A 69,393-nucleotide genomic window follows, 5' to 3' on the forward strand; every position below is an offset into this window, starting at 1 on the left:
ACCCTTTCCCTCTCTCAAACGGTCACTTAGGCCGAGTGAGGCTTCTTCCTTAATCTCACGGGTCACTTAGACCCCGCAAGGACCACCACACAATTGGTGTCTCTTGCCTCGCTTACAAAGCACTTGAGAGTAAGAAGTGAGAAAGAAAATAAAGCCAAGCCAAGCAAACAAGAGCAACAAGAAACACAAGTGATCCTCTCACAAGTCCTAATGCACTAGAATTGAATTGGGGACTTTGATCGGATCGGTGGCTTTGATTTGTGTCTTGGAGTGTTGCACTTTGCTCTTGTATTGAATGAGGAGTGTTGAATGCTTGGATGGTTGGAGTGGTGGTGGTTGAGGGGTATTTATAGCCCTCACCCACCAAAACAACCGTTGGGGCAGGCTGCTGTCGATGGGCGCACCGGACAGTCTGGTGCGCCACCGGACACTATCCGGTGCGCCAGCCATGTCACCCAACCGTTAGGGTTCTGACCCAGTCGATCGTTGGAGCGGTGACTTCTGGTGGCACCAGACAGTCTGGTGCCACACCGGACAGGCACTGTTCACTGTCCGGTGCGCCTCTGACCTCTGCTCTGACTTCTGTCGCGAACTGTAGCGCTGTAAGGGGCACTATGCAGTCGACCGTTGCGCCGAAGAGACGTTGCTCCGCTATCACACTGGACAGTCTGGTAGCACACCGGACAGTACGGTGAATTATAGTGGAGCGGTGCTAGAAAAACCCGAGAGTGGCGAGTTTGTGAAAGGGAATTAGGCTTACACCTAGTCCCTGATTAATTTTGGTGGTTGAATTGCCCAACACAAATAATTGGACTAACTAGTTTGCTCCAGTGTATAAGTTATACAGGTGTAAAAGGTTCACACTCAGCCAATAAAAAGACCAAGTTTTGGATTCAACAAAGGAGCAAAGGGCCAACCAAAGGCACCTCTGGTCTGGCGCACCAGACTGTCCGGTGTGCCACCGGACAATGTCCGGTGCACCACCGGACATGTCCGGTGCACCAGAGGACTCCACCACGAACTTGCTACCTTCGGGAATTTCCAGAGGCACTCGCGCTATAATTCACCGGACTGTCCGGTGTACACCGGACAGTGTCCGGTGCGCCAAGGGAGGTCGGCCTCAGGAACTCGCCAGCTTCGGGAAACTCCAACGGCTAGTCCACTATAATTCACCAGACTGTCCGGTGTGCACCGGACTGTCCGGTGCGACTCCGGAGCAACGGCTATCTCCGCGCCAACGGCTCTCTGCGGAGCAATAAATGCGCGCGCAGCGCGCACAGGAGTCAGAATCGCCCATGCTGGCACACTGGACAGCAAACAGTACATGTCCGGTGTGCACCGGACACCCAGGCGGGCCCACAAGTCAGAAGCTCCAACGGTCAGAATCCAACGGCAGTGATGACGTGGCAGGGGGCACCGGACTGTCCGGTGTGCACCGGACTGTCCGGTGCGCCATCGAACAGACAGCCTCCCAACGGCCACTTTTGGTGGTTGGGGCTATAAATACCCCAACCACCCCACCATTCATTGCATCCAAGTTTTCTACTTCCCAACTACTACAAGAGCTCTAGCATTCAATTCTAGACACACCAAAGAGATCAAATCCTCTCCATATTCCACACAACGCCCTAGTGACTAGAGAGAGAGATTTGCTTGTGTTCTTTCGAGCTCTTGCGCTTGGATTGCTTCCTTCTTTCTTGATTCTTTCTTGTGATCAAACACTCACTTGTAATTGAGGCAAGAGGCACCAATTGTGTGGTGGCCCTTGTGGGAAGTTTGATTCCCAAGTGATTTGAGAAGAGAAGCTCACTCGGTCCGAGGGACCGTTTGAGAGAGGGAAGGGTTGAAAGAGACCCGGCCTTTGTGGCCTCCTCAACGGGGAGTAGGTTTAAAAGAACCGAACCTCGGTAAAACAAATCCGCGTGTCACACACTTCATTATTCGCTTGTGATTTGTTTTGCGCCCTCTCTCGCGGACTCGTTTATATTTCTAACGCTAACCCGGCTTGTAGTTGTGTTTATATTTGTAAATTTCAGTTTCGCCCTATTCACCCCCCCTCTAGGCGACTATCAATTGGTATCAGAACCCGGTGCTTCATTAGAGCCTAACCGCTCGAAGTAATGTCGGGAGATCACGCCAAGAAGGAGATGGAGACCGGCGAAAAGCCCACTACAAGCCACGGGAGCACTTCATCGGAAGAGTCCCGCACCAAGCGGAAGGAGAAGAAGAAGGACTCCTCCAAACGGAAGGAGAAAAAGTCTTCCTCTTCTCACCACAAAGAGAAGAAGGAAAAATCTTCTTCCCACAAACCGCATCGGAAAAGCGACAAGCACAAGAGGATGAGGAAAGTGGTCTACTACGAGACCGACACTTCATCAACATCTACCTCCGACTCCGATGCGCCCTCCGTCACTTCTAAGCGCCAAGAGCGCAAGAAGTATAGTAAGATCCCCCTACACTACCCTCGCATTTCCAAACATACACCTTTACTTTCCGTCCCATTAGGCAAACCACCAACTTTTGATGGTGAAGATTATGCTAGGTGGAGCGATTTAATGCAATTTCATCTAACCTCGCTCCACAAAAGTATATGGGATGTTGTTGAGTTTGGTGCACAGGTACCTTCGGTAGGGGATGAGAACTATGATGAGGATGAGGTGGCCCAAATCGAGCACTTCAACTCTCAAGCAACAACAATACTCCTCGCCTCTCTAAGTAGAGAGGAGTATAACAAAGTACAAGGGTTGAAGAGCGCCAAGGAGATTTGGGATGTGCTCAAAACCGCGCACGAGGGAGACGAGCTCACTAAGATCACCAAGCGGGAAACGATCGAGGGGGAGCTCGGTCGGTTCCGGCTTCGCAAAGGGGAGGAGCCACAACACATGTACAACCGGCTCAAGACCTTGGTGAATCAAGTGCGCAACCTCGGGAGCGTAAAGTGGGATGACCACGAGATGGTTAAGGTTATTCTAAGATCTCTTATTTTCCTTAACCCTACTCAAGTTCAATTGATCCGTGGTAATCCTAGATATACTAAAATGACCCCCGAGGAAGATATCGGGAATTTTGTGAGTTTTGAGTGCATGATCGAAGGCTCGAGGAAGATCAACGAGCTTGATGATGCCACTACATCCGAAGCTCAACCCGTTGCATTCAAGGCAACGGAGGAGAAGAAGGAGGAGTCTATACCAAGTCGACAACCAATAGACGTCTCCAAGCTCGACAATGAGGAAATGGCGCTCGTCATCAAGAGCTTCCGCCAAATCCTCAAGCAAAGGAGAGGGAAAGACTACAAGTCCCGCTCCAAGAAGGTTTGCTACAAGTGTGGTAAGCCCGGTCACTTTATTGCTAAATGTCCATTATCAAGTGACAGTGACAAGGATAACGACAAGAAGGGCAAGAGGAGAGAAAAGAAGAGATACTACAAGAAGAAGGGCGGCGATGCCCATGTTTGTCGGGAGTGGGACTCCGACGAAAGCTCTAGCGACTCCTCCGACGACGAGGACGCCGCCAACATCGCTGTCACCAAGGGACTCCTCTTCCCCAACGTCGGCCACAAGTGCCTCATGGCAAAGGACGGCAAAAAGAAGAAGGTTAAATCCAACTCCTCCACTAAATATGAGTCTTCTAGTGATGATAATGCTAGTGGTGAGGAAGATAATTTACGTACTCTTTTTGCCAACCTTAACATGGAACAAAAAGAGAAATTAAATGAACTAATTAGTGCCATCCATGAGAAGGATGATCTCTTGGACTCCCAAGAGGACTTCCTAATCAAGGAAAATAAAAAACATGTTAAGGTTAAAAATGCTTACGCTCTACAAGTTGAAAAATGTGAAAAATTGTCTAGTGAGCTAAGCACTTGCCATGAGATGATTGACAACCTTAGAAATGAGAATGCTAGTTTAAATGCTAAGGTTGATTCTCATGTTTGTAATGTTTCAATTCCCAATCCTAGAGATAATAATGATGATTTGCTTGCTAGGATTAAAGAATTAAACATTTCTCTTGCTAGCCTTAGATTAGAGAATGAAAATTTGATTGCTAAGGCTAAAGATTTTGATGTTTGCAAAGTTACAATTGCCGATCTTAGAGATAAGAATGATATACTTCGTGCTAAGATTGTTGAACTTAATTCTTGCAAACCATCTACATCTACCATTGAGCATGTCACTATTTGTACTAGATGTAGAAATGTTGATATTGATGCTATTCATGATCATATGGCTTTAATTAAACAACAAAATGATCATATAGCAAAATTAGATGCTAAAATTGCCGAGCACAACTTAGAAAATGAGAAATTTAAATTTGCTCGTAGCATGCTTTATAATGGGAGACGCCCTGGCATCAAGGATGGCATTGGCTTCCAAAGGGGAGACAATGTCAAACTTAATGCCCCTCCTAAGAACTTGTCTAACTTTGTTAAGGGCAAGGCTCCCATGCCTCAGGATAACGAGGGCTACATTTTGTACCCTGCCGGTTATCCCGAGAGCAAAATTAGGAAAATTCATTCTAGGAAGTCTCACTCTGGCCCTAATCATGCTTGTGTATAAGGGTGAGACATCTAGCTCTAGGCAACCAACCCGTGCCAAGTTGCCTAGAAAGAAAACTCCTATTGCATCAAATGATCATGCTATTTCATTTAAAACTTTTGATGCTTCTTATGTGCTTACAAGCAAATCCGGCAAGGTAGTTGCCAAATTTGTTGGGGGCAAACACAAGGGATCAAAGACTTGTGTTTGGGTACCCAAAGTTCTTGTCTCTAATGCCAAAGGACCCAAAACAGTTTGGGTACCTAAAGTCAAGAACTAAATTTGTTTTGTAGGTTTATGCATCCGGGGGCTCAAGTTGGATACTCGACAGCGGGTGCACAAACCACATGACAGGGGAGAAAAAGATGTTCTCCTCATATGAGAAAAACCAAGATCCCCAACGAGCGATCACATTCGGGGATGGAAATCAAGGTTTGGTCAAAGGACTTGGTAAAATTGCTATATCTCCTGACCATTCTATTTCCAATGTTTTTCTTGTTGATTCTTTAGATTACAACCTGCTTTCTGTTTCCCAATTATGTCAAATGGGCTACAACTGTCTTTTTACTGATGTAGGTGTCACTGTCTTTAGAAGAAGTGATGATTCAATAGCATTTAAGGGTGTGTTAGAGGGTCAGCTATACTTGGTAGATTTTGATAGAGCTGAACTCGACACTTGCTTAATTGCTAAGACTAACATGGGTTGGCTCTGGCACCACCGACTAGCCCATGTTGGGATGAAGAATCTTCATAAGCTTCTAAAGGGAGAACACATTTTAGGATTAACAAATGTTCATTTTGAGAAAGACAGGATTTGTAGCACATGTCAAGCCGGGAAGCAAGTTGGAACCCAACATCCACACAAGAACATCATGACGACCGACAGGCCGCTTGAGCTACTCCACATGGATCTATTCGGCCCGATTGCTTACATAAGCATCGGAGGGAGTAAGTATTGTCTTGTTATTGTGGATGATTATTCTCGCTTCACTTGGGTATTCTTTTTACAGGAAAAATCTCAAACCCAAGAGACCTTAAAGGGATTCTTGAGACGGGCTCAAAATGAGTTCGGCTTAAGGATCAAGAAAATAAGAAGCGACAACGGGACGGAGTTCAAGAACTCTCAAATCGAAGGTTTCCTTGAGGAGGAGGGCATCAAGCATGAGTTCTCCTCCCCCTACACTCCACAACAAAATGGTGTAGTGGAGAGGAAGAACCGAACTCTGTTGGACATGGCAAGAACCATGCTTGATGAGTACAAGACACCGGACCGGTTTTGGGCCGAAGCGGTTAACACCGCCTGCTACGCCATCAACCGGTTATATCTTCACCGAATCCTCAAGAAGACATCCTATGAACTCCTAACCGGTAAAAAGCCCAACATTTCATACTTTAGAGTTTTTGGTAGCAAATGCTTTATTCTTGTTAAAAGAGGTAGAAAATCTAAATTTGCTCCTAAAACTGTAGAAGGCTTTTTACTAGGATATGACTCAAACACAAGGGCATATAGAGTCTTTAACAAGTCCTCAGGACTTGTTGAAGTTTCTTGTGACGTTGTGTTTGATGAGACTAACGGCTCTCAAGTAGAGCAAGTTGATCTTGATGAGATAGGTGAAGAACAGGCTCCATGCACAGCGCTAAGGAACATGTCCATTGGGGATGTGTGTCCTAAGGAATCCGAAGAGCCTCCACATGCACAAGATCAACCGTCCTCCTCCACGCAAGCATCTCCACCAACTCAAAATGAGGATGAGGCTCAAGTTGATGAAGGACAAAATCAAGAAGATGAGCCACCTCAAGATAATGGCAATGATCAAGGGGGAGATACAAATGATCAAGAAAAGGAGGATGAGGAAGAACCAAGGCCGCCACACCCAAGAGTCCACCAAGCAATACAACGAGATCACCCCGTCGACACCATCCTCGGCGACATTCATAAGGGGGTAACCACTCGATCTCGGGTTGCTCATTTTTGTGAACATTACTCTTTTGTTTCCTCTATTGAGCCACACAGGGTAGAGGAAGCTCTCCAAGATTCGGATTGGGTGGTGGCGATGCAAGAGGAGCTCAACAACTTCACGAGGAATGAGGTATGGCATTTGGTTCCACGTCCTAACCAAAATGTTGTAGGAACCAAATGGGTCTTCCGCAACAAGCAAGATGAGCATGGTGTGGTGACAAGGAACAAAGCACGACTTGTGGCCAAGGGATACTCCCAAGTCGAAGGTTTGGATTTCGGTGAAACTTATGCACCCGTAGCTAGGCTTGAGTCAATTCGCATATTATTGGCCTATGCTACTTACCATGGCTTTAAGCTTTATCAAATGGACGTGAAAAGTGCCTTCCTCAATGGACCAATCAAAGAAGAGGTCTATGTTGAGCAACCTCCCGGCTTTGAAGATAGTAAGTACCCTAACTATGTCTATAGGCTCTCTAAGGCGCTTTATGGGCTCAAGCAAGCCCCAAGAGCATGGTATGAATGCCTTAGAGATTTCCTTATTGCAAATGGCTTCAAAGTCGGAAAAGCCGATCCTACACTCTTTACTAAAACTCTTGAAAATGACTTGTTTGTATGCCAAATTTATGTTGATGATATTATATTTGGGTCTACTAACGAGTCTACATGTGAAGAGTTTAGTAGGATTATGACACAGAAATTCGAGATGTCTATGATGGGGGAGTTGAAGTATTTCTTAGGATTCCAAGTAAAGCAACTCCAAGAGGGCACCTTCATTAGCCAAACAAAGTACACTCAAGACATCCTAAGCAAGTTTGGAATGAAGGATGCCAAGCCCATCAAGACACCCATGGGAACCAATGGGCATCTCGACCTCGACACGGGAGGTAAGTCCGTGGATCAAAAGGTATACCGGTCGATGATTGGTTCATTGCTTTATTTATGTGCATCTCGACCGGACATTATGCTTTCCGTTTGCATGTGTGCAAGATTCCAATCCGACCCTAAGGAATCACACCTTACGGCCGTAAAACGAATCTTGAGATATTTGGCTTATACTCCTAAGTTTGGACTTTGGTACCCTCGGGGATCCACATTCGATTTGATTGGTTATTCGGATGCCGATTGGGCAGGGTGCAAAATCAATAGGAAGAGCACATCGGGGACTTGCCAGTTCTTGGGAAGATCCTTGGTGTCTTGGGCTTCAAAGAAGCAAAATTCGGTCGCTCTTTCAACCGCCGAAGCCGAGTACATTGCCGCAGGTCATTGTTGCGCGCAACTACTTTGGATGAGGCAAACCCTGCGGGACTATGGTTACAAATTAACCAAAGTCCCTTTGCTATGTGATAATGAGAGTGCAATTAAAATGGCCGACAATCCCGTCGAGCATAGCCGCACTAAGCACATAGCCATTCGGTATCATTTTCTTAGGGATCACCAACAAAAGGGAGATATCGAGATTGCATACATTAATACTAAAGATCAATTAGCCGATATCTTTACCAAGCCTCTTGACGAACAAACTTTTACCAAACTTAGGCATGAGCTCAATATTCTTGATTCTAGAAATTTCTTTTGCTAGTTTGCACACATAGCACACAAGTATACCTTTGATCATGTCTCTTTTATATATGCTATGACTAATGTGTTTTAAAGAGTATTTCAAACCAAGTCATAGGTATATTGAAAGGGAATTGGAGTCTTCGGCGAAGACAAAGGCTTCCACTCCGTAACTCATACTTCGCCATCACTCCAAGCAACTCTCTATTCTTTGGGGAGAAATGAGCATCAAAGAAAAGGACTTCGTCTTTGGGAGAGAGTAAGAGCCCAAAGCTAAAGGACCAGATTTCACCTTTGGTATAATCTTAACTCATTTATTTATGACCAAAGGGGAAGATAGCACTTCGATGGGCTCTAATGATTCTGTTTTTGGCGATTCATGCCAAAGGGGGAGAAAGTATGAGCCCAAAGCAAAAGGACCGCACCACCACCAATTTCAAAAACTTAGTATTTTCAGTTTTCCAAAAGTATTTATCAATTGGTATCCTGTTGTGTTCAAAAGGGAGAAAGTAGTATTTCAAAAATGATATATCAAAACCCTCTTGAACACTAAGAGGTGGATCTCCTTTAGGGGGAGTTTTGTTTAGACAAAGGAAAAGCATTTGAAACAGGGGGAGAAAATTTCAAATCTTGAAAATGCTTTGCTAACTCTTATTCATTTACCTTTGACTATTTGCAAAAGAACTTTGAAAAAGATTTACAAAAGAATTTGCAAAAACAAAACATATGGTGCAAGCGTAGTCCAAAATGTTAAATAAGAAAGAAACATTCCATGCATATCTTGTAAGTAGTTATATTGGCTCAATTCCAAGCAACCTTTACACTTACATTATGCAAACTAGTTCAAATATGCAATTCTATATTTGCTTTGGTTTGTGTTGGCATCAATCACCAAAAAGGGGGAGATTGAAAGGGAATTAGGCTTACACCTAGTCCCTGATTAATTTTGGTGGTTGAATTGCCCAACACAAATAATTGGACTAACTAGTTTGCTCCAGTGTATAAGTTATACAGGTGTAAAAGGTTCACACTCAGCCAATAAAAAGACCAAGTTTTGGATTCAACAAAGGAGCAAAGGGCCAACCAAAGGCACCTCTGGTCTGACGCACCGGACTGTCCGGTGTGCCACCGGACAATGTCCGGTGCACCACCGGACATGTCCGGTGCACCAGAGGACTCCACCACGAACTTGCTACCTTCGGGAATTTCCAGAGGCACTCGCGCTATAATTCACCGGACTGTCCGGTGTACACCGGACAGTGTCCGGTGCGCCAAGGGAGGTCGGCCTCAGGAACTCGCCAGCTTCGGGAAACTCCAACGGCTAGTCCACTATAATTCACCGGACTGTCCGGTGTGCACCGGACTGTCCGGTGCGACTCCGGAGCAACGGCTATCTCCGCGCCAACGGCTCTCTGTGGAGCAATAAATGCGCGCGCAGCGCGCACAGGAGTCAGAATCGCCCATGCTGGCACACCGGACAGCAAACAGTACATGTCCGGTGTGCACCGGACACCCAGGCGGGCCCACAAGTCAGAAGCTCCAACGGTCAGAATCCAACGGCAGTGATGACGTGGCAGGGGGCACCGGACTGTCCGATGTGCACCGGACTGTCCGGTGCGCCATCGAACAGACAGCCTCCCAACGGCCACTTTTGGTGGTTGGGGCTATAAATACCCCAACCACCCCACCATTCATTGCATCCAAGTTTTCTACTTCCCAACTACTACAGGAGCTCTAGCATTCAATTCTAGACACACCAAAGAGATCAAATCCTCTCCATATTCCACACAACGCCCTAGTGACTAGAGAGAGAGATTTGCTTGTGTTCTTTTGAGCTCTTGCGCTTGGATTGCTTCCTTCTTTCTTGATTCTTTCTTGTGATCAAACACTCGCTTGTAATTGAGGCAAGAGGCACCAATTGTGTGGTGGCCCTTGTGGGAAGTTTGATTCCCAAGTGATTTGAGAAGAGAAGCTCACTCGGTCCGAGGGACCGTTTGAGAGAGGGAAGGGTTGAAAGAGACCCGGCCTTTGTGGCCTCCTCAACGGGGAGTAGGTTTAAAAGAACCGAACCTCGGTAAAACAAATCCGCGTGTCACACACTTCATTATTCGCTTGTGATTTGTTTTGCGCCCTCTCTCGCGGACTCGTTTATATTTCTAACGCTAACCCGGCTTGTAGTTGTGTTTATATTTGTAAATTTCAGTTTCGCCCTATTCACCCCCCCTCTAGGCGACTATCAGTTTGAACTTGTACGGTCCTGGTGCACCGGACACTGTCCTGTGCGCCAGACCAGGGCACACTTGGGTTTCTTTGCTCCTTTCTTTTTGAACCATTTCTTTAATCTTTTTATTGGTTTGTGTTGAACCTTTATGCACCTGTGGAATATAATCTAGAGAAAACTAGTTAGTCCAATTATTTGTGTTGGGCATTCAACCACCAAAAATATTTATAGGAAAAGGTTAAACCCTATTTCCCTTTCAGGGACCCCCTAGACGCATGGAGCAAAATATCAAGCCTCCATTGAACATCCTAAGACGCCTAGACTCCGCAAGCACGCATCCAGATCATTGTGTTTAAGATTTGAGCACTTGTGTTGAGTTGTAAACTCGCTGCGCTGTGTTTGTGTGCTTCATTCTTAACTTGTGTGCGTGTCATTGCTGCGATTCTAGCTCTTGCGTGTGTTTCTATTCCCTCTCTTACTCTTGTGGCTTTCACTGTGATTAATATTGTAAGGGTGAGAGGCTCCAACTTGTGGAGATTCCTCACAAAGGGAACATCTGCTATAAGGAAGAAAATTGTGGTAATTAAGTGGATCATTGGATCGCTTGAAAGAGGTTGAGTGCAGCCCTCATCCATTGGGACGCCACAACATGGAAGTAGGCAAGTGTTCTACTTGGCCGAACCACGGGATAAAAATCAATGTGTCACCTGTTGTTATTCGTGTGCGATTCTCTCTACTTCTACCCACTTGATAATTGCTCTAAGTTTAAATACTCATCTTGTGAAGATCAATTAAGTGAAGAAGTCATTTCTTTCTCTCTAGACATAGCACCTTGGTTTTGATTCCACTAACACTTCATAAACCAAGTTTTGTGCCATTTAGTATTAATTTTTTACAGGATCACCTATTCACCCCTCTAGGTGCTCTCAATATGGTGGTACTAAGAGCACCAGAGGCCCCAGGACCTCTAGGCGTTGTAAGTGCAATCAACCTCTTGAGGGTTTTGGTGATTAATGGACAAAACAAATAAAATGTGCTAATAAGTTTGCTCCTAGTGTATGTCAGTTTTAAATTATAAAAATATGCTTAGGAATGAAAAAGATGAACGGACGGGGAACAAGTGATGAAAAGTGAAATATTTTCATGAGATTCCCGACGAAGATCCTTTCTAATTTAAAGTTTATTCTTAGTGGTAGGAATCTCCGCTTGTTTAGATTTTTTGCAATGTAAGAATTGTATGCACCAGCTAATTCTATCCGCTTCAAAATTCTTGTTTTGAAAAGTTGCGAAGTCACCGGTTGGTTTCTCCCTATTTGTTTTCAAAATATGTTTTTCCTGTGAATACCGATTCAACCGGGATCAGGGTTGGTTCAACCTGAATTCATCAAGTTCGTCTCTGGAAAATCCAGGTTCAACGGGAATTTAAAATTCAGGTTCAACCAGGAATTTGCAGAGTTCTCTATTGAATTGCGGTTCAACCGTGATTCACACCGGTTGAACCGGGATTTGCGCAGCCGCCAAGTTTTTTCCAGATTTGAATTGGGGGTGGCTAAATAAGTCTTCCTCTCTCTCTCTCTAAACCCTAAGGCTCATGAATTAAGACACTTTGACGGTTCTTCTCCTTCGATTCAAAGCGATTCAACTCCGATCTTGTGCCCCATGTCCTTCCCCCTTCGATTAGTGGGAAGATGATTTTGATCCTAACTCTTCGATATCTCTCTCTTTGGTTGGTGCAATCGTTCTTACTTGTGAATTCATTGTTCTTGGAACGTGTTGTTCATTGTATGCTTATAGTCTTGCCTTGGGAGTCTCCAAAGTTGTGGCGACCCCAAGAACAATTTGTATCACCAACTCTTTATGGGAAAATTTAGAAAGGGATCGCCTTGACCTTTGTAGTCGGTAATGAGGAATGGGGTTGAGAAAGACCTAACCCTTTGTGGGCACCTCAACAAGGAGTAGGGCACCTTGGTGGTGTGACTGGACCTCGGTAAAAATCGTGTGTCTTGTGTGCTCTTGTGGGCGTGCTTTTATCTCTTATCATCTCAGATCTTAGATCTATTTAGTTGGTTTTAATTCAACACTTCCACTACGTTTATTATTAGTAGATCTAAGTAGTTTGAATTAAGTTCGTAGTTGAATAGGTGAATCTTGGTTGAAATGGCCTCAAACCCGGTTGAACCGGCCTCCCCTGTTGAACTTCCTTGTCTCACAAAAGTTCAAAGTTTTTTGTTCAGAATTGCATGTGTAGCCTATTCACCCCCCTAGGCTACTTTCAGGCGCTCTATGGCCCGAGGTTCTTAGGCCCCCGAATAACATATGGTGAAATAACTTAAGTCCCTATGAAGTCTTGTGCATGCAGGCACTAGTTAGTGATCTAGGTCCTCAACCTCTGGGACCTTGGGTGTAGCATCCCAAAAATTCAAATCCTAAAATTTTCTCAAACTCACTCTAAATTCAAATTGAATTTCAAATTTCATTTCAAAATGTTTGTTTGTGAGTTGATATCAACAAATAAATTATAGTGGTTTATATTCTCTCCAAAATCCTCCTCAAAATACCCTACAAATGTTTCTCTAGTGACCCCCTCAAATTCTTTCCAGAAATACCGCCCAGATATTTCCCGAGTAATCCCTTCAAGTTCTTTCCAGAAATACTGCCCAAATATTCCACCGATATATCTCCAGATATTTTCCTCTTGAGAAATACCTTCAGAATCATTTTCAAGTCCCCACAAATATTTTCTTCATAACTTTCCTCATGCTCACACGTATATGTATGCCTCCGCTGTCATACGTTGAGCTCTACAAGCTAATTACACTCATATAAGACAAATCCATGCTAATCTCCCACTAATCCTCTCACCCCTCCCCCTAATCCCCCACCATGGTTATAAATAGAGGGGCAAGGGCCTCCTCTCATCCTACCCCAAGCCATTTCATGGCAACTCTCTCCACTCCCCCCACGCCCACTCCACCTCCCACACAAGCACACACTATCACAAGGATCGTTCGGTCGTTCTTCGATCGTTCGTCCCCCTATTCTTAGTCTGTTCATTCATTTGTCCGATCGTTCGATCGTTCGTTCGATCATTCATGGTTCGTTCGTCCGATCGTTCGATCGTTCGTCCAAATAATCTTTTTCCTATCGTTATGCTGCCGAAATTCCGATCGTTCGTTCGTTCGATCATTCGATCGTTCATCGTTCGTTCATAGTTCCTATTCATCGTTCATCGTTCGTTCAAAGTTCCTATTCATCGTTCTTCCAGATAATCTTTGTCCTGCCGTTATGCTGCCGAAATTCCGATCGTTAGTTCATTCGATCATACGATCGTCCATCGTTCGTTCATAGTTCCTAATCATCGTTCATCGTTCATTCATAGTCCGTATTCATCGTTCTTCCAGATAATCTTTGTCCTGTCATTATGCTGCCGAAATTCCGATTGTTCGTTCGATCATTCGATCGTTCGTCCATTCGTTTATAGTTCCTATTCATCGTTCATTGTTCGTTCATCATCACTATTCATCGTTCATCGTTCGTTCATACGAACTATTCACTATTACTATTCACCATTACTATTCACCATCATCACTATTCATCGATGATATCTATGGTACCTTTTTCGGTGTCACTATTCATCGTTACTATTCATTGATGATACATATGGTACCTTTTTTCTGCGTCACTATTTATCGTTACTATTCATCGATCATCCGATCACCCCAAATTTCAACTACTCATTCATCATGTTGTCCAGTCCACCTAAGACCAGCCAAACCCATATTCCAGTCATACGAACTCCGGTGACTGTGATTTTCCTTCCAGTGGGAACTTCCCATCTGGTCACCCATCCCAGGTTTCTCCAAGTTGAGCATGCTTAACTTTGAGATTCCTTTGAACCAGACTTCCAAACTCAGATTCCAATAATTCTTGTTTCTAAATTCCTATCAAACTATTCCCTATCCAACCATGTCATCCCTTAAACATGGTTCATGTTAAGAAAACTCCCAAAATACTCTTGTCCCATATTATGCCTATAACTCTCTTGTTTATACTAAGTCAGACGATTCATTTGTCACTATTCTCACCAACAGTGAACTTCACTGTGCTACACCACATACACACAGCTATAAATATACCCAGCTACCCTCTCCCTCTCCACACACACTCAACACCCTCAGCCAAGGCAAACACCCCACCCACTCAATTACTCCGCTCTGCTGGCTACACACATAGTGTCGCTTCGCCTCCAGTCCACCCTCTTGGTAAGCACCTCCGCTCCACCACTAGTAGTATCTCAACACCACATGCCACAGATTCTACTCAAGACTGTACCCATCCATGTATCGCTATTCTGACCACTATACTAAATATTTGTTGGTATACTTGCTGGTTTGTATGTTTGCTTATTCATGTTGCATAATTATCGGAGCGTTCGTGTCGTCTCGTGGAGGCCAAATCTGCAAGTCTACGCCAGGCGGTGGAGCCAGAAGCTAGTTCTGCGAGCTCTCCCTCCCTTTCGCCGGATAAGCACGGCAAGCTCACTGGATCCCTTTGATGCATAAATTACCTATGATTTTTCAACCACAACCCTCAGCCTGTTATTTTATGCATGATATGATTTTGAGACAAGTTATTATGGCCACCCAAGCCACTTGCCGCAATCAATCCTTGATATATTTGTTACAAATGATTTGAGAAAAGGTGTGAGTTTTCAAAAGAAAATGTTTTTCAAAATGTGTATGATGAAGGGTTTTCACCCTCATCACCTTTGAGTAGGGATGATCAGGGACTCCCTGGTTTATGGGAGGGCCTAAGGTGATGGCTCAGCTGGTTTAGGCGTGAGCAGAAGGATTGTCCCCTCGTATAAGGATCGGTTTGTCAACCTTCACTACCTGTACTCATGACAAGTACAACCACTCGAGACTGTATGAGCAGTCACTCAATATGAACTCGTACGGTTCAAACCCCAGGGTTATGAAGGCTGGGGAGCACCGGGAGGATAAGGAGGGGGAATGTTTTGTCCGGTTTGGACATGGCGGTGGCCTGACTCCTTCCGGTATAACCGTTAAGGTAGGGACGTGCGAGGAAAGAAAGAGATTCGGATTCGGGTCTCACTAGCTATGAGATCGTAGAGCCGGACTAGTGGGTAAAGTGTACACCTTTGCGCAGAGTTCAAACCTATTCGAATAGTCCGTGTCCACTGGTATGGACGAGTCTGGTGTGGTATGGAAATTAGTGTTTTGTTTAAAAAAGGGGTGCGTTTGAGAAAAGTGGTTTTTAAAAGGTCCGGCGGTTGAGCCGTGGGCTATGGTGGACGGGAAGTCCAGTAGCTATTTTTGAAAATGAAAAGCAGTGGGAAACTGCTGAGATATCTGGATGGTTTAGTGTAACGCCCCGAATTTTGCAGTTGAATTTTTTTTTCTTTTCTTTACTCGCCAAAATTCGGGCGTTACCTTTCCCTTTTCTTTTTCCCCTCGCTAAACCTTGATCTTTTTCAAAGTTTAGCGGGATTCGGTTTGGATCTCCCGTGTAGGAAAAACCCTAAATACCTTATGTTGTTTGATGCACCATGCCGAACCTTGCATTTCTTTTGATTGCTTTGAAAGTGCAAATGCATGCATGTAGAAAGATCGGATTTCGAAAATGAGGAGAAGATCTTTTCTTTCTTTTTCTCTCTCTTTCTCTCTCCTCTTTTTCTCTCTCTCCCGCGCCGTGGGCCGACCCCGGCCGGCCCAGCCGCCCCTGGCGCCCCCCCCTTTTGGGCCCAATTGGCCCATGCCGCCCCCCATCTCCCTTTTTCCCAAAACCCTCTCCCTCTCCCTCTCATTTTCCCTCTCTCTCCCTAAGCCGCCGCCCCTGCCTAGGCCGCCGCCCCTCCCCGTCGCCGATCGGCCGCCCCGCTCGGCCGCCCCGTCCCCGTCCCCGGTGAGGCCCCTCCCCCTCTCCTCCCTCCCCCTCTCCTCCCTCCCCTTCCCCTCGCCGCTCGGCCCCATGGCCGGTTCGGCCGCCCGCCCCACCCCGCCCGCTCGGCCCCTTGGGCGCGCCCCCGGCTCGGCCGCCTGGCCAGCCCGGCCGCCCCCCCCCCCCCCCCCCCCCCGCGCGCGCCCCCATGGCCGGCTCGGCCGCTCGGCCGCCCCGCGCCCTGCCCCGCGCCCCTGCGCGCCCAGCGGCTCGGCCGCCCCCTGCGCCGCCCGCCCTCGCCAGCCCGGCCGCCCGCCGCCGGCTCAGCCGCCCCCGCTCGGCCGCCCCTGCGCGCCCCGCCTAGGGCCGGTTCAACCGCCCCTAGGGCCGGTTCAACCGCCCCCCCCTCTGTTTTTTTATTTTTTTATTTTATTTTATTTACTTTCTGTGATCATAATTACTGTATTTTAAGTAGGCTAATCACTGTTCATGCTATGGGAAAATAGGAAGTTTAATTTAAAATTCCGTTATGCTATTGATTCACGTAGTTAATTGTTTACCCTGTGCAATGTTGATCAACTAAAAGTGATTAGGTTTCCATTAGTATATATAAATATATATAACAGAATTATTTTGTTAAAAACCAATTGTGTCATTAGTGCATAAGATTTAACCCCCTGCGAGACCTTTCCCGTTTCTTTCTAACCATAACAAATGCGTTATCGAATGTCATACTTGGTGCATATTCACTTTATTTGTTATCTTGTATGGTGTACTGTTCTTTTGTATTAAATATGTGGATGGATGTATGTATGTTTGCGCTCGCATAGAGAACGATCCGGTCGAAGAGCCCGAGGAATTCGCAGGAGAAGCCCCTGAGCAGCAGTCGGTTGGTGGAGGCAAGTGTCCTTTGACCTATCTCTGTCCTATTCATTCTTTAATTCACCTCCCGCATTACACCTTTATACCTAAGGATTGACTAGCTTTTGTTATCCATGTCCTTGTTTACCTATTTGGGTTGGATTATTACTGTTTAGCTTTATGCTATTGCTCAACTCTAATCAATGAACATGATGAGATTATCTATGATACGCTGTTTTCCCTTCTCTTATTATGATGTTATACTTGTGGTTTTCAAGGGGACTCGAGCGGTTTCTCGAGTGCCTCTCCGTAAGGACCTGTTCTATGGATGACCGCCCGGGAAAACAGTGCAACCATGAGGGTGGAATGGGGTGCCCTTAGCTGAATAATTAGAGGATCCGGGATGTAGTTCACTTAGCCGTCGTGCCGTCAATGGGGCTCGGTGTATGCGGCTCGCTCTGCCAAGTTTGGGTTCGCCCCTTGGGGAGGAGTGCGGTGCATTTAGGAAACCTAACGGGTGGCTACAGCCCCGGGGAATCTTTGTAAAGGCTACGTAGTGAAACCCTGCCTATTCACCTTGGTAGTGTTTAAGGGTTTGATCGGCCCGAGGCAAGAGGGAATCACGGCTTGTGGGTAAAGTGCACAACCTCTGCAGAGTGTTATGAAACTGATATATCAGCCGTGCTCACGGTTATGAGCGGCCAAGGGAGCTCCAGAGATTAGTGATACTTGATCAGAGATATTTTGGTACAGGTGGCAATGAGATTGATGGTTCTGGTTATGATTATGGTATTGGTAAGTGGTATTCTTTCCGTTTGGAAAGGATACATTGGGTTAATAACTTGGGTTAATGTTAAAACCTGGCTTTCTACTAGTAAGTAATAACCTGACCAACTAAAAGCAACTGCTTGACTGATCCCCACATAAAGCTAGTCCACTACAGCCAAACGGGATGCTTGCTGAGTATGTTGATGTGTACTCACCCTTGCTCTACACACCAAACCCCCCCCCCCAGGTTGTCAGCATTGCAACCACTGCTCAGGCGAAGATGAAGCTGTGGAAGGAGACTTCCAGGAGTTCCAAGACTACGACGAGTTCTAGGTGTGGGTTAGCGGCAACCCCCAGTCGGCTGCCTGTGAAGGCCGTGTTATCTACGTTTCGTTTTCGCACTTTGATTTATTGTAAGACCTATATGGACGTCTCAGACGTATGATGTAATCGACTATTATCCCTTTTAATACTATTTTGAGCACTGTGTGATGATGTCCATATTATGTAACTGCTGTGTACGTGAATAACTGATCCTGGCACGTACATGGTTCGCATTCGGTTTGCCTTCGAAAACCGGGTGTGACATAAGTGGTATCAAAGCCGTGCTGACTGTAGGACCGCTAACCTAGAGTAGAATGGTCGTTCTAAGGATTATAGACCTCTGTCCCTGCCTTGACTTTGGTATCCCTTCAAAAGTTGGTCCTACTGACCAAACCTATGTTCTACTACATATTATACCTTGCTGAAAATTATGTTTTATCCTGATCCTTCATTTACTTATGATTCATTATTTGCTGGTCATATTAATTCTGTTCTCACCCTTTTGCTTGCGATGTCTTTTGTAGATGGCTCGACTTAGACACACTGCACGAAAGTCAGTCATCCCCTTCTTACCCTCCCGCCTTGCTGAGCGTCCGCTTCGCCGTCCTGTGGCCGGACAGTCCAGCCACTTGGAGAGACTACACCACCGCCTGCGTGAGGAGCAGGAGCGTCGACGACAGGAGCAGCAGAGCTCTTCCTTCTCGCTCCACCAGGAGATAGAGTCTGTGAGGAGCTGCTCCCCTGTGCTTCCTCTGGAGCCGCCCCCTGCACCACCACTGGGCGCCCCAGCTTCTGGAGTAGCTGCTGGAGGAGACCCAGACGACGGAGATGGCGATGACAGCTCGAGCCACAACACCGACTTCTCTGCTAACCCTGAGCCGGAAGGATGGGTTGCTCGACCCATCACTCGCGACGCCGCTCGCGGGTGTCACTTCCACGATGCGCTCGACACCCTGCTACGTCGGGCATTTGACCGGCATACTTGGTCCGTCGAGTATCGCTGTGTGGTCTACCAGCACAGTCGCGGGGTCTACCCGGATCGCTGGGAGGCAACTTGCTTGGTGCGCTGCCCGGAGAACAGTCTCCAGGGAGCGGAGGCCTGTTCAGAGCACTATTCTATCTCTGAGCGGGACTCAGCTGAGGCCGCCATGCAAGATGCTGCACGGCGTGCGCTTTCGCACTACTGCTCGGTTTTCGGTGGGGCAGCTGATGGTCTTGACCTGAAGTATTACCCCCGCCGTTCATCTGGCAGCACAGGAGGCGTGATTGTCTCACCTGTCGGTGAGGGCAATCCTAGGTTGAGCAGCACAGTCAACCTAGCCGCCGTGCTAAACACGGAGCTGGACCATGCATTAGACGAGCTGAGTAGGGCTCGTGCTGAGATCACCCTGCTGCGGGCTGAGCGCGCGGAACGTCGTCACCTGGACGGTGGTTCCCCCGCTCCCGTTGGGACTCAGCACCCGTACCGCTCACCTCAGCGTGGACACCAGTCTTATGGCAATCCCGCCTGCAAGACCAAGATAACTCTAGAGCCATAGATCGTTAGAGTTGGACCTTGTAATTAATACGAAATATATATACGTAGAAGTTTCAGTCTTAGCGTTAATCTCGGTCTTAGTTAGTCTTAGTTAGACAGGGTAGTTTGCTATATCCTGTGCATTTATGTTTGTCATGACGAACTATGTTTGGTTTGGATCTTTGTAATGATTGTTACCAGAGTGTGGGTACCCCCTGCATTTTGGTTTACATACTATGTCAATAAAGTTAGTTATATAGTTGGGAAAACTTTTATTCCACTTTCCTCTTTATCTGAGAAGCTGTGTGGTCTGTGTTGGAGATCAGTGAAGATGCTCATCTGTTCAGTGCTGTTGGAGAATTCTATACTCTTTTCTTATGCTGCAAGCTTTGCCAGATCAGTTCTGATGTGTGGTTGCGTTCTGCAGATGTCAGAGAACAGGCGTAGAGGAGGAAGGCGTGCTCAGCAGGAGCAAGCCGGTCAGCAAGATGAGGCGCCCCAGCAGCAGCAGCTGCCGCCCCCGCCCCCGATGTCGATTGAGCAGATGTTTCTGATGCAGACTCAGGCAGTTCAAGCCATCGGTCAGACTCTGGCCGCCATTCAGCAGCAGCAGCAGCAGCAGGCTCCACCCCAGCCTCAGATGCCTCAGATGCCTAGAGATAAGCGTGCTGAATTCATGAGAGGTCATCCACCAACGTTCGCTCATTCTTCCGACCCCATGGATGCTGAAGATTGGCTGCGCACTGTGGAGCGGGAGTTGCATACCGCTCAGTGCGATGACAGGGAGAAAGTTCTGTATGGTCCCCGTCTGTTGAGAGGAGCAGCCCAGTCATGGTGGGAGTCTTACCTCGCCACCCATGCCAACCCCGACACCATCACCTGGGAAGAGTTCAGAGGTAGCTTTCGTCAGTACCATGTGCCTGCAGGTCTGATGACAGTGAAGAAGGAGGAGTTCCTGGCCCTTAAGCAAGGGTCATTGTCTGTTAGTGAGTACCGGGACAAGTTTCTGCAATTGTCTCGCTACGCTCCCGAAGATGTCAACACCGACGCCAAGCGACAATACCGTTTCCTGAGAGGCTTGGTTGACCCTCTGCAGTATCAGCTGATGAATCACACCTTCCCGACATTCCAGCACCTGATTGACAGAGCAATCATGACAGAAAGGAAGCGTAAGGAGATGGAAGATCGTAAGCGCAAGATCAGTGGACCCCAGCCTGGAAGCAGCAGCCGTCCCTGTTTCTCAGGCAATCAACCTCAGCAGTTCAGGCAGAACCAGCGTCCACCTCAGCAGCATCAGCAGCGTCAGCAGTATCAGCAGTTCCAAAGGCAGTATCCTCAGCATCAGTACCAGAACCGTCAGAGCAATCAGTCAGGAGGTCAGTTTCAGAAGCAGAATCAGCAAGCACCTCGTCTTCCTGCCCCAGCAAATCAGCAGAACAGTCAGGCAGCACCAGCTCAGGTTGGAAACAAGGCATGTTTCCACTGTGGAGAGCAGGGCCATTGGGTGATGCAATGTCCGAAGAAGGCAGCCCAGCAGCAGTCAGGCCCCAATGCCCCAGCAAAGCAGAATGTGTCTCAGCCTGGAGCAGGCAATCGCTCTCAGCCGCGCTATAATCATGGAAGGCTGAACCACTTGGAGGCTGAAGCAGTTCAGGAGACCCCCGGCATGATAGTAGGTATGTTCCCAGTCGACTCCCATATTGCAGAAGTGTTATTTGATACTGGAGCAACGCATTCTTTCATTACTGCATCATGGGTAGAAGCACATAATCTTCCAATTACTACCATGTCAACCCCTATTCAAATTGACTCAGCCGGTGGTAGAATTCGAGCTGATAGCATTTGTTTAAATGTAAGTGTGGAAATAAGGGGGATAGCGTTTCCCGCCAACCTTATAGTAATGGGTACTCAGGGAATAGATGTCATCCTAGGGATGAATTGGTTAGATAAGTATCAGGCAGTTATCAGTTGTGATAAAAGGACAATCAAGTTGGTGTCCCCACTAGGAGAGGAAGTGGTGACCGAGTTAGTCCCGCCTGAGCCAAAGAAAGGAAGTTGTTATCAGATGGCTGTCGATAGCAGTGAAGCAGACCCAATTGAGAGTATCAAGGTTGTGTCTGAATTCCCAGATGTGTTTCCAAAGGATTTACCGGGTATGCCACCAGAGCGGAAAGTTGAATTTGCTATAGAGCTTCTTCCTGGAACCGCCCCCATCTCTAAGAGAGCTTACAGAATATCTGGACCAGAGTTGGTTGAGCTTAAGAAGCAGATTGATGAGCTGTCAGAGAAAGGTTACATCCGGCCAAGCACCTCGCCTTGGGCCGCCCCTGTCTTGTTTGTGGAGAAGAAAGATGGCACCAAGAGGATGTGTATCGATTATCGAGCTTTGAATGAAGTCACGATCAAGAACAAGTATCCTTTGCCCAGAATAGAAGATCTGTTCGACCAGTTGAGAGGAGCCAGTGTGTTCTCCAAGATCGATCTGAGGTCAGGTTATCATCAGCTCAGGATCCGACCTTCGGACATTCCGAAGACGGCATTCATTACCAAGTATGGTTTATATGAGTTCACAGTGATGTCTTTTGGTTTGACCAATGCGCCAGCATTCTTTATGAACTTGATGAACAGTGTATTCATGGATTATCTTGATAAGTTCGTGGTGGTATTCATTGATGACATTCTGGTTTATTCTCAAAGTGAAGAAGAGCATGCAGATCATTTGAGGATGGTATTGCAGAGATTGCGAGAGCACCAGTTGTATGCAAAGTTGAGCAAGTGTGAGTTCTGGATCAGTGAAGTCCTGTTCTTGGGTCACATAATCAACAAAGAAGGATTGGCTGTGGATCCGAAGAAAGTGGCAGACATTCTAAACTGGAAAGCGCCAACGGATGCTCGAGGAATCAAGAGCTTCATTGGAATGGCCGGATATTATCGGCGATTCATTGAAGGGTTTTCGAAGATTGCGAAACCAATGACAGCGTTGCTAGGCAACAAGGTTGAGTTCAAGTGGACCCAGAAATGCCAAGAGGCCTTTGAAGCGCTGAAAGAGAAGTTGACAACAGCGCCTGTCCTAGTCTTGCCTGACGTGCACAAGCCCTTCTCGGTGTATTGCGATGCTTGTTACACAGGTTTGGGATGTGTGTTGATGCAAGAGGGAAGAGTTGTGGCTTACTCGTCCCGACAGCTGAAGGTTCATGAGAAGAACTACCCAATCCATGATCTAGAGTTGGCAGCAGTGGTTCACGCACTGAAGACATGGAGGCACTATCTGTATGGACAGAAATGCGATGTTTACACAGACCACAAGAGTCTGAAGTACATATTCACTCAGTCAGAATTGAACATGAGGCAACGAAGATGGTTAGAATTGATCAAAGACTATGAGTTGGAGATTCATTATCATCCAGGAAAAGCGAACGTAGTGGCAGATGCTTTGAGCAGAAAGAGTCAAGTCAATCTGATGGTCGCTCGTCCGATGCCTTATGAGTTGGCCAAAGAGTTTGACAGGTTGAGTCTCGGGTTTCTGAACAATTCGCGAGGAGTCACAGTTGAATTGGAACCTACCTTGGAGCGCGAAATCAAAGAAGCGCAGAAAAATGATGAGAAGATCAGTGAGATTCGGCGATTGATTCTAGATGGCAGAGGCAAAGACTTTCGAGAAGATGCAGAAGGTGTGGTATGGTTCAAAGACCGCTTGTGTGTTCCCAATGTCCAGTCTATTCGGGAGTTGATTCTTAAGGAAGCTCATGAGACAGCTTATTCGATTCACCCTGGCAGTGAGAAGATGTATCAGGATCTGAAGAAGAAATTCTGGTGGTACGGAATGAAAAGAGAAATCGCAGAGCATGTGGCTATGTGCGATAGTTGTCGAAGAATTAAGGCAGAACACCAGAGACCAGCTGGATTGTTGCAACCGTTGCAGATCCCTCAGTGGAAATGGGATGAAATTGGTATGGATTTCATAGTCGGATTGCCTCGCACTCGAGCCGGCTACGATTCCATTTGGGTAGTAGTGGACCGTTTGACCAAGTCAGCCCACTTCATACCTGTCAAGACCAACTACAACAGTGCAGTATTGGCAGAATTGTATATGTCTCGGATCGTTTGTCTTCATGGTGTGCCAAAGAAGATAGTGTCAGACAGAGGAACGCAGTTCACCTCTCATTTCTGGCAGCAGTTGCATGAAGCCTTGGGCACGCATCTGAATTTCAGTTCAGCTTATCACCCGCAGACAGATGGTCAGACTGAAAGAACCAATCAAATTCTTGAAGATATGTTGAGAGCCTGTGCGTTGCAAGATCAGTCCGGATGGGACAAGCGATTGCCTTATGCAGAGTTTTCCTATAACAACAGTTACCAGGCCAGTTTGAAGATGTCACCGTTTCAAGCGCTGTATGGAAGGAGTTGCAGAACTCCGTTGCAATGGGATCAGCCTGGAGAGAAGCAGGTGTTTGGGCCAGATATTTTGCTCGAAGCCGAAGAGAACATCAAGATGGTTCGAGAGAATCTGAAGATAGCGCAATCGAGGCAGCGAAGCTATGCAGACACAAGAAGAAGAGAGCTGAGTTTTGAAGTCGGAGATTTTGTCTATCTGAAAGTGTCACCGATCAGAGGAGTCAGAAGATTCGGAGTGAAAGGCAAGCTGGCACCCCGCTACATTGGTCCGTATCAAATTCTCTCAAAGCATGGAGAAGTGGCTTATCAGCTCAGCCTGCTAGAGAATTTGTCTGCTGTGCATGATGTCTTTCATGTGTCTCAATTGAAGAAGTGTTTGCGTGTGCCAGAAGAGCAGTTGCCAGTGGAAGGTCTTGAAGTCCAGGAGGACTTGACCTATATTGAGAAGCCAGCTCAGATCCTTGAGGTTGCAGATAGAGTCACCCGAAGGAAGACCGTCAGAATGTGCAAAGTCAGATGGAGTCACCACTCTGAGGAAGAAGCAACCTGGGAGCGTGAAGATGATCTGATGGCCAAGTACCCGGAGCTCTTTGCTAGCCAGCCCTGAATCTCGAGGGCGAGATTCTTTTAAGGGGGATAGGTTTGTAACGCCCCGAATTTTGCAGTTGAATTTTTTTTTCTTTTCTTTACTCGCCAAAATTCGGGCGTTACCTTTCCCTTTTCTTTTTCCCCTCGCTAAACCTTGACCTTTTTCAAAGTTTAGCGGGATTCGGTTTGGATCTCCCGTGTAGGAAAAACCCTAAATACCTTATGTTGTTTGATGCACCATGCCGAACCTTGCATTTCTTTTGATTGCTTTGAAAGTGCAAATGCATGCATGTAGAAAGATCGGATTTCGAAAATGAGGAGAAGATCTTTTCTTTCTTTTTCTCTCTCTTTCTCTCTCCTCTTTTTCTCTCTCTCCCGCGCCGTGGGCCGACCCCGGCCGGCCCAGCCGCCCCTGGCGCCCCCCCTTTTGGGCCCAATTGGCCCATGCCGCCCCCCATCTCCCTTTTTCCCAAAACCCTCTCCCTCTCCCTCTCATTTTCCCTCTCTCTCCCTAAGCCGCCGCCCCTGCCTAGGCCGCCGCCCCTCCCCGTCGCCGATCGGCCGCCCCGCTCGGCCGCCCCGTCCCCGTCCCCGGTGAGGCCCCTCCCCCTCTCCTCCCTCCCCCTCTCCTCCCTCCCCTTCCCCTCGCCGCTCGGCCCCATGGCCGGTTCGGCCGCCCGCCCCACCCCGCCCGCTCGGCCCCTTGGGCGCGCCCCCGGCTCGGCCGCCTGGCCAGCCCGGCCGCCCCCCCCCCCCCCCGCGCGCGCCCCCATGGCCGGCTCGGCCGCTCGGCCGCCCCGCGCCCTGCCCCGCGCCCCTGCGCGCCCAGCGGCTCGGCCGCCCCGCCCCCCTGCTCGGCCGGCTCGGCCGCCCCCTGCGCCGCCCGCCCTCGCCAGCCCGGCCGCCCGCCGCCGGCTCAGCCGCCCCGGCTCGGCCGCCCCTGCGCGCCCCGCCTAGGGCCGGTTCAACCGCCCCTAGGGCCGGTTCAACCGCCCCCCTCTGTTTTTTTTATTTTTTTTTATTTTATTTTATTTACTTTCTGTGATCATAATTACTGTATTTTAAGTAGGCTAATCACTGTTCATGCTATGGGAAAATAGGAAGTTTAATTTAAAATTCCGTTATGCTATTGATTCACGTAGTTAATTGTTTACCCTGTGCAATGTTGATCAACTAAAAGTGATTAGGTTTCCATTAGTATATATAAATATATATAACAGAATTATTTTGTTAAAAACCAATTGTGTCATTAGTGCATAAGATTTAACCCCCTGCGAGACCTTTCCCGTTTCTTTCTAACCATAACAAATGCGTTATCGAATGTCATACTTGGTGCATATTCACTTTATTTGTTATCTTGTATGGTGTACTGTTCTTTTGTATTAAATAAGTGGATGGATGTATGTATGTTTGCGCTCGCATAGAGAACGATCCGGTCGAAGAGCCCGAGGAATTCGCAGGAGAAGCCCCTGAGCAGCAGTCGGTTGGTGGAGGCAAGTGTCCTTTGACCTATCTCTGTCCTATTCATTCTTTAATTCACCTCCCGCATTACACCTTTATACCTAAGGATTGACTAGCTTTTGTTATCCATGTCCTTGTTTACCTATTTGGGTTGGATTATTACTGTTTAGCTTTATGCTATTGCTCAACTCTAATCAATGAACATGATGAGATTATCTATGATACGCTGTTTTCCCTTCTCTTATTATGATGTTATACTTGTGGTTTTCAAGGGGACTCGAGCGGTTTCTCGAGTGCCTCTCCGTAAGGACCTGTTCTATGGATGACCGCCCGGGAAAACAGTGCAACCATGAGGGTGGAATGGGGTGCCCTTAGCTGAATAATTAGAGGATCCGGGATGTAGTTCACTTAGCCGTCGTGCCGTCAATGGGGCTCGGTGTATGCGGCTCGCTCTGCCAAGTTTGGGTTCGCCCCTTGGGGAGGAGTGCGGTGCATTTAGGAAACCTAACGGGTGGCTACAGCCCCGGGGAATCTTTGTAAAGGCTACGTAGTGAAACCCTGCCTATTCACCTTGGTAGTGTTTAAGGGTTTGATCGGCCCGAGGCAAGAGGGAATCACGGCTTGTGGGTAAAGTGCACAACCTCTGCAGAGTGTTATGAAACTGATATATCAGCCGTGCTCACGGTTATGAGCGGCCAAGGGAGCTCCAGAGATTAGTGATACTTGATCAGAGATATTTTGGTACAGGTGGCAATGAGATTGATGGTTCTGGTTATGATTATGGTATTGGTAAGTGGTATTCTTTCCGTTTGGAAAGGATACATTGGGTTAATAACTTGGGTTAATGTTAAAACCTGGCTTTCTACTAGTAAGTAATAACCTGACCAACTAAAAGCAACTGCTTGACTGATCCCCACATAAAGCTAGTCCACTACAGCCAAACGGGATGCTTGCTGAGTATGTTGATGTGTACTCACCCTTGCTCTACACACCAAACCCCCCCAGGTTGTCAGCATTGCAACCACTGCTCAGGCGAAGATGAAGCTGTGGAAGGAGACTTCCAGGAGTTCCAAGACTACGACGAGTTCTAGGTGTGGGTTAGCGGCAACCCCCAGTCGGCTGCCTGTGAAGGCCGTGTTATCTACGTTTCGTTTTCGCACTTTGATTTATTGTAAGACCTATATGGACGTCTCAGACGTATGATGTAATCGACTATTATCCCTTTTAATACTATTTTGAGCATTGTGTGATGATGTCCATATTATGTAACTGCTGTGTACGTGAATAACTGATCCTGGCACGTACATGGTTCGCATTCGGTTTGCCTTCGAAAACCGGGTGTGACATTTAGTCCAGGGGATTTTGTTCTAATATTGAAAAACTTCCTGCTCCTTTGGGAGAGGAAGCGCTTTGCAAAATACAAAATGTTTTACAAAACAACCCTGCATAAAATATTGTTGTTTCTGCAAAATATCCTGAGCTCCATATATTCCATGCATTATATCTGATTTCCCCATTCCGTAGGTGAAGGTGGGCTGCTAAGTACGTTTGTACTCTCCCTTGCTTATTTGTTGTTTTTCAAAAAAAGGAGATCAGGTAAGAGTTACGCCTGTTCCCAACCTTGTCTGTGGCTGTTGGAGCGCTGATTTGCTTCGCTGCGTATATCAGGCTGCTTCAGCCCCACTCTGATGATATGTCCCGAGTTGTGGACCAACTCTTAAAGTTGATCGCCACCTTTATAGGTTTGTCTCGTTTAAGCAGATCTAGAATCATCTGATGTATAAATGTGTTTACTAGCCTCCTGGGACTAGTAATTGTATCACATTTGAGTCCCAGAGGATTGGGGACGCTTCATTGGGGCGATCTAAGACCCAAGGTTCCTAAGGCCCCAGATAATCTATGGTGAAATAACCTAAGTCCCTATGAAGCCATGTGCATGCATGTCATTGGTTAGTGATCTAGGTCCTTAGGGTCTTGCGTACCATATGGTGCTCCTAAGAGTAAGTTCTTGGGTCCCTTGTGTCCTTAGGTGCTCATAAGCTTTAGTCCCCGAGTCTCTCATGCCCCAAGGCATTATGAAGGTTACAAGTACTCAAGTTAGTCTGTCCCTCATGCATTAATGACATTTAGATGCTTGGGGACCTCTATTTCTCCTAGGTCCCTAAATGTCCCCAACCTTGAAACACAAACGCAGACGGGGCCCAAACCCTTTAGGTCTCAAAGCCCCATGGAAACAAGGGATTCAACATGGCTAAGCATAATCGAATTGTAAGACAAAAGGATTAACTGGGCCTAGTAGGGATAGTATGACCCCAGGAGAGGGAGCCCATATATAAACAGACAAAGACAAGATGATAGCGTTATCTTAATGAATAAGTTTCAGATACAACATATTAAATGTGTGATGTACCATATTATATGCCTAACAAGCATAGTATGCCATGAATTAAGTTGTAGGGTATTCAAGATCACTATAAGATGTGTGAACCAGCCAGCCATGTGTGCGCAAGTGAAGTGTACCAGAACCATAAAGTATTATCAAGTAGAAAAGGCTATATCGTCTACCAACTACGTTGTACTGAACAAGACGGACCCCATCGTCTTTAGATGCAGCATATTATACTACTGTATAAAGGACATATCCGTCTCTTTGCCACAGCCAAGGGCATGGGCCCTACTGCAACTCCAAGAAGATGATAAAAACATGGTAGTTGTGTCTTAATTGGTGGAATCCAAGGTTTATGTAACCTCTGTCTGTGGGGGATGAATATCCTCCGGGTAGCCACGACCTGGCTACGATCCGTGGGTCGTTGAAGAGGCCTTAGTGGGTTGGACGACAAGGCTTTACAGGTCGTCAACTGAGTGTGAACAGAAGCAGACGGGACTTCGGAGGACATGGCACATCTATAGCAAATGTGGGTAGATGCGCATAGAATTCCAATATCTATAGGATTATCTCTTTGGTGGGCTATATAAGGCCAAGGTGGTACCCCTAAAAAAATTAGACACCCCACGAAACTCCATGAGACCTAGCTAGATTTACTCATCGCCTCCATACTCTTTCTTTAGCAAATGCATGTAATTCTCGTACCAGAGCAATACAACCACCAAAAACTCACAGGACCTAGGATATTACACCTCTTAGTGGCCTGAACCTGTATAATTTGATGTATTTTGTTGTGCTCTGCACGAACCATTGAGCTGCGATCGACATTGCCATCCTCCCAAAAAAACATTGTGTGGTACACCCCATAGTGCACCGTCGGTACCAAACATCGACCGTTGACGCGCCAGGTAGGGGGTGTGACGTCAATTCCTGACAGCTCCATGGTCGTCGTCTTCAACATCGTCTTTAACTTTACCACCGGGAAGATCTTCCACTTTGGATCCCTCTCCTGCGTCGCCGATCGAAGGGGCGCTCTGCATCGCATCGTGGACATACAGAAAGACGCTCTGGGGCCTCGCAACATCAGCTTCAAGGAGAAGAGGTCATCGCCAAGATCCGGGATAGTTGTGAAGCATCTAGGCCCCTAAGTGATGTTCTGGTAATAAACGACAACCATTTATGGACTAACGAAATATTGGAGAAATAAGAATGCATGTTGGACCACAGGGAGAAGAGCTTTATTGAAAGTCTCGGATACTGAAACTTTGGTCGTGGAATGAATTAAGGCAAAGGTATAACATAGGATTTTACTTTTGCCGGTCACAAGGTGTTTAGAGAAGAAAATTGACCATATTAGTAGGCAAGATAGTCGTACTATTAAGAGGGGTCAATGGAAATTCTCTGTGTGAAATTTAGTGCCTCGTAGAGCATTTATATGTTGCATTTGCATGAGGACTAACAACGCTTTCGAATTTGAGAGTTCAAATCTTTTCAAAATCGAGTTTTGGAAAGTGGTTATATGTGGGGTCGGCGGACCGTCCGGGCCAGGAGGCCGGACCGTCAGCGATCCACTTAGAGAGATAATAGATATGGTCTGTTTCGGTGTGGTTTTTTTACCTTTGTACTACAGACTGTCCAGGCCTTGGTGCCGGTCCATCCACGGTTATGGTGATAATGGGATCTAAATTTTACACTATAAGATTTAAGGATCATATCGAATTAGGATCGGGCCCTATTTCTATTCATTTTTGAACTAAAATTTATTTAGGGACCTACCATTTTGTGAAGAAACATTTGGATCGTGATCTATTACCACCCCTATTTGCGATCCTGACCAGAGAAGTTGCTGAATTGCACAAGTCCCTGAGTGATTGTGTGGACCGTCTAGATGGGGTCGGTGGACCATCTGCAGGTGCCAAATTGGAGTTGGGTAGGGACTGTGTGTTTCTTGTAGATGGTAGTGCGGACTATCTGAGGACTGAGCTCAGACAGTACTTACTTCCAGGTGGCGGACCGTCTGGCCTAGTTGGGCGAACAGTCCACCCGTGTTAAAATTTTGTGGTCAGTGCTCGACTGCTCGGGTACTGAATGTTGCCAGGTCATGGACCATTCGGCTAGGGTCAACGGGTCGTCTGAACATGCCTTTTCTAACATCTCTAACAGGATTCAAACGAGAAATCTAATAGTTACTTGTACGACAGACCATCCGGTTAGAGGGCGTAGATCGTCCGCGTGTGCGCGGAAAGAAAGCATCTTGCCCATAATTGCTAGTATTGGTTGAAGGGGTATAAATAGAAGTGTTGCTCGTGTATTGTAGCTCTCTTGACCATTTCTAGCATACATTGAACACATTGGTGATCCTCCAGCACTCCCACTCACACATTGCTAGATATTACATTCTAGTGAGTGATTCTAGTGCATTGCATCCTTTGAGTGATCTTGAGGCACTAGGTGGCACACCGAGCAAACATTAACGACTTGTTACTCTTGGAGGTTGCCACCTCCTAGATGTCTTGGTGGCCCACTTGCCCCTCTCTCTCCCGTGCTCAATCGTCGATCGCTGCCTCCTCTTCTCCCCGTGACCTCGACGAACAAAGAAGACCGCGCAACAGCGGGGGTCCTGCGACTGTTGAAAGTTCCCTATGCCACTATAAAACTTAAAACCTTACTCTACTCAAAGACTGGATCATAGCGGAATGAAGATTGTTTCGAGTAGGTGGCAGCGGAAATGAAGTTCCTGTCTCAAAGAGTCCTACACTTCACAAGTAACTTATACCACAGATAAGAGTATATGAAGTGCACACCATACTAAAGTAAGAGACAAAGAATATAAATAGAGATAAGACAAGAGACACAGCAAAGAGCACGCCGGACACAAGATGTGAGGCACCAAATCGCCGGAGAGGTCAGTGGCGCCGACCGCCAGATCTGGTCGTTTCCAGCCCCCTCACCAGATCCATGTCTCTTCTCTCTCCCCTCTCTTCCATATCCTTCCTTGTATGTCCAAGTGCATGTTAACCTCTTTTCCGGGGTGATGACCAAGATGGGATAATGGATGGTGAAAGGTAAAGACAATTGATCTACTAATACTACTTAATTGACCAAGACGTGTGTTCACCTCTACTGCTCAATAGATGACTAATGCTACAAGAGGAAGCAGTGGATCCTTAACTCTATTTATTGAGATTTTGAACAAGTAAACCCGAGAACTAGATTTTATATTTTTCTGACGAATAATTGATTTGTGTTAGTGCACCTCATGCTTTCACCATTTTTAGGTACTTGTACTTCTTTGAGAAAATGACTCCTAAGAGAATTTACAGTAAAATGGTTCTTTGAGAAAGATAATTGTTGCTTCTCTCCAAGTTGCTACCAATATTGTCCATGAAAATTTTCTTATGGGTGAGGGCTCACTTGGTCGGGTACTTATTAGCAAAATTGTACATGTACTTATTAAAGCTAGAAGGGTAGCCTGTCTCCCCTGGTTCTGCCTTTCTGTGTTCTGCCTCTCCCTATTCTGCCTCCGGTGAAAACCACCGTTTGTGAGACTCTGTATTCGCTGCACACGCCCGCGTGTGTCCCCCCGGTCGTACACTCCACGCGAGCAGCCCTACCTCTCGCTCAGTTGCTCCTCCCTCCGGTAGCCGCCGCCACCCACCCCCGCGCGAACCGTCGTTAGCCCCGGTCATGCCTCCCCTCACCGTTCTTTCATCCGTAGCACACGTGTTGCATGTTGTGCATCGACATCGAAGGTGGTGGGGAGCGAAGCGACCTGACGCCGTGCTAGGTTGCTAGCCAACCAGCGCCTTCGTCCCCCTCCATCCCTTCACCCGCTCTCCATGACCGCAAAGAGAGAGAGAAAGAGGCGCGGGTGCTACCGGCGACATGGTTTGTATGCAATAGTTGGATTCTTGTTTGACCTAGGTTTCAGTACTGTTTGATATTAACCTTGGATGTTGTTTGCTTTGTTGTTATCGTATTGATGAATTTTAGATCTAATGGAGATATTGAATTCAGTGCTATTGTTTGCATTTGGTTGTGCTTTTGTTGTAATAAGATGCTGCCCTTTATGGTATATTTGGGGGTGTTCTACTTTTTTTGAATCTTGATATTGATATCTATACTACTCCTATTAAGAAGCTAAGGAGGTTGTCCATAGCTCCGTGCCCCCGCTTGCCCCCGCCCCGCACCCGCAGCCCCAGCCCTGCCCCCTTGCGCCAGCCTCCCCAGCAAATCTCACCCGCACCCCACCCATCCCACCGCCGTGCCCGCCCCCTCGTCCACCGACGGAGCGCGCGATGCCTCCCTCCAAACCCACGTCGGTCTTCTCCAATGAAGCGTAGGTAAATTCACCGGCCGCTCCCATGCCGGTCTTCTTCACCGGCATCCGGAAGAAAACAGAGGCGTCAACACCGACGATTCGAAGCAAAGACCGCCAGATCTGCCCCTCCTGTGTCGTTCGCTACCCAAACCAAAAGGTATATGTTTTTACTATCAACACCAGTCTTCGTGAATCCATGATTTCGGTGTATATGATTAGAGTTAGCTCATCCATCCATCATATTTTAAGTGTGTTAGATCATTCAGTGATCCACATTTTGGTGGATAGGATTAGGGATAGCTCATTCATCCATTTCATAAAAATGTGTATGTGTTTGTCGATTTGTTGTTGTGCAGTATCATAGATTAAGTATAATTGGTGACCTTCGATTAAGGAACATCGAACTGTGGCTACCATTCACAATTTTTTTGTAGACTGAGCCAAAAAAGCCTTGTGTCTTGATTCCAGCATCGAATTAACACTTGCACAAAGAACGCTTCCTGACCATTCCTAAAAATTTGTCTTCTTCACAAGTGTTTGCTTCTTGCATCATCAAATACACCAGCTATCAGAACAACCAATTATGACACAAATTGATATGAAATGTAGCTCATCCTTCATATGTTTGCTAAACATTCAGGTCACCAACAGTTCAATACATTTAAACGTCAACTAATGTTGACTAGACAAAGTGTTGTTAGGCTGATGTTAGTAAGAGAGACCACAAGACTAATAAACTTAGCTTTCAAATTGATGGCGTGATGTATACCAATTTTCCTTGAAAATAGTAATAAAATCACCAGATAGATCAGATTAATGAGAAAGACATATGTATGTATGTATTAAGTCTGCAGTGAGATGCATACCTCATTTTTTCTCCATTTGTAGCCTCAGTATGAAGTTGCGATATGATGAAGGACTAAACTGAAGCAAGTAACTGCCAGAATAAACTATGCTACAGTCAATATCCTAAGTACACAAATGACAAATTTCATGACATCTGCACTGTAATGTCTTTGGATTTTTTTTAAAAATCAAAGCTCAGTCTTCATTTGATTGTTACTGCAGGATGGGCTTGGACGTGTTGGAAACATTGTCGATCTGATAAGTGTTCATATTTTTCATTGAACTTGCAACTTTCTTTGCTGATGTCATTGTGTTATGATGGACACCAAGGAAGAACTCACAGTTAAAGGCATAAAGCACCATACTCACTCAGTCACTCCATAAATGAAAGGTGTTTCTATGACTAAATCATTCACAAAGCATTATGTTCATTCTATAGCCATTGTAAAAAACTTGAGTGTTCCTGACTTACAACTTGGAGTAATAGTGAAATATAGTAGAATGAAGATAGAGATAAAAATAAACATAGTGATAGTTCTATTACAGTATAAAATAACGTTTTGCAGGTAATCCTATAATACTCATCCTACATTTTTTATAGGTTTTGATATTTTTAATTAAATTTCATTAAATTTGAGACTGTTTTGACTTCACAAAAGAGATACATATGTAGTTTTTATTCTTGGACGGGGTAAATATATTTGAAGGCAAGACACATTGCAAGAGGAAAGCATGTGACCAATCCACGCGTGCTGCGTACAAGACTTGAAGTCATATTCACAGAAGAGAAGAGGAATTCGTATTGATCGAAGAGGAAGACGTTGAGCATTTTTCAGTCACTGCCTCTGTGCTGCCTGCCTCAGCTCCACTGCATTGAGCATTTTTCCCATGCATCTTGCTGTGTGTTGAGGTCTGCTACGTACGATCAGGTTCTCGAGGTCAGAAAATGCAGCAGCCCTTCGCTATCCTCCCCGAGGGGATCTGTGGTGCACAGCGTAAGCACACGCACACAGAAATCAAGAAACTCAGGTCTGTGGGTCTTATCATCTCGGTGTCTTTTCAAGGAATTTTCAGCAGCTTATTTTTTTCATTCACACAAACAGAAAGCGTGGGCATTCAGGCAGCACAGGTACAGTATATTTACACTTGCACAGGTCGTCCCTACTACGATTTCCTTCCAGACCAAAAGACCCCCAGATTAGCCTGAAATCTCTGTAAGCAGCTACTGTCTGCTGTCTCTTTGTCTCTGTCTCGTCGTCATGGGTCCGGTGCTTTGGGAGTGTGACGATCGTTCGGGCCAGAGCCCGGGTAGTCAGTTACCTGTAGAGCCATCCTTCCAAACATCTCTTCAACCACCGCGTTGCTTCTCCAGTTCTCCTGCAACATTTCATGCACGGCCGATATAAGACCAAGGCCCGTTTGCAATGGGGAGGTTTTATAGGAACATATACAGATTTTATTTTACAGGGAAAAAATAGAGAAACAACAAGGTCGATCAAAACAATGGATATATATATATATATATATATATATATATATATATATATATATATATATATATATATATATATATATATATATATATATATATATCTGGTGCACATGGAGGATTGGTGCACATATTAAATCACCATCACTCATTTTTAATCTAATGTCTCTAGTTGATCATTCAATTTACAAATAACACCTTCCACCACTACACACACCACGTTGGAGGGTGTCCTTAGCAAAATATACCAAACAACTAGAGACGTTAGATCTAAAATAAGTGGTTATGATTTAATATGTGCATCAATCTTCCATGTGCATTAGATATGTTCTTATATATATATATATATATATATATATATATATATATATATATATATATATATATATATATATATATATATATATATATATATATATATATATATATATATATATATATATATACACACGACGTACGTACTAGTGCATGCAGTCAAGTCAAGTGCAGTACCTCTGCTGAAACTTGCGCAGCCTCTAGCGCCGGAGCCTCGCCGATCCTCGCTCTCAAGCCCCCTGCGTGATCTGCGTCGTCCACATGGAAATCACGTACCACACGGCCGCCGTTCAGATATCCAGTGCGCATGCAGGGAAGAAAGACATATATATGGAAGCAAGAGCAAGAGACGACAACCGGTAGATAATTACTTGTGAAGCGAGCCGCTTGAGCGGGCGCGACGGCGAGGAGAAACAGAGCGAGCAAGATCATCACCAGGAGCCTCGCCATGCCTTCTCCTTCCGCCCACCTCGCTCGATCGAAACCGCCGGAGCGTACGTGCGTATCTGAGTCTTTTCCTTGGCTGGACGAGGCGGCGAGAGGTTAAATAGCTAGCCGCGACGACCGGCGAGGCCATGGCACGCGGGGAGAGAAACAAGTCTTTTTCTGACGCTCAGCACGGCAGCACGAACGCATTTGGCCGCCTACCTAACATGGATTTGTCCACCACCACTGACCACTGCACTGCTAGTGCTGCAAAAAGATAACAGAGTCCTGAGTCCGAGCCCTAGCTAGCTGTTTGCGACTAGCAGCATGATGTACTCCTAGATGGCCTTGCCGCACGGGGCACGGCTCCAAATCCAAGCAAGGGGCACCGTTCCAATATCTCTTAATAATGAAACAAACGAGAATACGTATGATTTAGGCCCATCATTGGCATTAAACTTAATTTTGATATAAGGATGGCGTCTGCATACTATTATGGGGATAAATTGTAGATAGATACGTGGTCAGAGGAGGCATGCTGGTTGCTGGTATTAACTAGCAGATGTTGTCTTTCCTTTTCAACTCTCGCCTGTCGTCGCCACTGTCCATCTTATGCGTGCGTGCCACGTACGACGACTGCATGGATCGGAGAGTTGGAGACGGATGAGATATATCTGAAAACGGCTGGTGGCCAGTAGGATGGAGGCAGACAGATGTGCCGATAATAAGGGTCAACCGTGGTCATCATGCTGTTTGGTTTCTAAAGAAAAAAAAGGAATCAAGTTGATGTAATCATGTAAGTTGTTTGCTTCATTCTGGCCCTTGGGTACCTGAACGAGCGGTTCAAAGGTAAACAGTCACTGCGCGCTACCGCTAATTAAGTGCTGAATCCTGTGTAGATTCTGCGCGTAATCACTCACCCTTTTTAGGCCGAGTAAAGAGGATAATATATACACATATTGAAAATAGGAAACGAGAGAAAAATGAGTAATCACTCGTATCCAAACAAACTTTTGCGCAAGTTTGAATTTTTAAAATGTTTATGAATGCAGGGTTTGATGTCATTATTAAAAGTTAAAGATCGGAATTTCTCAAGCAACTCGGACTCAGCGTGAAAGAAAATCAAAAAGAAAATCCTGGCCGAACCAAACATGCTTCCCAGTGGGCCTTTGTCCCTACGGGCCTCATCAGTTCCGTATGCTCCCGAGTCCCGCCGCGGGCCCATGAGCAGCTCCACCAGAACAAAGGGCCGGGCCCGCTCTGTTGTGTCGGCGGGCGGACCGCGGGCACGACGTTAGCCCTGCCGTTGCCGGCCGCCGCCGCCGCCGAAGCTTCAGTCGACTACACACTCGAGCGTCGAATCGGGGACACGTCACACGTTCCCTCGCTCGTTTCTTCGAAGTCTCGTCGAGACCGCGGTGCGGATAGGTCGTGTCAAGCGGCGCGCCGTCCATCCGCCGTGATCCATCCGGCCAGATCCTTCCCGGACGACTAACGGTGGAAGAAAAAAAAACGGCGACCCAGCGAGACACACACGCACGACTACACGAGGATCCGGTTCAGGACCGGAGAGGAATCATCGAAGCAAGTGCGAAGCTGATCGATGGACCCGATCACACGACCGACCGGGCCTCGTTGGACGCTTTCGCGGTAGACCGTTCGCCTGATGAAAGCCGAACCGCTTGCCGGCCGGAATTTGGCGACGAGGGATTTTCCGGACCGCTCCATGTGTCGGAGAGACAGAGACGCAGAATTCGCTGCGCTGAGCCGGTCGATGTCGGTCTGCATGCTGCTGCCGTGGTCCTTGGATGGACATGGACCGCGTCCTTGTCCGTGGTTAGCAGCCATGCCTCGATCGGCCACGATCCTTGTCCACGGATTAGGTCATGTAGAGTGAAGAAACACTAAAATGGTTCTCCAAATACAAAAGACAACTAAAACACTTTATTATACAATGAAATGTCTATAAATATAGTCTATTAATAAATATAGAATTAATGAGTTTGTACAACATCGTATCGATAGAACAGACGATAAATTCGTACAGTGAGAAGTGATACATTTGTTGCTACTTGGGTTACGAGTCAGAGGCGTCACTTCGCGGAGAGACAGCTCCACGATTTTTTTTGCAAATATACCCTTTAAACATTTTAAGAGCCTATACATTAAACACAATTGAACATGCCCTTAAGCCTGCTAATGGCAAATAAACCCAACCCACTAACCCACACCCAAATCTAGTAACTTTGACATCCATTCCAAAACCACCCAAAATATAAGGAGGAAATTAAACTCATCCCACCCAATAACATTATTAACTCCAAACCAATCCATAACTGAGTGAAAACCCATGGAAAATCTATGGGTTCAAATAGAACATATAGTTTCATCATCTAGAGATCCAAACAGAACATATAGTTATGATTGAAAGTTTGTATCGTAAAAGGCTAAATTAAGAGAATACATCTAGAGATCTAAACAGAACATATAGTTTCATCATCTATAATTATTAAAGAAATGCAGATAAAAGTACAATATAGTTTCTCGAATGGATAAGCCTGTCGTTGGCTATCTACCGTCTGCATGTGTTCAGAAATCAAAACCGAAGTACCCCTAATAATGCCTAGGAGACAGACACAGTCAAGGAGTAAAAACATGCTAGGAAATGCAGTGTTGTTTTTATCCACACGGATCACGATGCAACTAGACATGACATGCTTGCAAGAATGTACTCCATGTACCGAGTAGAAACACACATCTTGTTCGATTGTCACGTTCTGTCAGAAGGACGAACGGCTAAACATACTAGTATCTGAAACATGTCGCAGTGAATGGACGTGGAGCTGCCAACTTCAAGAGGAACTCAACCAGCAAGGAGAAAAAAAACTAGTTGAACCAGCGAATCGTCATGCAGGGGGCTCGACGTCTGCAGGGGATGGAGCACGACCCATGCTAGTGTTGGCGAGTAGGCGGGAGAGGAGTGACCGTGCTGGCGTATGCAGGGGATGGAGCACGGAGAGAGGAACGGGATGTGCCAGGGCAGGAAGGAGCATGGGAGAGGAGCCGTCGGCCGCCAGGGCGGGAGAGGAGCTCTGAGTGTGGCACAGGGATGGAGCACATGAGTTAGAGTTGAGTACTTGAGTTGGGTATGTAAGACTGTAAGTCTGTTGGGATACTTGATAGTCAAATACGGATGGGTGAAGACCCATGTAGCTCATGTCTATACAAATCCATCTACACCCATAGATATTAATAAATTTGACATGCAATAAAAAATAAATACACCCAACCTAAGCCGTTCATAATTAAAACCCATCAAAACAAATTTATTTTTTTAAACCCACCTAAAATATCCGTTGACACCCACCCATTTGCAGCCCTACCACCGATCGTCTCGACCTGCCGTTTTTTTACACTAACAGAGAGCTCACTCTCTATGTAGTAGCGTGCAACAAGCAGAAACGTACTAGGCCCCAGGTGTGCTGTAGCTATTATTTTTGACACGGCCGGTGCGCGCGTTATTTCAAAGTACGTACTCTTTTTCGCAGCCGGCCGCTGAAGATTTGCTCAACCGATCAGGTTACGAACGAGAACGAGCCCCCTGCTCGCGTCGGTCTGTCTGGTCCGGGACCGGGAGCACGGACTGGCGACGGAGTCGACAGTCGAGCAAGCAGCAGAGCATCGTCCTCCGTACTACTCGTTCAAAACGCCAAACTTTGAGGCCCGTTTCCTCTGTCGGCCTGCAACCAATTAACTACTCGTAAGATGCAACAGGCACCTGCCGACAGCTCTTGCGATGCAAATGCACCAGCACCAGTCCAAGTTCATCAAACAACGCCAACGCCATGCCGGATCGTACTGCACGGCGCCAATCCTGCTGCAATCCATGCTTGTAACGCTAGCTGTCAGTCTGCAGCATTACCAGTATCTGTCGTTGCAAATTGCAAGGTAACAGCACACGCTAGGGCTAAGTAAGCCCGACCGACCAGATCTGGGTTACCGCGGCGTCATGCCAGCTAATAGCCCGTCTCTCTCGTTCATGAAGGCAAACGAGGCACGCGCGCACGTGGCAGCGTCAGACCGTGCCCACGGCGTATACGCAGGCACACTCGTACGGACCCCGCCGGCCGTCTGGTTCGCTCGTCGAGCAAGCGCGCTAACCAAGTTGGCCTCATCCGGGTGTGCACACAGCACGCACAAGCTGACACGCACCGCACAGCAGGCTCCTAGCTAGCCGTGGCGCTTTTTTGTACCGAGACCCCTGGACCCCAGGCGACAGTGGCCCGACACACGTACGGGCCAGCGAGGCCACTGGCCGGATCTTGCTCGGCTCCGCCCGACACCAGATCCGGATCAGCGTACGTGCAGGCCATAAGAAAATGGGCAGGGGGGGGTGCGGGATGCGGCTGCTGATCATCGACGTGCGTGCGTGCGATGCGAATGCTTGCTGGACAGACAGGGTGGCTCGCACGACGTCGGCCGTCCGGCTAGCGCGGAGCAATTTCGACCTGTGGGATTCCCTTTGCCGGCCGTACCTGTGGGGCTGGCAGTGGCAGCTAATGCTTGTCATTTGTACGCTTTGCGCTTCCTATTTTAGTAGGATTGTTTATGTAAGTGTGCGCTGCTAAGAAACTTGCATTTCCTTAACGACGGCATTTATGATTTTAAGTATATTAAAGTAGGTGTTGATGCTAAGGAACTTGCTTAGCAACTCCAATTACTTAATGTTTGGTAGAATAATAGTGATATATATACACATATATGTTACTCTCTCCGTTTCTTTTTATTTGTCGCTGGATGGTGCAATTTTACACTATCCAGCGACAAATAAAAAGAAACAGAGGGAGTATTTGTTATACTAACCAGTAATTACCGATAACGACCGGACGATATTCAGTCAGTACTTCAAATTACTAAGTGTTTTTAAGTAATTACCGACCGGGTAGAACTTCACCCAGGATAATGAATAGCATTGTCCTATACATATGTAGCTAACTTAATCCAATGTGTTGGGTTGGATCTAGGTGATAGACTATTGGTTTATCACACTAGATGATAAATAGTGTTGCCATACATTTGTCACATATGGTGATTAATCAATCGATGCATCACCTGAACCTACGGTCCTACCAAACTAATTAATCAGCTAGCCCATCAGTCAGTGGAACAAGTCCACCAGATCGCACATGGAACGGATCCGATTTCGCCGCTTTTTGGGGTCCGTGTGTATTTACAGCCATTCACTCATTCAGACATTATGTTACAGTTTCAGTCACTCCATCACAATTTCTTTAAGAATCTGGATTCATGAATAAACTAATGGTGTATTTGGTTCAACTTTATTCGCAGCTGAAAATACGGGTTCTCAACCAAACGGGTATTACAACGAAATAGATTTCTAAAAATCTATAAAATTTCCTAATTCAATTTAGAATAACCTCCTATCTCAGATTTTGTAGATTCCAGTCATGCATGTTATCTCAGATTTCACAAGAATCTGGATATAATGGAGAAATATGAAGAGGTGTAGGGTTTAGGGGGCTATAAAAGCAGTGGATTATTACGTCGCGACGAATCGACAGAATCTACATTTATGTCATTTTAGACGATTTTAGAGAAGCGATTCTCATAGAAGCGAACTAAGAAGCAAAACATCTAACAGAAGCCAATTCTGACGACAATAATCCATCCAGAAGCCGACCCAAACACTTATCTGCTTCACGTTTGAACTCGGTATTTCGATCCTCAACGGTAGAATTTTTTAACTATGACGAGTGCACTCGTTCTAATTTCGCACTGCATGTTTGTTTGGTCCGATCCATACGGCGCACAGTCTCACGATTACACACCAATTACCCCAACCGCGCACGAAATTACGAAACTTTAGCTTCACACACAACATGAAGCTCGTCGGAGTCATACTGACAGGTCCCTCGGAACAGCAGCATTCAGAAAAAAAACGAGTGAGTGGACTCTGGGATTTCTCCTCCGTCTCTCCCGGTCTCCGATCGATCAGGTTGGCAGAGCACGTAACGCACTACCCCGAGCCTGGTAGCCAGCTAGGTAACCGTAGCCGCCGCGCAGCACTTCGCGGAAGCTTCGTCCCTGCCGTCTGCCGAGAGCAGTGCAGTGCTGGGTGTGTATCGTCCAGTGTCAACGGCGACGGATCACACGAACTGAAGCCGCATCCAGCGCAATGCGCAACCACCCCAGCGGCCCGCCCCAATTTCCACCCGTTTTCTCGAGGACGCGCGACCTCGGCACCTATACCGATCCACCACGCCTTTTCTTTAAGAATTTCCCGGGGATTTTCCGGACCAAGTGGTAGCGTCAGCTTGTCCCTCTCGCAGTCGCAGTGCCAAGTACTTGGCGGAAGCAGACAGGCACCTTCCCGCGCGCTGCCAGGACAAGGACCGAGCCGATGCCATCGCGCCATGCAATGCAAGTGACCTTCCTCCGCCTCCCGCCCGGCACAAAGCTGCCACACCGCCCAATATTCCTTGCCCTCGCCGTCGGGTCTCGTATATATAAAGCTCGCTTCCACCCCCACCACCATCTATCCAACCACAACCCAGCGCATCATCGCAGCGGCGGCAACTCGTCGGAGCAAGCAAAGCAAAGCAAAGCTAGCACCTTCCTTCTCACGACAAGCTAATACCAAGCCCGATCGATTGACATGGCCGAGAGGACGAACGCGATGGCGGCGCCGCGGCCGCTCCTGCGCCGGATGCTCTCGTTCCGGGAGCCGCTCCTGGTCATCCCGTACCTGCTCAGCTTCCTGGGCGCCGCGGCCTCGGCGCTGGCGCGCAGCCACTCGTCGCTGCTGCACTCGCTCGCCAGGGCGCTGTTCCCGGCCGCGCCTGCCGCCGCCAACGCCAAGCACGCGCCGCCGCCTGCCGCTGCCGCTGCCGCTGCCGCCGCGGCGCCCCTGGACGGCGAGGACGCCGCGCTGAGCAAGGCGGAGGTGGAGGCCATCATGGCTACGATCGGCCTCGCGGCGGCCGGGAAAGGCGAGGGCCTCGCGGCCGCCATGGGCCGCGACGAGGTGTCCGCGCTCTTCGACGCCGACGAGCCCAGCTTCGCCGAGGTGCGGGGCGCCTTCGCCGTCTTCGACGCCGACCGCGACGGCTTCATCGGCGCCGAGGACCTGCAGTGCGCCCTGGCGCGGCTCGGCGTCAGGCAGGACGCCGCCGCGTGCCGCGCCATGGTCGTCGCGGCCGGCGGCGGCCGGGACGCCCGGATGAGCCTGTTCCAGTTCGTCAGGTTCCTCGAGAACGGCCTGTGCTGAAGCCACAGAGGGGGCAGAGAAGCTGTCCCTTCATTTTTTTTCTTCTTCTTCGTTCTTCTTCGTTTGCCTCGGCTGCTCGTGGCAGGAGATGAGACAGTGCACCATTCGGAGAGGTGTTCACTGGCTGGCGCGCGTGTGTTTTTCCCTCCTGCCATGAGCTTTGGGGGTGGACTCAACTGTGCAGCAATTAACGCACTAATTCCCAAACTAAGAACTACTATGATTTAATGGAACTAATTTGCCGGTTGCAAACATCTCGATTTGATGATCTTCTACTATCTGTACCAATGCTAAATCCTGGATGACTTGTCTTTTTTTTTTCTCTTTTTATTTTTTTGCCAACTCGAACGCTTTTATCTGAAGAGACGATAAATGTAATTTCTAGCATGATCAGACGCATGATACATCCGCTTCATTCCACGTGAAGGTCAATCCATGTGGGGGCGAATTTGAAACTCACTATTCGTAGTCCACCACGCGCGCCTGGAGTTTCTGCAAACTTCGGTCAAAAATCCAAGCGCAATGGTTTCAACCTTCAAAGCATCCCACCGAATTCGCCGAATCTGGCCCGATCCGTTTCGTCAGGGTCGCAGCTTTCATGTGTTCCTGTTGTTAGTTGGCGTCGATGCCGGCCTGACCCAGATGCTGCTGTGGCGGCGCCCTTCCCTTCCACGAAGTTTCGCAGGGGTCTCCTTCATTTCAGACTTCAGAGGCACAGAGAACTTGGGTGGCGTTGGAAACTTGCCGGCATGACACCGACGTGCCCGGAACGGTCCAAGCCGGGGTAGCCTTTGCTAGCAGTAGCACTAGCACTAGCAGTCCCCCCGCACGGGCTCGGAAGCTGTCAGGAAGCTATAGCCTGGGCCGCTGGTGAGGTGTACACGGCCGCACCTACTGCTCTCTGGAGTCTGGATGCAGCGTCATGGATCCGTAGCTGTGAGGTGAAAGGCACATGATAAACGACGCCCTGACGGGCAGCATGCATGAATATATTCTCGCTATCAGAATGAGAGGAGGAGCTAAGAACTGTCTGTCCGCTTTCCTGTGAGAATCTGATCGCGTGAGGCTGGTTTCGAGATATGCAGTGATCTTCACTCTCCGCGGCATAAATTAACAAGCGACCAATTTTGAATCAACGTGCGTGCGGTATAAGATTCGGGATTTCCTGCTCTCGAGATAGCGGCTTCTTTGTATCAGAATTCTTCAGCCATGATCAGAACAAATATATGTTATATTATACAATCTTTTTAAAATATATATCAAATAGGCCTATTAGCTCAGTTGGTTAGAGCGTCGTGCTAATAACGCGAAGGTCGCAGGTTCGAGACCTGCATGGGCCAAGATTTTTAATTAACAATTTTTTAAGTCTTTTTTTTTTCGCAACTTTGTCTAACTGTACCTGGGCCGATCGCATGGAGTATGATCACGCTTTACTTCGGCCTAGGGTTCTGTAACAGCTGTGGCCCATAGGCCATAGATCACCACCTCTTGGGCTTCTGATCCTAGTTTCAATTGAAGTGATCCCGGACTAGCCCACAGGCCACAGCCCGCTTATCTATCAAAAACCCTAGCAAAGCCACCTCAACTCTCCTGCTGGTCCGGCGCAGGCTCCGCTCCGTTCCCCCGCTGTAGTTCGAGTGTTCGACCCGGCGGCCGGCGGCGACGCGCTCGTGGTTTCCAGCGATGTCGGCGCAGGCGGGTCCAGGGACGTACTCCCCGGCGGCGGCCGCAGGAGACAGGCGGCGGGAGAGGAAGGAGGAGCTGCGGCGCCACCTCGCCGAAGACGCCGACTGGCCGCGGGCCGACGGCCGCTCCTTCCACGACTGCCGGCCAGCGTGTAATTACCTCTCTCCCCCATGGCCTCTCTCTACCTTCTCTTGCTTTAGAATTTTAGTTGTGTGCCATTGGTCTGCCCCTGCCCTGCCCTGCCCTGCCCTGCCAGCCCCGTGCTTATGGTGTTCGACGTTACGCGTGATGAGTCACGAGTAAGGGCGTGTTTGAGCTACGCCGGACATGCCATTCGTTGGGTTACACTCGGTTTAGTTACTGCGTCATCTACTGCTTGGGTAGTTGGGTACCATTCCTCTTTAAACTATCTGTCCCATGTTTGTATGCCAGTGTGGTCTACTACAAATTGAACCTTAACCTTCATTCAAACGATACTACCTGTTGTTCTGTGGAGTTGAAACTAGAAGCATTCATTTCTGGATTTTCCAATTAATTAATAATTAACCATGTGTCTTGCAGTTATGCAGACAGGACCAACTACTGCTGCATCAGGGTCTGCTTATGCAGAATTTGGGAAGACAAAGGTCATTGTATCGGTGTAAGTGCAACATTCTTTGATACCACCCTTTTCATAGTATGTTTTAGATTTTGGATATCAAATGTGAAAAAGCTAGTCTTTCACTTCAATATTCTGCACATCACCGCACTCTCCTTGGCCTGTTAAATATTTATATTGGTATATTTGGAATGAAATAAGAGCAAGTTAGGGTCAAGCTGTATTTCTTGTTGGTAATTTGACAATCATGGTTTTAGTTTTGTGCTGCTATGCTCTTGCCACTCATGAGTTTAGTTATAAGGTCAATCATTGCTCACCGGAGACATTACTGGGACTCTTGTATGTGTTTCTTAGCATTGCTATATTTGAATTTCCTCTATCTTGTCTGTGAACTTGATGGTTTTGAGATTCTTTACTTATCTTGAATGCCTTATTGGTTTATCGTTCCTCTTCTTTAATTATCACCTTTGCAGTTTTGGACCAAGGGAAAGTAAGAAAGCAATGATGTACAGTGACGTTGGTAGGCTCAATTGCAATGTGAGCTATACAACCTTTGCCACTCCAGTGCGTGGACAGGTACAGCATGTACTTACCTCTCGTGTCTCTGTTTGGACTAACTGTTGTAAGGTATTTGTAGTTGATTGTCTTCATCTTATTTCCAGGGAGCAGACAACAAAGAGTATTCATCGATGCTTCATAAAGCTCTGGAAGGCGCAGTAATGCTGCACACTTTTCCAAAGACCACTGTTGATGTTTTTGCCTTGGTTCTTGAGTCTGGTGGCAGTATGATACTATTCTAGCCTTGATTTTTTGAGAAAAATATAATGCATAGATTTTTTTACATATGTGCAAGTTCTGTTCTTGTTTAAGAAGTAGGAATGCTGCTCATCTTTGTGACATGCTAGAGCCTCTAATAGTTAGAGCTAAGTCGTAAATGACAAATGCATAGATTGAACGTGTTATCCATACTCCCATAGTATTTGCTTATTCTACAAAACTGTACGGGGTTAATGTGTTTTGAGTTGATAATTCTTATGTCAGTCAGATATTGCTATATTATTGGTAGAAATGATGGATTGTGGGTACATTTTTTCCTTCAAAAAAGGGATAATTTTTACAGCCCATCTTCCATTATATATATCTATTGTTTCAATGGAAACCTTTCTTCTATGACCAATTCTTTCTGCATAAGTTTCCTTGTTGAAATGCAGGACCTTACCTGCAGTTGTTTCGTTTCAGGTGATCTTCCCATCATTATATCATGCGCTAGTCTTGCATTGGCAGATGCTGGAATCATGATGTATGACCTTGTTACATCTGTATCCGTGGTATGCCCCCCATGCTGTTTCTGCTCTATGATACTTGCACCTAAACCATCAGTTATCAGTTAAGCTTGATGATGACCAGATTTTACTTCCTTGCCCAGTCCTGTTTCAGAAAGAACATCATCATCGATCCAACCTCAGACGAGGAAGCATGGCAAGACGGAAGCCTTGTGGTGGCTTTCATGCCAGCCCGCAAGGAGATCACGCAGCTCACGCTCACTGGAGAGTGGAGCGATGGCAGAATAACCAATGTATGCGCTGCCTACTGCGTTAGACACGATGGTATCAAGGCTCTAACAAATACTAACCTCTTGTTACCTTTGTCAACAGGCAGTAGAGCTCTGTATGGATGCTTGCAGCAAGCTGGGTGACATATTGCGTGACCGCTTGAAAGATACCGCTACCTTGACGTGTGAATGACGTGTTAGAGAGAGCACTGGCAACAACAGATGTTCTTAGCTGTACAAATTCTGTAGGCAGGGGAGGCTGATCGGCCTGATGTTTGAGTGAGCATGATGCATGGTTATGATGATGGTCTCCTTCACGGCAAAAGCTGTCAAACCGGGAAGAAATTGCAGGGCAGTGTGTATTTGGCATGTAACGTACTTCTGACTGACCTTTGCCTTCATGTAGCATCTGTATCTTTCTTTTTCCGCGTACTGTAACACTTCTTACTCTACCAGGAGCTGGAATTTTTTTGGTTCGGGTGAAAAAACATTTTGCTGCTCTCAGCTTTTCACCCCTTGTTTCCACATGCTTTAGGTCGGACTCGCTACATGAAATTCCTAGCCTAGTTACTAGTGGCTCGCAACTCGCAAATCATGCGCCATCCATTGCAGCATTGCGCTGCGTGGTAGCAGCTCGACCAGCAACTCCAGTCGGCCAGTCTTACTTGCACTGGCAGTGGGCCACACGTTCCTAATCCCCTTCCCAGCGCCGCAAAAAATATCTCGTTTCTGGCAAATATCCGAACAGCCAGCCCGACCGCGCGAGCCGTTGGATATTTAAGCCCCTCCTCACTCCCCCCAGTCCTCCCGTGCTATCCCCCCATTCGTCACCAGCCAGGTCCTGGAACCTTATCACCAAATCCTCACATCATGGCGGCCGCGCTCTTCTCCACCTCGCTCTCGCCCCGCTTCCTCGCCCTATCCTCTCCGAAGCCGGCCGCGCCCGCGGCCTCGGCCTTCCTCCCCTTCACGCTGCCGCTGCGCGCTGTGTCGGCGCCGGCGCCAGCGAGGCGGGTCTTCGAGCCCGTAGCCGTCGCGGTGTCGTCGGAGTACGGGACCGAGGGCGCGGAGCAGCAGGACGGGGAGTTCTCCGAGGACCTCAAGCTGTTCGTCGGTAACCTGCCGTTCAGCGTCGACAGTGCGCAGCTGGCCGGGCTCTTCGAGCAGGCTGGCTCCGTCGAGATGGTCGAGGTATATACAAGTTTTCCGGTCCTTTCTGTCTTCGTAATTGCTAGTCGTCAGTCAGTTCAGTTTACTTGAAGTTCAAGTTGTATTTGATTTTTTTAAAAGAAATATGTATACTGTGCTATAGCGACTAGTTTGAATTTAAGTTACATTTAAAGGTTACACGCAGTTTAGATATCTGTATGGCTGAATTGATTCGTACTACTGAAAGTAGTGACAAGAATCGTCATGGTATTCAAATAGTCATGTCCGACAACGGAGCTGCACGCATGCGTTAAGTTTTTTTGTGTTTGAATACAGAATACCCCATGATTTCTTTGTGTTTTTACTAGGTTGTATACGATAGAATGACTGGGCGGAGTCGTGGATTTGGATTCGTGACAATGTCTTCAGCTGAAGAAGCCGGGGCTGCTGTCGAGCAATTCAACGGTTATGTAAGGACGCTTCCACTCTTTTAAGCTAACTGTTCTCTTGGTGTGCTTCTGAATCTGATGATCAGCTATTTAACTGAAGAAAAATATGCAGCGGTACTGATAAGACAGTGGTCTATACTAGGATTATAATGCTGGTGTTTTGTACCACTTCTTAGGGTTTTCAGATTCAGGGTTTGCATCAAAGTTTCCATTACTCAATAACCTGAAATCAGAATCGTACCTTATAACCAATCATTGCTTATAGCTTCCTGCTAGCTGTTTGAGACTGAATTCTTCTTCTGAGCACACACATAGTGCGTCAGATTGCAGATAAGACTCTTGACTAATTATAATTAATCTTGCCACACAAACAGACATTTCAAGGAAGACCTCTGAGGGTGAACTGCGGGCCACCGCCACCTAGAGATGGATCCGCACCAAGAGCACCAAGGGGTGGTGGTGGTGGTGGCGGCGGCGGCAGCTTTGTCGATTCAGGGAACAAGGTATACGTGGGGAACCTTGCATGGGGCGTTGACAACTCGACTCTGGAGAACCTATTCAGTGAGCAAGGACAGGTGCTGGATGCTAAGGTCATCTACGACAGGGATAGCGGCAGGTCAAGGGGGTTTGGTTTCGTCACCTATGGCTCTGCCGAGGAGGTCAACAATGCCATATCAAACCTTGATGGCATCGTAAGTTTGTTCTGTGCCATTTTGATCCTTTCGCGTGTCTTGTACAATGTTGTACGTAGAGGATGTGCTAATCTGAATGTTTTATCGCATTGCAGGACTTGGATGGTAGACAGATCCGAGTCACGGTTGCAGAATCAAAGCCCAGGCGTGAATTTTGAGATTTTGTTAAGGTGGTTTAGAGGTCAATAGCGTGTGTTCACAAGTTCTAGTTTGTAGCGTCTATTCTTTCTTCCGTATGAGTAACAAGATGCTGAATTGCTGATAATGAGAGACTAGAAGTGAAACTGCTGTCCACAGGAAGATATTTTTCCCAACCCTTCTATACTCGTCGCGCCTTTAAACAGAAGTAGAAATCTTAACAAAGTTGTGCCACATGCGTACATAACAAACATTCAAGAGCGCTTTTTCCTGAATGTTCGTGATGACACGTGTCGTGTATGAATCCCCGTCTCTGATGAGGTAGGGTGAAAAATTTCAGCTCTAGAAAAGAAAACTTGTATTCAGCTCAGCTCAAAATGAAAACCGGCATTGCCAAAGGCTGGCTGCAATGGCAGCCCGCCAGCCCCTCCCCCCTTATCACCATGTTCGAATACCGCTTGTCTGGTTAGGGGTGGATTGATGAGATAGGAGATTAGAATGGTTGTGTTTGGTGGAGAGTTAATTAGAATGGAGTGGTTCCATTCTAGTTTTTGAGAATAGAGCCGTCCTATTCTCCGTTTGGCAAGTATAATGGAGACACTCTATTTTTTGTTTGGTTGAAGAGTAAAATATAGCGAAGTCACTCTGTTCTTTGTTTAGTTGGAGAGTTATATAAGTTTAGATGGAAGAAGAGGGAGGAGAGTGCCCGTGTCCGAGAGAGAGATCGCATCCGACCATTTTGGTGGAGCGGAGCACTCCAACTATTTATGGTAAATTTTCTTATCGAGACTCTAGGAGCCGCTTCGCTCCTCTTTTGTTAGAAATCAAACATAAAAAAAACTAGAACGAAGTCGCTCCATTCTTCTCCACTCCTAATCAAACACACCCTAAATCCTCTTCTATATGAATTTAAATAGGAGCAAATTTAATCCTCTCCAATCCCCTTCAAACCGAACAAGCCTTTAGGGGTGGCATGTTCAGATGTACAAGGATTGATAGGATTAAATCTCTTTCTATTCAATTTTGACTAACAAAGGATTTAAGGATCTCCAATTTCTTCAATCCACATCTAACTGAGCAAACCCTTGACTCTTGTTTGGGAGCAAGAGTAATAGAGGGGATTTAGGGGACTGAAATATCTCATTATTCAATTTTGAATAGCGAGGGATTCTAGCCCCTCAATCCCCTCCATTACTCTTACTCTCAAACAAGCCCTTAGTGTCTTTGATTCCAAAGATAATAGGGTTTGGTTCTTTAGGGTCTTAGGCTATGTGTAGTATGCTTATTCCACGTTTTCTTCACATATTCAAGCAGAAGTTGTATTAAACAAGACGCTTGTACAACAACTTATCAGTTAAACTGTTTTTTAGAATAAACTAAAAGCAGACAATAAATAGAACCTACTTTTCACCGACTTCCTAGATAAGATGTTTTTTTGAACAATATCAGTTGTGCCAAACATGGTTTATCTCTCACTCTATATCTGTCATTTACAGAGTTTTCAAAAAGATTCTTTTTAAATCTAATTCATCTTCAACAACATTCTCTATATCTTATCCTTTACATATTAAAGACATGCATTAGAAACATTTTTTCATCAAAATTTTATACATACGCATTTGTCATACCTTGATATTTAGAGCTCATAAAATATCTCAAGAAGTTTTTTTTTAAAAAAAGGTGGATTTAGCTTTACAAGAAATGAAAAGATATTTATGAGAAACTAAATAGTTCCAAAGCATTCTAATTGATGTGTTTTTGTTGTGAAAAGTTTTAAACGCATTTAGACATGTATTGTTTAAATTCTCTATTTTTATAATACTTCCTCATTCTTCTAATATCAAATCTAATCTCTGGAAACTTCCGGAGAAATTTCATGTTCTCTATGTTTTTTGTCACGATATTCACAAACTTAGAGACATTTTTTGTAGCTTAAAACCTTCTCAGGTGTATATCGAATTTTAAACAAAATAACAAAACAACCTTGAGAACGCTCTTATTTGGGAAAGCGAGGTAATTAATTTGGTCATTAATAATAGTTCAGAGAAAGAATTTTTCCTTATGTAAACGCCATGGAACTTTCTAAACGTGTTGGGAAAAAGAGCAGGCCAGCAGCGACCCAACTGCATGAGGATGACTGGATGAGGCCTAGTCCAATCGCTACATGTTCATCGCCTTGCCATCATGCAATCGCGTTCTCACGCTGGCGTTGCCGGCGCGGACGGTCAGATTCCATCAGTGACGGATCTAGAATTTTATCAAAGGGTATGTCGTTCAAAAAATTTATACATAACCTGATAAATTTATTTTATAATTATATAATAATTATAGAATTTACATCGTGATCCATTATTGATGCACTAAGTAATGAATAAGACCTAAATTAAACGATTAAGTTAAATCATCCATTAAATACAATATAAATGGTTTAAAATTCATATTGATAGTTCAAATGCAACCATAAAGGAGTATTAGATATTTACACATTATTTGTTGACTGCCTTTCAAAGGAACATAAATGTTTTAGGTCTCATGAGTGTCACGTGGATCTCACGAGTGTTTATGTCCCGTGACGATGTCAACATATATTGATAACACAACAAGCTACGCTCTGCACACAATCTTTGTGGCCTTTACGGCTCTACCGTCAGCTGCCCAACCACAAGGTCGCCGTGGTCACGCCAACTTGGGATGGGCAGGCCGGGCAGACAGCAGGCCGGACACAGGCTCAGCGGAGCAGATGCCCGCATCCATACCAGAGGGGACGCTGCTCACAGGGTATGCCGTGGCATATACGACATACCATGTAGCTCCGCCACTGGATTCCATTCACTAGAAGCGAAGCGGGAGGCGGAGTAGAGACATAGATGACCATGGATAACCGAAACTCGAATAACTGATGAGTTTTACCTGATATACATGCAAGTATGGTTATTACCGTAATTTAACTGGACCAGAAGTTGACGGTAACCTAAATGGGTTTCGAGAAGCAATTAAGGAAAGTTTGAAAATCAACCCCTACGCGGATATTTTCAAGGCCAAGTCGACCGTGTATCTAATATGTTAGCTTAGAGGATTAGATTAAAAATAGTAAGATAGAGTTCAACCTGGACGCATTAGGGTTAGTAAGTCTCCAGACTATAAATATGTACCCTAGTTCACTTATTATGGTGATTATAAATCTTCACACGTTTTGTGACCGTAAGCTTTTGGCGTACCACCGCCTTTCTTTCCAGGGTTTTGCAAGGGTAAGTGCCATGCCACCCTGATCGCGTCTTGCGATCAAGGTGTTGTTGTTCTTAGTCATTTATCTTTGTATTTTCTCGTACTTCAGCGTTTTTGTGACAAGAAGACTTAGTTATCGTAGCATTCATGGAGTAGCATCGATAGTTTCATAAGTATGCATGTTGTTTGCTGATAGTAAGCGTCTAGCCATCCTCGTGCACATTCTCGAGCATGAGGGCGGCGCCTTGCTCCGTTTGGTCGAGTAGATCTAATCTGTTGCGGTTAGTCCTTGTCCATTAAGGATCTGATTAATATCCTCATAATTCGGTTCTAGACATGATCGGATGTTCCGACAACGTGTTGGATGCCTCGCGTCAACTTGAACAAGGATCATTCACCTTATTCAAAAACATTGTATGTTCTATAAAAACTACTCTCTCCATCCCAGAATATAATTTTGAAGTTCATTTGTTAAATATAACCTTCCTCCTTTATACAACACCAATGTTTGTTTGTATGTTTAACACTATTCTTAACAATATAAAAATATAGCTCATATATTTGTATGCATTTATGTTGTTCTTGTGGACAGAACAGATAAAAAATAAGGCTAGAAAATGATAGGGCCAATTTGGTCCATTTGCTTGTGAGATGACAAATAAAAGAATGATATATATATATATATATATATATATATATATATATATATATATATATATGGGTGTTGTTTTTTGAATTCATTTGATGAAACTGTTGTCGTTCTTTGAATTGCTTGAAAACATGTGCTATTTTCTGAACTCTTTTGTGGATTCCCCCGATATTCATGGAGGGAGACAATGCCCACTTTTTACCCCCTTCTATAAGTGACTACATGGGCCGGGCTATATGGATCGACATGAGCCACGACCATTTTGGCATGACACAATCACGATACGATAGTAAGTGGGGTCGGGCCGGCACGAGGCCTGTCATGCGCTGTGCTTGGCCTTGGGTACAAGCCCATCGGGCGGCATGGGCACGACTCGTTTACTATCAGCCCATTTAGCCCGATATTAAGTACGGATAATCCATCAAACCGAGAGCACGTTCTGTTTGTGGCCCAACCGTACTTATCCTAATCTGGCCCACCATATATATAAATATGACCAAATTGACCCACACTTTCAAACTATTTTCGAGTTCTGTTACAAAACATGGAGAAAAATGAGCAAGAAAAACAGGTGAAAAGGTTATTTTCGAGCTATGTTATAAGGCGGGTCTTGAGTAGCCTAGCACGATAGCACGATACAACATGATAGCCTGGTATGACCTGTTTGAAACTAGTAAGACTGTGTTTAGACTTAGACTTCAACCCATAGATGGACACGACACGACACGACCTGCTATTTATCCGTGTCGTGCCTTAGCCTCATTAAATCGGCACACCCGCCACGTATATCCCTTGAACTCGTCGCCCTCTGGTTAGTGGTGACAATAGACTCTAAATTTTACACTATCTATACTACTATGAAGAATGTAAGGGGGTAGGCTGCCACCCCGTTCTGCCCTCCCCGTCCGTTATTGTCGCAGCAAAAAAAATTGCTACCAGGCTCAGGTATCGAACCCTGGATGCCTTGAGCAAAATACCTAAGCTTCCACCCACTAGCCAACTCGACTCATGTTAGTTTATATTCAATCTCAACTATGATATCTAAGTGATGCTTAGTTTTTCATTTAGTGACCCTAGTATGTATAATTTTTTATCTACTCTGGTATTTTTAACAACAACTTACAGGTGATAAACTATTGCATAAATTTAATAAAATCTCAAAAGTTACGCATCAGGGGGCATAGTTCACATGGAAAATTGAGCATTATAAAAAATAGTTCACATGACAAACTTGCGCGGCAGGAAAAAAACGTGAATTAGTTCACATGGAAATTTTACTCGAAAACGTGGTTTAGTTCACATGAAAAAAACGCAGGAGGGAAAATGTGGATTAATTACATGGTAGTTTTATATGTTTAGGCTCCTTCGAAATGCAGAAATTTTAGAAAAAAAAATTGATTTATGATAAAGCCAAAAGATACCCCATTGAGGCTTAATTTCTGCATTTTACCAAAAAATGTCTGAAATCATCTACTTGGAGGACTGTGTCCTTTGTCATCTATAGTCAATAATGGAGGGCATGTTTTTTCCTTGCCATTCACAATAGTCGAGGAAAAGCTTGAGTTGTATTGCAACATTAGGGTCATAGTATATGATGTGATATCTGTCTCATAATTGTGATAGGTATTTTTAACAACAATTTACACACTTGCAGGTGATAGACTATTGCATAAATTTAATAAAATCTCAAGATTATCTAAAGTGTCAATCTGGAGGTCGTGTCCACATAAAAAATGCTTTTCAGTTCAACTTTCTAAAGCGAGACGGTGATGTTGAAACTAAAACAGACGAGCTATATCCAATTAAAGACATGTCACAAATATGTAGTGCTGAATGAAGGGTTTTACTTTACCTAGACCATGACATGGTAAATATGAGTTTAAAATTTACACGGTTATTGTTTGCATGTATTTTATTTTTATGCAATATTTATAATTGTTTTGTAGGTGTATCCAATTAAAGACATGTCACAAATATGTAGTGCCTCCTTGTCTCCCTCTCCTCCTGCGGTGATAGCTTCCTCGAGGAGATGAGCGCATCGCCCCCACGATCAGCCTACCTCCGTCGTCCTCGCGTGCACCACCACCATCGAGTGGAAGAGGCAGTAACAACTCGCTCAAGGCCAACCCTCGGTGGGAGGGGCAGTTATGACTTGCCCGAGGCAAAGCCAAAACAGGACAGACAATCACGACTCTTCCTAGACCACTCTCGGACGGGAGACACAGTCACGACTCGTCCGAGGCCAAGCCTAGGCGGGACAGGCGGTAACGACTCGCCTGAGGTCATCCGCGGGCGGGACAGACAATCATGACTCGCCCAACGCCAACCCCCTCGGGTGGGATACACAGTTACAGCTCGCTTGAGGCCAACCCCGGTGGGATACAAAGTTACAACTCACCCGAGGCCAAGGCAAGACAGAACAGGCAGTCCGCCCGAGGCAACCCTCAGGTGGGAGAGGCAGTCATGACTCGCCCGAGGCCAAGCTCAGGCAGGACAGGCAACCACGACTAGCCCAAGGCCATCCTCTGGCGAGACAGGCAGTCACGACTCGCCAGAAGCCAACCCCCGACGGGAGACACAGTCACGACTCACCCGAGACCAAGCCCTGGCTAGACAGTTAGCCACGACTCACCTGAGGCCATCCTCGGGTGGGATAGGCAGTCACGACTCGCCCGAGGACAACCCGGGGTGGGAGAAGTAGTCACGACTCGCCCGTGGCCATCATCAGGCGGGATAGGTAGTCACCACTCGCCCAAGGCCAACCCCCGGCGGGATACGTAGTCACGACTTGCTTGAGGCCATTCTCGGGCGGGAGAGACTGTCAAGAATCGCCCAAGGCCAAGCCCGGATGGGAGATGCAGTCACGACTCGCCCGAGGCCAACCTCGGGCGGGAGACACAATCATGACTCGTCCGAGGCCAAGCCCGAGCAGGAGACGCAGTCACGACTCGCCCGAGGCCACCTTTAGGTGTGAGGCGCAATCATGACTCGCTCAAGGCCATGCCCAGATGGGACAGGCAGTCACGAGTCGCCCGAGACCAAGCCCAGGCGAGAGACGCAATCACGACTTGGCTGAGGCCACTCTCGGGTTGGAGAGGCAGTGACGACTCGCCTGAGGACAACCAAGCCTACACGGGACAAACAGCCACAACTTGTCCTAGGACACTCTTGGGCAGGAGACATAGGCACGAGTCACCCGAGGCCATGCCCAGGTGGGACAAGCAGCCACGACTCTCCCGTGGCCACCCTCGGGCGGGACAAGAAGACACGACTCGCCCGAGGACAACCTTGTGTGGTACTGGCAGTAATGACTCGCCCGAGGCAACCCCGAGCGGGAAAGGCAGTAATGATTCGCCCGAGGGCAACCCTGGGTGGGAGAGGCAGTCACGATTCACTCGAGGCCATCCTCGGGGGGAGAGGCGGTCACGACTCGCTCGAGGCCACCCTCAGGCGGGAGACACAATCACGACTCGTCCGAGGCCAAGCCTGAGCAAGACAGGCAACCACGACTCGCCTGAGGCCATTCTGGGTGAGACAGGTGTAACATCCCAAAATCCCAACCCAGGTTTGAAACCCTAACCCCCCCTAATTTTCCCCCTTCATTTTATTCTTCTCCCTTAACCCTACCCCTAGGTCACCCCATCATTTGCATGCACTTAAAATGACTTGAAGCACCTCACATAGACCATATTTATCACCAAGTTCATTTAGAGAAATTTTGATAAGAGAAAAAGAAACAAAAGTAGAAAAGAAAAGAAAAAGGAATGGAATAAGAAAAGGAAAGGGAAAAATCCTCTCCCCTCCCTCGGCTGGGCCGAATCTCAGCCCAGCTCGCGCGCGCGCTCCCCCCCACTCTCTTCCGGCCCAGGCGGCCCAACCCGCGCGCCGCTCCCACCCCCTGACCACTGGGCCCCGCCTGTCAGCACCTCACCTCTCTCTCGCGCGCGAATCTCTCTCGCGGACAGCCCGACCCCACCCGTCAGCTCCTTCTCCCTCGCCCATCCCTCACCGGCGCGATCGCCGCCGAGCGCCCCTCGCCTCATCGCCTCGCCATTAATGCCCGCCAGCCCCCGCGACAAACTCCGCCACTGTGCTTGAGCCGACCACTCACCCCCGGCCTGCCCGAGCCGTCCCAATCGGCGTTAGCGCCATTCCCGTACCCATGGCGAGCTCGCCGGTGCTCGCCGTCTCCCCATCCCCCTCCCTTCCCCGAGCGCCTATAAAAGGGCCCGCTCGAGCACCGTCTTCGCCACACAACGCCAGCCATCCTCACTGCCCTCCTCCCCGAGCCGTTCAAGCGAGCGCCGCCGTGCCCCCTGCCTTGCTCCGGTGAGCTCCTTTCCCCCTCTCTAGCATCTCTCTGTTCAATTAAGCTATGGCCAAAGCCCCGCCACACACTCGCGATCACTCGACGCCACTTTGCCCCCCCCGTCATGGCCGGAAACCTCACCGGCGGCTTCGCCGCCGCAGGCGCCCGCCACTGCGCCGTGGACCGGCCGCCATAGGCCCCCGCAGGCCAAATTCGCCCCACCATCGTGACCCACTCCAACCGCCCGTGCTTCGCCACCCCTTCCCTGCCCGAGGACCGGACCGACGGCGGAGAACCGCCGCGGAGCTCGCCGCCGACCGGCCCGGTCGAGCCCCCCCTCCCCTCCGTTACCAGTAGCGCCGTCAGCCCCCCCTCTCTCTCCCTGGCTGGTGGGCCCGCGCTACGGCGCCGTTCCCGCCACCGTCCCCTCGTTGCTGGGCCGTTTGAGCCGCAAAGCGCGCCCGCGCCCGCACGCCTTGTGGGCCAAATTCCCCCCCGGCCCGGTTGAGTGGAGAATCCCTTTTCTTTTTCTTTTTCCTATTTTTCTTTCCCATTTTCATATATATATTTAGATACTAATATTTTATGCACCAAAAATTGTCTAAATAAATTATTAGGGCACAAAAATAATAAAGTATAATAACTTGCACACCCCACAAAGGTCACTATGTTTGATGTATTGTTATTGTCTTGTTTAATTAGCGGAAGAGGGATCCAATCCTCCGGAACTCTTAGCTCCGGAAGAAGGGCAGGAACCCGACCCCTCCGAGATTATCCTTTTGTGCCAGAAAAGCTTCGACGAAGGCAAGTCCATCCTTCCCTTGATGCATTATTTACCTATTTCTCTCTACCACTGCCTAAGCCTGGATTATGGGATGGGAATCGAATTGCATGGTAAGCATGAGAGAGAGCCCGCATTAACTATTACTTCCGTTAAAAGATATGGGACAAGTAAAAAGGGGGTATAAGTGAAATGTTTTCCAAAAGAGTGCGATGAAGGGTACTCACCCTCATTACCTGGTGAAGTAGGATGATCAGGGACTCCCTGGTTTAGGGGAGGGCCTAAGGTGTTGGCTCAGCTGGTTTAGGCGTGAGCAGAAGGATCGTCCTCTCATACAAGGACCTGTTTGTCATCTTTCATTACCTGTACTCTCAAAAAGTACAACCACTCGAGGCTGTGTGGGCAGCCACTCAATCTGAACTCGTACGGTCCCACCCCAGGGTTATGAAGGCTGGGGTAGCACCGGGAGGATAAGGAAGGGGAATGTTTTGTCCGGTTTGGACATGGTGGTGGCCTGACTCCTTCCGGTATAACCGTTAAGGTTCGGACGTACAAGGAAGGAAAGAGTTTCGGATTCGGGTCTCATTGGCCATGAGATCGCAGAGCCGGACTAGTGGGTAAAGTGTACCCCTCTGCGCAGAGTCTAAACCTATTCGAATAGTCCGTGTCCACTGGTATGGACGAGTCTGGTATGGTATGACAATTAGTGTTTCTACTACAACTGGGAACAGGGAAATGCGTGTGTAGGTTCTGGATAGAAAATGGTACCACGGGAGCGGGAAGCTCAGTGGTGGTCAAGCAAGTGTTACTTCTATTGTCTTGGGAAAACCCTAAACATTGAGTACCGCCTTTCTATGAAAAAGTATGAGTGACTTCAACTCCACCATATAAAGCATGTACAATATAGGTCACTTTCTCGTTACGGGAGCCGGGTGGGCTTGCGGAATACCTAGTGTATTCACCCAGATTTATTTATGTTTTTCAGCAGCTGAAGACTTTTTTTCTGCTATGCTTGATTGATGGGGACTGTGTCTTCACCCAGTTCTGCCTGTGGCCTGGGCTATTTTATCTTCCACTGCGCTTTATGTTTTTCGGCTCACTTTCGAGCTTGTATCCCCGGTATTGTAATAACTTTATTCAGACTCTGTAACTATTTGAAGTAATGAATGTGGTTACTAGCCTCCTGGGACTAGTAATTATATCACATTTGAGTCCCAAAGGATCGGGACGCTTCAACAGGCAGTCACGACTCGTCCGAGGCCAACCCCCAACGGGAGATGCAGTCACGACTCAACCGAGGTCAAGCCCTGGCTAGACAGTCAGTCACGACTCGCCTGAGGCCACCCTCGGGTGGGACATGCAGTCATGACCCGCCCAAGGGCAACCCCTGGCGGGAGACATAGTCACGACTCGTCCGTGGCCATCCTCAGGTGGGACAGATAGTCACAACTCGCCTGAGGCCATCCGCGGGCGGGACAGGCAGTAATGACTCGCTCGAGGCCATCTACGAGTGGGATAGACAGTCACGACTGGCCCAAGGCCAACCTCCGGCAAGACAAGTAGTCACAACTCGCCCGAGGCCATCCTCCGGTGGGATACACAGTCATGACTCGCTCGAGACAACTCTCGGGCGGGAGAGGCTGTCAAGAATCACCCAAGGCCAAGCCCGGTGGGAGACGCAGTCACGACTCGCCTGAGGACACCCTCGAGCGAGAGACATAATCACGACTCGTCTGAGGCCAAGCCCGAGCGGGGCAGGCAGTCACGACTCATCCGAGGCCAAGCCCGGGCAGCAGACACAGTCACGACTCATCCGAGGCCAAGCTCGGGTAGCAGACGCAGTCACGACTCGCCTAAGGCCACTTTGGCAGAACTGTCCGCACCCGGCCTCCTCCACCTCTTCCCGCCTCTCGCTCTAACTGCGCCACGTTCCACATGTCGTGGCCTCCATCCAGCTAACGCCCTCCAATCTGCCTCCCGACGCAATTCGCGGTCCCACACACCCGCCCCCCGAGCCTACCTCCCAATGTCACCTCCCTCGCATGTCGACCCGACACATGAAGTTTGGTTGATAACATCACTAAACAATGACCTATACATACACAAGTGTCACCCTGTCGATTGATTACCTCACTAAACAAAGACCTATGTCTGCATTAGTATAACCCGTTGCAACGCACGGGCATATACCTATAAAATTTAAAGTTCAGATCGAATTAGAATGAGACCTTTTTCTATTCACTTTTAACTATTTTTTTAGGATTATACCATTTTATGAATAACCATTACCACCTATCACGGTTCCGCACGACGGCACGAGTCATCGTCGCCTTCCCCTCCCTCGACACGCCAAACGCGAACTCCCGTGCCGTGACCTCCCGATCTCAGGCGATGGCCGCGCGGCGCCTCGGATCCCCCGCCTCTAGGTGGCTGCGCCCGTCCGCGCTGCTCCTCCTGGTCGCTTCCGCTCTCCTCTCGGCCCCGTCGCCGGCCCGCGCGCTGCGGTTCGACCTCGAGTCCGGCCACACCAAGTGCATCTCCGACGAGATCAAGGTTAACGCCATGGCCGTCGGCAAGTACCACATCGTCAGCCCCGACCCCAACTTCCCCGATGCCCAGCTCCCCGAATCGCACCGCATCTCCCTCAGGGTACGCAAGTGAGCGGCGCCAAGCGGCTATTCGGTGATCTGGTTTGGAGAGGAACCCGTGGCGATGTGCGCGTGACGATTGGGGGCGCTTTCATTCGGTTGACGTGCAGGTGACGTCGCCGTACGGGAACAGCATGCACTACGCGGAGAACGTGCAGTCGGGCCACTTCGCCTTCACGGCGGCGGAGGCCGGCGACTACCTGGCCTGCTTCTGGGCGCCCGACCATAAGCCACCGGTCACCATCGGGTTCGAGTTCGACTGGAGGAGCGGCGTCTCCGCCAAGGACTATCCCAGCGTCGCCAAGAAGGGCAAGGTCGATGTGAGTATTTGGCTTCGCCCTCCATAGTCCTACCTTTGTTTTGGTCAATTCACCTCCAATCGGGTCACGCCGATAGCCACATCGTTTGTTAGTGGTTCACTTTTCGGAATTAAGAAAAAAGATCATGGGTTCTAATTTACTTCTGGCAGCATAATTATAGGATTGCTCCTTCGTATTTGGGTGCTTGGTGTGGACTTACCTATGAGGTGTGGGACTAGTATGTTTAGACAGGAATAGTTTACTGACCGTGGATGCTGATAGTTTGTTGGTCTACATTGATGTTGAAGAGCATTTGGTTTTGTAACTTTAGCGAAAGGGCCTCTAGCTGAGTTGGTTAGGTGGTCTAAGGCTCAGCCCCGGTCGTGGTCGTTCTCACATGGGCTTCGATGCCGCTGTGTATGGGTGGGGCAGGGGTTCGGGGGTTTTCTTGACCTGTGTGAGAAGATCTTCTTCTTAATACAATACCCGGGGGCTGTCTTACCCCCCGCAGGTCAAGTTTTGTAACTTTAGACTTGCTAGTGATTTTGGTTTGTTTACTTGCTGGACTGCTAGATTTTACTTGTTGGAACTTTTCAATTTTCTGAAATAAGTTCGGTTCAATTTGAGTATGTATTGTGTATGCTTTTGTAGCCTGTTTTATGTGCTTGCTTCATAATGAGTTCCTTTTAGTTTTGCTACTCTTTTTTTTCCTGTCAAGGAGTATATTTGTAAGTGGTATGCTGATATTTTCTGGTCCTAGTGCTGGGTTCGAGTATGGTACAGGTGCCGGGCTGGATTTTTTTTGGGGGGGGGGGGGGGGGATATAAATCCGTGTGGTTTTGGAATTTGAATCAAGAAGTTCGTTTTTTAAAGTGTATTGATATTAATATGTTATTGCCACAGTTCAATTATATATTCTTCAATGTGGATATAGAAAGGTCATAAGTTAGTAACCAACAGGTTGCTCGTTACTTCTTTTATGGTGTTTTTTCTTGGTTTTCATTGTGATGTGTACTTGTTTCATACAAGTTGTGCACATTGTTGATTGTACTTGAATGAATAACAGGTACACAATTGGCATTTGTAATGTTTTAACCCCTCACTCAGTGTTTTTTAATCTCGTTTTAATAATGCATGACTTAATGGGGTAAGCATCATGTGTGATTTAGAGTCAGATTCTTATTGAACATCTAAAAAACTTGGCAGGGGAGGGAGACCGCCATCCCGGTATTATATCTTATTGAACATCTTACTGAACAAGTTTGGTCTCTTGGCATAAAATTCTAGAGAACTAGACTCAGAGAGATGATATGTGATGAAGGTGGAATGTCATGGTTTCAACATTGAACTATTGTATGTTAATGTTGAACATAAGGGTATTTTTTGAACTTTCCATTGAAAGAAAAAGGAATGAGAGAAAAGAAGACTTGTCCTTTTCCTGACTTCTTATAACTGGGCATTTTGGTGGCTGTGTAGCTTATCTTCTTTTCACCTCATATTTCCTAATCGTTGGGTTGTAATTTAAACTTTTATTGCTATCTAGGAATTGAACATAACCAATCTCGCTAAGGGCATATTCATTTCGATCGCAATCCATGTGGATTGGATGGGATTGGATGGCTTTAAATTCCTAGCAAGTCAAAAAGATCTTCATTTTATCCAATCTTATCCAATCCATATGGAATGGGAATAACCGAATAAGGCCTAATGTGTCCCATATAGCATTTGCTCCTCTAGTTATTTATTGGTTGTGTTGACACTGCTAATAAGTCAGAATCAATTCCCAATACTGAGAAAGTTGTCTTGTTTGTGAAATAGTACTGCATTTTGCCATGTTGTTTCTTATGGCTAGTGCCTCTGTTCATACATGTGTGTTGCTCATATGTTACAGATGATGGAATTGGAGCTGAAGAAGCTAGAGGAAACTATAAAAAATATACATGAAGAGATGTTTTATCTGCGTGAAAGGTACTAGTCTGTTAAGTCAGGGAGAAAATGGATTTTGTGGAAAACTAAAAAGCAATTCAGATAACACATGGCCATGTCTTGTGTCCAGGGAAGAGGAAATGCAGGACCTGAACAGGCGAACAAACTCAAGGATGGCTTGGTTAGGGTTCCTCTCCCTTGGCGTCTGCTTATCGGTGGCAGGTTTGCAGCTGTGGCACCTGAAGACCTTCTTTGAGAGGAAGAAGTTGCTGTAGTTGCCCCACGGTATATTTTTGGGTGAACTGTCAGATGTGTTACAGAGCTTGGAATCCCATGTAGCAAACGCTATGCCAGATACTAGAGAAATATGCTTCACAATGCTTGGAATCCCATGTAGCAAACGCTATGCCAGATACTAGAGAAATATACTTCACTATGCTTGGAATCCCATGTAGCAAACGCTATGCCAGATACTAGAGAAATATGCTTCACTATGCTTTAGCCTGTCCAGTGAACCTCTAAGGAACTTCAAAGAGAAACTAAATTGTCTTCATTTTAGCTCGTGTTGTAATTTGGACATCTGGATTCTGGAGCAGTGTTGACTCTTCTTTATCATGTGATACTCCCTACGTCCCTACATCCTAAAATATAATTCGTTTTAGACTAATATTTCATTTATTAACCTACATCCTAAAATATAATTCGTTTTAGACTAATATTCATTTATTAACCATAGTTTAAATGAACGTGGATGAAAAAAATGGGCTAGAAAGAACTATATCAAATATGGACGAAAAAAGTGGTTTATTTTGAGACGGAGAGAGTAGTTGTGAATTGCCTGTTTTTTTATCTGAAAAGGTGGGCTAGAAAGAGCTATGAAAAGCACGAAGCTGAAGCTCCTGCGAAGGGGCTCACGGCGCAACAGTGGCATAGACCACTAGCGGGAAGCGCTCCCTCCCAGGGTGATTGACGCACCTATTTAGCTAGGATGGATTACGAGCCTGTTTGGTTGTAGACAAAAAAAAACTGACCAAAATTAGGTAGCTAGCCAAAGCCGGGCTAAGAAAAAATTGGGCTCAAGTTTAGCTATTTAGTTTATAGCCAAAATGCAATGTGGCCAAGCCAAATTTTGGCAGCCAATTTTCCAGCCTTGAATTTGGCTTAGAATGGACACATGTTTATATTGGTATGGCCAAATTTTCATGGGCAAGGCCAAAATTAGGCCACCAACCAAACACGGGCCAAATTGTGTTAGCAAAGCCAATATTTGGTCATGCAAGGCCTGCATCCAACCATGCTCTACACGGGCATATGTGTTTAATGGTATTGTGTGTGTCCACGTACTAGAGGTTTAGGCCTCCAAATAATTTAGGCCCTGTTTGGAAGTGTAATATTTTTGCAGTTTTGAAATAATACTATAGTATTTGATGATACTATAGTATTAAAACTCAAAAGATGTTTGGTTTGTATAGACAAAACATAGTTTTAAATACCATGGTTTACCCAAAACCGTGGTATTTTTGGAGTTTTTGAAACTCCAGTCAGGACCTCAGTTTTCTTCTCTTCTCTCTACATATACTTTGTTTTTCCAATGAAACCAAACAGATCTCGGTTTTGAGCAATACTGTGGTTTTACTGTGGTAAATTAATACCGTAGTATTTGTGTCATGTACAATTGTAAACTGTGGTATCTCAAAATTACGGTATTTTAAAACTGCATTTCCAAACAGGCCGTGTATGTATTGGATGCATGCGCATGCGTGTGTATGATGTGTAGTGGTGTGAATGTCTTATACTCTAAAAAAGCACGTTCCATATGCGATCTATTATATGCTACAGTTGCAACAAACCCTGAGTGCAACGAATTTGTAATCCGCAAATATTTCCCTTTATAAAGTTTACAGTAACTTCTATGACAAGTAACACTTGCAGAATATGCACGGTAAAAACACTTCCCATAGCCAATGAGTCTAAGCATATAAAGATCCTGGCAACAGAAAAGAATAGAAAAAGAAAATCAACCGATCTATATAGAACACCACATCAACCTAAATGCTGCAGAACATAGTTCAAGATTTTCCATCATTTACGGAGAGAAGCCTAAAGACAAAGTTGTAGAGGATGTGGTACAAAGAAAGCTTCTGTTTTTTTTACCAGAAATAGCATAAACGTAAAACAGCAAGAAGATTTTCAGTCTCAGTGGACCTTTCTAGAGGCACCCAATTTTGTACATTCATCAATGTCAGATCTCCCGAGAAATCCCCAATCATGACAACAGTCATAGTAAAAAAATATACGCACTGCTACTGGAACAAATGCCAGTGGTTCTCGTGTGAATAATGCTCCTTGAGCTTCTCAAGCCTCTTGAGGATCTCCAAGAAAGATGGCCTCAGACTGATGTCCCCAGACCAACATAGCTCAACCAAACTGCAATAAAAAAACAAGTTAAAACACACTCCATGCTAACGTGGCAATTGTACAGGTGTCAAGGATATTTTGACTTATACATACTCCTTCAACTCAGTGGTATGATTTTTACGGAAAACCGGACGATGCCCATCTGCCACGTACTTAGCAGCCTCATAAGGTTCGTAGTTGGAGAAGGGTGAATCACCTTCCAGCATCTACGATCATATAGAATAATTTGTCATTCAGTGATACCACCTTACTTCTGGGTGCTGGCTTCTACTTTCGGGGATGAAATTACCTCATATAGAATCATGGCAAAAGAGAAGATATCAACTTTCTTGTCATATTTCCGGTGCTTGAAAACTTCAGGGGCCATGTACCGATCTAATGTTTGTCCAAAGTTAAAACATAACAATTAACAATTACATAATATATTGAATTCAAAAGAAGATATTCAAAGGAGAATGGTAGCTCCTGAAGCTTACAGCTTCCTGTCTCTCCAGTCATCTTGTATACATCATTCGCATGCTGCGCTTTGATGATCTTGCTAAGGCCGAAGTCTCCAACCTTCAAGTGGTTGGCAGCAGAATTCACCAGAAGAATGTTTCTAGAAGTTGACAAGATGAGTTTGACTGGAACAAAAAAAAGGCACTTTATCAAAAACCAAGCAATCCCACGACAAACCTTGGTTTTAAATCTCGGTGAATCACAACATTAGGCTCATTATGAAGATATGCCATTCCTCTGCAAATGAAAAAAAAACATAATGAAGATAATAACACAAGAATCAAGTATCTCAGCTAAGAATTACGGAAAACCAGCTAATACATTGCAGAGATAGTGATATGCAGTGAGGTGAGTCAGAAATACATGTAGGCAGTATATGAAGGCTCAAGGATATGGTGTTTGTGGCTTAACTAGAATGCAAATACTATTATGGCACACTATCTCAATCTACAGTTCAAACAGATCCAACAGACAACGCTACTATAAGTTTATAATGCTGTTAACTAAATAGATTTGACATGATCTTACGAGGGGATGATAAATAGATGTATTTGTAGCTGCAGGATCAAGGTACTCACAGTGGAAGGCCATTCTTAACTACTATATTACACGATAAATTATTTAAACACTATAACGGCTGTTCTTAACAATTATATTACAACTATAAAGGCCTCAAGGAGAACACATTATTACTCGAGGACATTTCGCTATGTTTGTCCTCAGCCTTGCGAGAATACATCTCACAATGTTCGTCCATTGAGGACATCAATTGTGTACTTATTGTATACATATTTTCACTCCCTATCCCAAATCATGTAATTAACAGGGTTGGTGCGCAAGACAAACACAGTGAAACAGAGGGTGTATGCACTAAGAGTCAAGGACATGAGGTGAGAGTACCTTGCAATATCCAGTGCAAAATTAACAGCGGTAAGTGGGTTGAGTGCACCTTTGTCCTTCAGATATTGATGAAGATCACCCTGAAAATGCATATAACTTAACATGAGAAGGTTCCAAATAGACCACGGAAGCAAAATGATAACAGAACACAAAGCAAAATCCGTACTCCTCGTAGAAACTCAGTAATTAGCATTAGAGGCTTGGTTTCTGTAACTGCTCCAAGGAACTGGACAACATTTGGATGTCTCAGCTTTATTAGCAAGTTGACTTCATGCTTAAAATCTTGGCTGCAGGAAAGGGGGAAAACATTACATAAATATGAATACAGAAACATGTACCTTGTAACTAGAACGCTATAGTTAACTACGATTGATGAAAAGTCAGTGTACAGTTAATCAGTTGGAGCAAGCAAGGAGATCGATAGTTATTCTGATATGATTGACTTACATCACCAGCCTGTCATCAGATAAGGATGGAAGAATGCGCTTGACAGCAATAGGTGTTCCTCGCCAATTTGCTTTCAGAATTTCACCGAAAGAGCCCTGTTGTAAGTAGCAGGTTTGACGAACTTAAGATAACCCAATACAAAAAGAACTATGCTAATACTTCATCAAATAATTATATTGAGTAGGAAATGTCTCAAGACTTGAAACCTTTCCGATAACAGTTGCTTTTGTGAAGTCCAATTCAAGTGGGTTAATCTCCCAGTCAGCCTTATTTGTTAGAGGTGGTGGAATCGTCTTTGGTTCAAAATGGCTTCCAGTTTTCCCCTACATAATGTATACACAGAACAAATTCGAAGGAGATAAGAAAGATCAAACGATGCATCAACCTACAAAATCATATTATATCTACAATGGCCAGTTTAAAAACTCTTAGTCAAATAGAGCATGATTAATTTAGTTGCAAGCAAAAGGTGCACCAAAATATCAACAGAGGCATGTGTAAATTATCAAGCTCTCCAAGTCCTACATAATATCCCCTTAGGTCACCTAATATGCTGCCAAAGAAAAGAAATGACACCTCTACTTCCAACAACAATATTGGGGACCATGCGTCCTGGACATGTATTTAGAAACATTGCACCAATAAAGGCGATAACAGCTGCAGAGCAATATACAGGGGGGACTCACCCACTAAATCCATACCATACAGTGACAGGTGGAATTGGAATACCTGGTGTTCAAGTTACAGATTTAGTAATCTTGATCTACAGGTCAAACCTATAGAACCCTAAAACTTTGCAATCCATTAACCAAGACAACCTGTTAAATCAAGTTATCGACCACATACATATGTCAATCCACCGTGCTCCTTGAGCAGCTCAATCATGGGCTGCCTCTTTGCGCCCTCCGCATCAGCTAGTGGCTGTACACAAACCAAAGAAATGTTAGCATGATTAGCAATCATCCTAAGTGTGACATCGCAATATTAGAGTCTGGACCAACCCAGTCAATATTTACAGCACTGCAGCACAAATATAACCAATCAGCAAGCAGAAACCTAGAAGTGCACCGGACAAAAACACGAGCACTCCACGCTTCTACCTCGAAACTTAAGACCAAACCGGATCAAATAAGCAACTAAATGAAAGTACGACTCGTCGCGGTGCAAAAATGCCATACATGCTTTAAAGAGCGGAATGAACCGATCATTGTAGCAACGGCACATTTGACAAGCCAACATAGCACGAGGCCCCATGAATTCGCAGCACGGCCGAGACATTAAGAGAAACCGGTTCCGAAGGCCAAGGCAAGAAGATGACAAGAGTACCAGTGTACCAGCCAATAGTAGGTTGAAAAGCTGCGGAGCCAGCTGATCGCGTGCCTTTCCAAATTGGACCAAACAAATCGTATCCCAACGGAAGCGAGTAGGATCTGAAACCTCTGAATCGTCCCAACACGAGAGCAAACAGAGCGCAAGCGCAGCACCGGCCGACCCAGATCGAGCCCGCGGCATCGGAGCAGACAGAGCATGCAAATCAGACGCAGATGCAAGAGGATCGTCGCAGGATGAGGTTGGCCTGTCCTGTCCCACGCCGACCCACCCACCCACGCACCGTGTTCTGCCAGCGGTCCTGGGCGTTGACGTCGGCGCCGTTGGCGACGAGGCACTCGGCGACGTCGTGCCAGCCGTGGAGCGCGGCGACGTGGAGCGGCGTGCGGCTGTCGTAGTCCCGGGCGTTGACGAGCGCGGCGTCCTCCTCCAGCAGCTTCCGCACGGCGCCGACGTCGTTCTGGTGCGTGTGCCACAGGATGAGCGAGGTGCGGGCGACGAGGCCCTTGTCGTCGAACCGGCGCCGCGCGCCCCCTTCCGAC

General features: G+C 46.6%; 6 protein-coding genes and 1 non-coding gene across 9 annotated transcripts in view; 5 read left to right on the forward strand and 2 right to left on the reverse strand.

Moving 5' to 3' along the window:
* Window positions 1-34,416: 34,416 nt before the first annotated feature.
* LOC109940736 (uncharacterized) lies at window positions 34,417-36,113 on the reverse strand. Its single transcript, XM_020540773.3, has 3 exons — window positions 35,816-36,113; window positions 35,622-35,692; window positions 34,417-35,017 (listed from the first exon to the last, which is right to left on the reverse strand). The coding sequence occupies exons 1-3, from the start codon at window positions 35,892-35,894 to the stop codon at window positions 34,898-34,900; spliced, it is 270 nt and encodes an 89-aa protein (XP_020396362.1). The 5' UTR covers window positions 35,895-36,113; the 3' UTR covers window positions 34,417-34,897.
* A 6,315-nt stretch (window positions 36,114-42,428) lies between these two features.
* Window positions 42,429-43,412, forward strand: LOC100281118 (EF hand family protein). The gene has a single exon (NM_001159164.1). The coding sequence runs from the start codon at window positions 42,547-42,549 to the stop codon at window positions 43,156-43,158; it is 612 nt and encodes a 203-aa protein (NP_001152636.1). The 5' UTR covers window positions 42,429-42,546; the 3' UTR covers window positions 43,159-43,412.
* A 1,012-nt stretch (window positions 43,413-44,424) lies between these two features.
* Window positions 44,425-44,498, forward strand: TRNAI-AAU (transfer RNA isoleucine (anticodon AAU)). Its single transcript has one exon. It is a non-coding gene; the product is annotated as a tRNA-Ile (tRNA).
* A 386-nt stretch (window positions 44,499-44,884) lies between these two features.
* Window positions 44,885-47,505, forward strand: LOC100382718 (Exosome complex component RRP41-like). The gene is made up of 7 exons (NM_001175441.1): window positions 44,885-44,995; window positions 45,406-45,484; window positions 45,916-46,018; window positions 46,105-46,225; window positions 46,682-46,770; window positions 46,869-47,018; window positions 47,098-47,505. Exons 2-7 carry the CDS (start codon window positions 45,408-45,410, stop codon window positions 47,185-47,187), a joined length of 630 nt encoding a protein of 209 aa, NP_001168912.1. The 5' UTR covers window positions 44,885-44,995; window positions 45,406-45,407; the 3' UTR covers window positions 47,188-47,505.
* A 313-nt stretch (window positions 47,506-47,818) lies between these two features.
* Window positions 47,819-49,606, forward strand: LOC100274547 (uncharacterized). The gene is made up of 4 exons (NM_001367787.1): window positions 47,819-48,185; window positions 48,512-48,613; window positions 48,967-49,284; window positions 49,380-49,606. The coding sequence occupies exons 1-4, from the start codon at window positions 47,865-47,867 to the stop codon at window positions 49,440-49,442; spliced, it is 804 nt and encodes a 267-aa protein (NP_001354716.1). The 5' UTR covers window positions 47,819-47,864; the 3' UTR covers window positions 49,443-49,606.
* An 11,106-nt stretch (window positions 49,607-60,712) lies between these two features.
* LOC100191273 (uncharacterized) lies at window positions 60,713-63,873 on the forward strand. Its single transcript, NM_001136707.1, has 4 exons — window positions 60,713-61,035; window positions 61,145-61,354; window positions 63,225-63,301; window positions 63,390-63,873. The coding sequence occupies exons 1-4, from the start codon at window positions 60,778-60,780 to the stop codon at window positions 63,532-63,534; spliced, it is 690 nt and encodes a 229-aa protein (NP_001130179.1). The 5' UTR covers window positions 60,713-60,777; the 3' UTR covers window positions 63,535-63,873.
* A 1,390-nt stretch (window positions 63,874-65,263) lies between these two features.
* LOC100382164 (uncharacterized) overlaps window positions 65,264-69,393 on the reverse strand; it is a 4,381-nt gene continuing 251 nt past the window's right edge. The window contains exons 1-12 of one of the 3 annotated variants that reach the window (XM_035960649.1): window positions 69,135-69,393; window positions 68,369-68,443; window positions 68,209-68,251; window positions 67,729-67,845; window positions 67,523-67,617; window positions 67,242-67,362; window positions 67,076-67,155; window positions 66,353-66,412; window positions 66,154-66,275; window positions 65,967-66,052; window positions 65,771-65,883; window positions 65,264-65,686 (exon numbers count right to left, since the gene is read on the reverse strand). The exon at window positions 69,135-69,393 is cut by the window's right edge and continues 251 nt beyond it. In XM_035960649.1, coding sequence (XP_035816542.1) covers window positions 65,563-65,686; window positions 65,771-65,883; window positions 65,967-66,052; window positions 66,154-66,275; window positions 66,353-66,412; window positions 67,076-67,155; window positions 67,242-67,268 — 612 coding nt within the window. In that variant the 5' untranslated portion in view covers window positions 67,269-67,362; window positions 67,523-67,617; window positions 67,729-67,845; ... (1 more) ...; window positions 68,369-68,443; window positions 69,135-69,393 and the 3' untranslated portion in view covers window positions 65,264-65,562. Of the gene's footprint in view, window positions 65,687-65,770; window positions 65,884-65,966; window positions 66,053-66,153; window positions 66,276-66,352; window positions 66,413-67,075; window positions 67,156-67,241; window positions 67,363-67,522; window positions 67,618-67,728; window positions 67,846-68,208; window positions 68,252-68,340; window positions 68,444-69,134 lie in introns of all 3 variants that reach the window. The other 2 variants (NM_001174924.1, NM_001361624.1) reach the window with 2 other exon arrangements.

The sequence above is a fragment of the Zea mays genome, chromosome 7, assembly GCF_902167145.1.
Source record: "Zea mays cultivar B73 chromosome 7, Zm-B73-REFERENCE-NAM-5.0, whole genome shotgun sequence".
In the NCBI taxonomy this organism is placed as follows: Eukaryota; Viridiplantae; Streptophyta; class Magnoliopsida; order Poales; family Poaceae; genus Zea; species Zea mays.

What these genes read in the sequence shown, in the direction of transcription:
- LOC100191273 (NM_001136707.1), top strand. Translation starts at nt 60,778, where the DNA reads ATGGCCGCGCGGCGCCTCGGATCCCCCGCCTCTAGGTGGCTGCGCCCG. An exon ending in CGCACCGCATCTCCCTCAGG is followed by an intron (nt 61,036 to 61,144) that starts GTACGCAAGTGA and finishes GTTGACGTGCAG; the next exon opens with GTGACGTCGCCGTACGGGAA. An exon ending in CCAAGAAGGGCAAGGTCGAT is followed by an intron (nt 61,355 to 63,224) that starts GTGAGTATTTGG and finishes CATATGTTACAG; the next exon opens with ATGATGGAATTGGAGCTGAA.
- LOC100382718 (NM_001175441.1), top strand. Translation starts at nt 45,408, where the DNA reads ATGCAGACAGGACCAACTACTGCTGCATCAGGGTCTGCTTATGCAGAA. An exon ending in ACAAAGGTCATTGTATCGGT is followed by an intron (nt 45,485 to 45,915) that starts GTAAGTGCAACA and finishes TCACCTTTGCAG; the next exon opens with TTTTGGACCAAGGGAAAGTA. An exon ending in GGTTCTTGAGTCTGGTGGCA is followed by an intron (nt 46,226 to 46,681) that starts GTATGATACTAT and finishes GTTTCGTTTCAG; the next exon opens with GTGATCTTCCCATCATTATA.
- LOC100274547 (NM_001367787.1), top strand. Translation starts at nt 47,865, where the DNA reads ATGGCGGCCGCGCTCTTCTCCACCTCGCTCTCGCCCCGCTTCCTCGCC. An exon ending in TCGAGCAATTCAACGGTTAT is followed by an intron (nt 48,614 to 48,966) that starts GTAAGGACGCTT and finishes CCACACAAACAG; the next exon opens with ACATTTCAAGGAAGACCTCT. An exon ending in TATCAAACCTTGATGGCATC is followed by an intron (nt 49,285 to 49,379) that starts GTAAGTTTGTTC and finishes ATCGCATTGCAG; the next exon opens with GACTTGGATGGTAGACAGAT.
- LOC109940736 (XM_020540773.3), bottom strand. Translation starts at nt 35,894, where the DNA reads ATGGCGAGGCTCCTGGTGATGATCTTGCTCGCTCTGTTTCTCCTCGCC. An exon ending in TCAAGCGGCTCGCTTCACAA is followed by an intron (nt 35,693 to 35,815) that starts GTAATTATCTAC and finishes TGGACGACGCAG; the next exon opens with ATCACGCAGGGGGCTTGAGA. An exon ending in CTGCGCAAGTTTCAGCAGAG is followed by an intron (nt 35,018 to 35,621) that starts GTACTGCACTTG and finishes GAAATGTTGCAG; the next exon opens with GAGAACTGGAGAAGCAACGC.
- LOC100281118 (NM_001159164.1), top strand. Translation starts at nt 42,547, where the DNA reads ATGGCCGAGAGGACGAACGCGATGGCGGCGCCGCGGCCGCTCCTGCGC.